The 52,064-nt window shown below is 42.7% G+C and overlaps 5 protein-coding genes across 5 annotated transcripts; 3 read left to right on the top strand and 2 right to left on the bottom strand.

Annotated features, from left to right (window-relative positions):
* Positions 1–1,215: 1,215 nt before the first annotated feature.
* Positions 1,216–6,569, bottom strand: LOC139302282 (adenylate kinase 7-like). Its single transcript, XM_070925936.1, has 18 exons — positions 6,486–6,569; positions 6,239–6,394; positions 5,963–6,077; positions 5,747–5,841; positions 5,551–5,661; positions 5,317–5,400; positions 5,137–5,225; positions 4,956–5,046; positions 4,644–4,721; positions 3,924–4,073; positions 3,487–3,615; positions 3,172–3,277; positions 2,593–2,721; positions 2,441–2,506; positions 2,114–2,281; positions 1,628–1,845; positions 1,350–1,508; positions 1,216–1,251 (listed from the first exon to the last, which is right to left on the bottom strand). Exons 1-18 carry the CDS (start codon positions 6,567–6,569, stop codon positions 1,216–1,218), a joined length of 2,064 nt encoding a protein of 687 aa, XP_070782037.1.
* Positions 6,570–11,627: 5,058 nt separating this feature from the next.
* On the top strand, positions 11,628–15,849 carry actc1a (actin alpha cardiac muscle 1a). Its single transcript, XM_070925401.1, has 8 exons — positions 11,628–11,654; positions 13,320–13,473; positions 13,586–13,714; positions 13,808–14,003; positions 14,110–14,271; positions 14,726–14,917; positions 15,289–15,470; positions 15,602–15,849. Exons 2-8 carry the CDS (start codon positions 13,345–13,347, stop codon positions 15,743–15,745), a joined length of 1,134 nt encoding a protein of 377 aa, XP_070781502.1. The 5' UTR covers positions 11,628–11,654; positions 13,320–13,344; the 3' UTR covers positions 15,746–15,849.
* A 4,889-nt stretch (positions 15,850–20,738) lies between these two features.
* scg5 (secretogranin V) lies at positions 20,739–23,333 on the top strand. Its single transcript, XM_070926189.1, has 5 exons — positions 20,739–20,964; positions 21,775–21,924; positions 22,067–22,179; positions 22,822–22,875; positions 23,092–23,333. Exons 1-5 carry the CDS (start codon positions 20,739–20,741, stop codon positions 23,218–23,220), a joined length of 672 nt encoding a protein of 223 aa, XP_070782290.1. The 3' UTR covers positions 23,221–23,333.
* Positions 23,334–24,347: 1,014 nt separating this feature from the next.
* grem1a (gremlin 1a, DAN family BMP antagonist) lies at positions 24,348–25,816 on the top strand. Its single transcript, XM_070925456.1, has 2 exons — positions 24,348–24,433; positions 24,631–25,816. Exon 2 carries the CDS (start codon positions 24,639–24,641, stop codon positions 25,179–25,181), a length of 543 nt encoding a protein of 180 aa, XP_070781557.1. The 5' UTR covers positions 24,348–24,433; positions 24,631–24,638; the 3' UTR covers positions 25,182–25,816.
* An 11-nt stretch (positions 25,817–25,827) lies between these two features.
* Positions 25,828–50,861, bottom strand: fmn1 (formin 1). The gene is made up of 18 exons (XM_070925455.1): positions 49,076–50,861; positions 45,591–45,769; positions 40,512–40,620; positions 38,398–38,459; positions 37,075–37,778; positions 36,617–36,758; positions 35,858–35,945; positions 34,623–34,684; positions 34,439–34,527; positions 34,138–34,267; positions 33,568–33,714; positions 33,034–33,093; positions 32,152–32,272; positions 28,565–28,657; positions 27,254–27,305; positions 26,760–26,909; positions 26,490–26,571; positions 25,828–26,208 (listed from the first exon to the last, which is right to left on the bottom strand). The coding sequence occupies exons 1-18, from the start codon at positions 50,859–50,861 to the stop codon at positions 26,164–26,166; spliced, it is 4,101 nt and encodes a 1,366-aa protein (XP_070781556.1). The 3' UTR covers positions 25,828–26,163.
* Between the last annotated feature and the right edge of the window lie 1,203 nt (positions 50,862–52,064).

The raw sequence follows: 52,064 nt of genomic DNA, 5'->3' as shown, positions 1-52,064 counted from the left end.
TCTGAAGTTTCTAGATAGAATTTCTGCTCCACCTGGTGTTGAAAGAGCAGACTTCACACTCTGTATAACTGTGTCATGCACAGTCACCTCTTGTAGCCTAAATGCAAGTTAAAAGATTCACATGTGCATGCAAAAAAACGTGTTTTGATTATTTTCTGTACATTTCAAAATAAAGGGGAAAATAGTGACTTTTTATCTGATCCATTTTTTTTTTTTTTAATTCATGAATAACTTTGAAAGCTGTCTCTACTGTCTCACCTCCAACCGAAGAACTTTGCACAAAGTCTGAGTGAAGATTGCTGTTTACATCTTTGCTGGATTAAGACCAGAGTCAGCATGCTTCTTCCAGTAAGAGCTGACTCCTCAGCAAAGTGGGAGCTGAGTCACAGACCAGATGGAGACTCTGAAGAGGACAGATCTGTAATGAATGGAAACCTGGCTGAAACCATAAACATCTCGAACAAACTCTGAGCACACAAGTCCTACACAAAGAGAAAAATGTGTGTATTTTTCATATTGAAAGTGTAGTTTTTAGCATTTGAACTGTGTTATAAAAGTATGTTTGTAAGATATCACAATATACCTGCAATGTATTTTTTGGTACTTCCTATGTGTTTTTGTGTGTTAAAGCACACTTTAAGCACTTTAATATACTTTAAATGTAGTTTGTTATATTAGATAATGACATTGTATTTTTTCTGTGATAATGAGCATTATGCAGCCATTTTACTGGGCTTTACTTTGCTTTGTTTCCACTTTGGTGAGTGGTTAAGATTCTTGCACTCCTGCTCGCTTGACATATGTCTGATTTCCAATATGTCACTCTTTATAAATGCGCTGTCTTTTTTTAGCTCTTTTAGATCACCAAGTAGATCTTCCAATGGAGCATTTGACCTCTGACCTTCTGAAAAGGGCTGCAGGGAATCTGGACAAGAACCCATTGATTAACTATTCATTAACATTTACTAGTGCAGTGGATGGATTATTGTAAAAACCCGTTATCAATTACCAATTAACATCTATGTTTGATTAAAAGTGACTTTTGCTGAAGGCTTCAATTCATGACCCTTTATTAATAACTTTTCTAACATGTAGAATTGATCGTTTATTAAAAGTGAGCATCTATTAAGGATTTGACTAGCAGTGACTCACCAATCTAAAAGTTGCTCTTATCAGGGGCTTATAAATGATAATAATTACACATTAGACTGATTGTTATTCTTGTTGGTTGTTCTTTAGTAGATGTTCAGCCTGCAAAAACAAGACAGAAAATATCAACTGCTGGATCAGTTCACTGATATTTAACAAAGGCTCTTATGATCAGTATAGAAAGTCTACTGTGTAAATACCAGAAAGTCGACGGGGTCCTCTGGTTTGATCTTGCTGCACTCTAACATGGCCGCAGTGAGCGAGGGCATCACATACTTCATCAGATAGTTCCTCAGAGGAAGAGAGGACGTTTCCAGCAGCTCGCGCTCCTGTCTCTTCACCTCGGACAAATTCTTCTGCTAATAAATAAAATAAGTAATTGTCTGTAATTAAAAGTCATTATGTTCTATAGACAGTAAAGCTAGTTTGACAAACTATGCTTAACCCAAATGCAGGAAGGTAACCTCTCTCAGCTTACCCACTCCGCGTACTGAGCAGCCATCTCAGCCAGTGCAGCTTCATTCCTGCGTTTCTTCTCAGCAGCCTCTGCGGCCAGTTTCTGCTTCCTCTCCTCTTCTTTCTTCCTGTCCTCTTCCTCCTGCTCCTCCGGACTCAGGCCATAGTTCTTGGGAATGCCTACCATTTCAGTGATCTTCTTCATAACATCTGTGTACTCTGAATCACCTGTGGTGACCTCTGGAGAGGAACATGTCTTATTTAGTAAAGTCATACTTACTGTAAAGAAACACTGTGACATGTTTATCCTCTTCATTAAAGGAACAGCTTGACAGTTTGTGAAATTTGCTTAATCACTTTCTTTCGAAGAGTTAGATGAGAAAATCGACACCAATCGCATGTCTGTACGGTAAAAATGCAGGTTAGTTTAGCATAACAACTGAAAACAGTGGGATCTCTGTTTCTTGTTTGTGGCCTAATATGAATTGTGTGTCTTTAAGGACAGTACCAATATGTTCTGGGTAAATCTCCAGCTCATCAAAGTAGTCCAGCAGGGTTTCCTCAGCAGTACTGAGCTGTCTGTATCTCGTCAGGCGAGGGACAAATTCCTCCTGGGTGTAGCGCTGTGCTCGCTTTGTCAGAAAGTCATCTGTCGCATTCAGGGCAAAAACATGCTCTGCAAAACATAAAACAAGTAGAATAAGAAAGTGCTTGAGCCAGAATGAAGACGTAGAGAGTTTAGGTGGTTATTTTACACATAAAGCCTGCTGTGCTGTACGAATTAAACAAGCTGTGTTAAACCTTAAAGTATTAAAGTAAGAAGTACATCAACAACCTGGAGTGATCTTCTTGTTGCACACGGGTGTTTTGGACATCAAATCCTGGTTCTCTGTGTCCCCATCTGAATGACAAAGACACCCCACCCACATTAGTGTCATCAATATTAATAAACATTATGCAGTAATTAAATGAAAGGCTGAAACTTACCACAGAAAATCACCTTTGCTTGCTCATAAGTCTTAGGGAAGCCATCGAGAACAAATCCTTGGTTCCTACATGGCTTTGAATTCAGCTTTTCTTGCAAAATGTCAAAAACTAGATGGTCAGCCAGTCGACCTAATGGACCAACACAGTCAGTGAGGAATACAACAACCCATCAACAATCCAACCACAGATGAACCAAATACAAAGGTCTCAGCAAAATGAGCACAACCCCCAGATTGTTTTGTAGACAATACAATTACTTTCCTGCAACAGAATAGGTTAAATGAAAACTTAACTTAACTTTCAGAATGTATTTAAGGCGTTAGTTAACATACTCTTTTCTGTCTGACTAAACATCAGACCTGTTTCTGGTTGTCTCCTTCACACAGTATAGTACAGTATAGTATCGTCTCATGGCACTGTGATCAACACTTTTAGGACAAGTTTGAAGTAATCCTGTAGTACAACATCCAAACCGCAACTTTTAAAATAATGTTTATAAACCACAAGATGTCTACTTTATAGTTTTCTGATCCTGAGAGGATGGTAGTCCTGATGTAGGGCTGTGGTTCTATTACTAACCTGCATTCATTTCCATGCTTTTGTTCAAATGTTCCAGTTGTTTCTGTGCAGCAGCTGCAACTTCTTCACCGACATATTCAGAGTCGGCGTCGTTCACTATCTCCTTCTGTAGCATATGGAAATAAACGTGAAAAATGAACAATGGGTATGCATATATGGTGCATCATTGTCGCCCTGTAGGAGTCTCACATTGTAAGCAACATCTTCATTACATCTCTTGAAGAAGAACCTCCACAAGTGGGCAGAATATTTCCTTCAGTTACATGACAGCAGTGAGAGCAAGGTAAACAAATGCAAGACTTTGCTTCCACCAACCAGTTGTGTGATCTTCTCCTCAATGACCTCTTTGATCTTGATGTGGTGTATTTGGTAATGACTGCAGAGCTTCTCTGCAACGGTGGTTTTACCCACAGCTGGAGGTCCAACCAGGCAGATTCTGATTGGCTGAGGAAATCAATGAAAAAAAGGGAAACAATGGTAGCTGGTGTCAAAATAGGTTTTACACCCCTAATACCCCATTAAGGTTATATCATATTGTTGTGGATGACTCTACTGACATACTGTAGACCAGAGTAACAGAAATTCTCTGAATATCTGTATATAACAAAACAATCAGAAGTCTTTTCAGAGCTGCTGAACAAGGTTTTCAATGTATCAGTGGCTGCCTTTAAGCCTTGTATGTATCTAGTACCAACTGGGTGTCAAAATTATGTTTTGTAAAATTCCTTTATTTGAAGCACTTGAGCACTCACAAGTAGCTGCCTGGTGTCTTTGTACTCTTCCACAATGCTCTCCATGTTTTCAACCATCCCAGCTTCAGACGTCCAGCAGAGAGTGAAGGAGTCTTTTATGATAAAAGCGTCCAGGCGGAGGTTGATACTTAGGTACTCCAGTTCCTCTGGCTGAAATGAGAGACACAACAGAGAGAAAACTGCAATGGTTATCAACACAGCATGTTTCATATTAAATATTAATTGGTACAAAGATGTGCTGTAGAGGGCAGAGAACACTTTCATTACAACTGCAGGCTACATCAGGTGGTTTCTCTGATTCTGCGTCCAGAGCCACTAAAGCCAGAAACAACTCAGATATGAATTCATGTGTGTGTTGTTTCTTTACCCAGTTTTAGAATGTATATTTGTGGCCATGACAAACTCTCACTCAAAGCCACAGAGAAAAACTGTGAGTCTTGAGCCAGCGGTGTCACCCTAGATACAAACAATCTAGCCCTGCTTTAATTGTGTCAGGTAGAAGACATTTTCAAGGGATAACGCATAATCCTCCATTTACAACTGATAATAAAAGTATATTCTATTAGTAACTTTACATTGACTTTACATGGAGCAGCAGCTCTATATTTAATTGGAAATAGAAAATTAATGAATGGAGAAAAACTTGAATATGCATATTAAGCAGAAATCCAGACTAGATTCTTACTTATTTAAAAAGAAGAAAAAAATGACTTACTGTACCTTAAAAGCCTTCATGGTGATGGCTTCCTGCTCTGGTACTTTGTTAAGTTTTCCTGGGCCGAGTGTGTCACTTATCATCTGGAGGTTTAAGAGTCAGAGAATAAGAATCATTTTTTCGTCTTTTTTGCAACTTTTTTCCCTTTTTGGTCATTTTGTGTTTGCAGTTCACAGTTGAACGTTCACAACAGAGAGTGAAACACATGCAGAGAGAGAAAGACAACATGCAAAAGTTCACCACCAGAACATCCTACAATAGTGCTTTACAACAAATTGTCCATTTTCTTTAATGTATTGCTGCATTAACAAGGCTACCTTTACAATATCCTCTAAAGTGCTCTTGGAGTCATCAACAGCGAGAATGAACTTTGACTTTGGCTTGAGTTCAATGATGTTTTGGATCACTCTGAAAAAAGAACACAGTTCAGACCTGCAATAATTATCTCAAAAAAACAAAATACTGTATATTTCTAGTGGTACAGTAAATTAAATTCACCCTCCAAGGTCATAGACGTGAATCATGGGGATGTAATTTGTGCCCTGACCAAATAGAGGAACTTTTGGGAACTGCATCAACCAAGACATCTGTTTTTAAAAAGAGATTATATTGCAAATTAGGCGTGCAGTATATACACATACATGCAGTATACTGAGTTATCATCATATTAATATCTACCTTGAAAAAGTAGTGAAAGAGGTTCTCTCCCTTTCCGTACTGAAGACCACAAGTTACAACATAGCCAGTAAGCTTGGACTTTTTCTGTAAGATGGGAAAAACCAACAAAATCAATACGGTTTACAGGCATTTTTCCCGCTGATATGTCTCTTTAAAAGCTTCTATATTGGTGAAGATGAAGTCGGGACTGCGCAAAAAAAAAAAAAATGAGATGCCATGACATAATGTACTTACACCTCTAGCCAGTTTGAGCACAAGCTTCTCCAGATTATTATGGTTTCTGAAATTGGGATGCGGCCTTCTTCTCCTGAACTCCTCCTCTGTTAGCAGAACATCTGCTTCACCCTGGAGAGAGAAATTATAATCACGTTTGTTGTGTTTTATGCACAGGACAAGTCAACAGTTGGCCTTCATTTTCCTGCAGGCCCACCGGATTCTTTGGCTTGGTCATGGCCCAGGTCATCACGGTTGAGACTAAGATGAACATTTTGCGAGACTTGAAGTTCTCCATGTCGGCGTGAAGGGCTGTTTGTAAAAGAAAGAGAAAAAAAAGTGCAAGGATGAAAATGCAATAGGTCTACATTTGTAGGTTATTGTGGATAACGGCAAGAGAACAATGTCTACTTCAGCCTACTTACTCCCTCACCTGTGAGCGCCCATGTCGCTTCCTCAACCTGCTGCTGTGTGGCGCTTTCTGAGATGTTGTACACCACGACATCACACTCCAACAGGCGCTCAAGAAGCTCATGTCGAGTTGGTGACTACCAAAAGATATTATGTGCACACAGTGCTAACGTTAGATGTGCTTAGTTACTTTCCACCACTACCTGTATGTATCTGTCAGTAAAGCCTGGAAGCAATGTGACGTTATCATTCAAAGGAAAGAATGACAACGTCCCTCCTTCTTTAAAGCCTGACTCACCGCGTACTGTTCAAGTAAGAGGCCTTCTCTTTCGGCTCTGCTGGAGGGAGACACACTCCCCACTATCTGGAAAGCAGGTTCACCTCGAGGGGAGGCCAGCGTCTCTTCTGCTTCGGCTTCACCTGAGCTCTCTCCGGCTACGCATGTTGCTAAAAACTGCGCAGGTCAGAAAAATGAAAACTGTAAACTAGCCATTTTACAACAACAATGTGACATTGAGCTGGCGTACTTATTCAGCTAACGTTACCTGAGCGATGTGTTTGGAGGAATACCTGTCGACGTCGTTGATAAAAATACGTTTAGGACGAGTTTGCTGCTTTTTTTCACCCATTTTAAAAAGGCGAGGATTTTAGCTTTTTGTAGTTCTTAATGACCAACGTTACTAAGTGTGCTGAAGCTCCTATCAGCTTGCAGTCTTACACTTACATTTGTGAGAATAACTTGAGTCGTGTTGTGTTGTTGACCCAAAAGAAACAGTTCCTTTATTGTTCGTTGCTAGGGACTCACTCTCAGTCTCAGTTGCTATGGCTTAGCCAATGAAATGCTTCGCTGAGAATGCGTAGGGTTGACACGTTGCGCGTAACTTCACGTAACCAATCCACTGCTGTAACGAGTAACAAACATGGCCGTGGCCTCTGTTCAGTTAGGCTTTCTGAATGTGTCGTTGTCGCACATTGTGGGCGAGGTGGTGTTTCAAAGCCTTCACCACACTGTCAAGATGCAACGTAGGAGGTGAAATGCTGATGTCTTTATTTATTTATTATTTGGTTGGTTTAAAAGTAGTCAAATTTAAACATATTGACTCTAAACATACTGGAATAAGCCTTCCTATTAGGAATATGATGCTTATTATGTAATTTGCTGTACCTATTTCACGTTCATCCACCTTAATGACTTAAGTTAACTTTATTTATTTATTAGTTGGCCAAGTGCTTCACTAATCCCAATAGGAATTGAAGACATTTTGATGTGTAGTTAAGCTATAACATATACTTATACTGCACTTTTATTTCCAGACTGGACTGTTGAAGAGTTAAGATTCATCATATTCTGTGGTTATTACTTCATTATCTCTTGCAACTCAAATTATGCCCATGCAGCTCCCCACACACATAACACACATATGCACACAAACCACACACACCTGTGGGCCTGTAGATTACCTCATGGTGCAGGACAATGGAGCGCTGACATGGAAACTTTCAAAGCACCCCATATATTTATAGAGCTGACACTATCTGAGAAACTGCTGGCAGCGCTCGATGGTGTCTGCTGTACACAGGTCTCAACACACCCTGTCATGTATTCAAAGCACAGTGATACTGAAGGGACCTGCTTCATGGATGATGGGTTGTTTCTTGCCATGTATACTAAACCTCTAAATTTAAATTAATCAGTTGTTTTATTTTCAATCAACATACTCCAGTCAGCCATTGATTACTTTTACTGTGAAGTCCTGTAATTCCTGAAATATCATGGCATGCGAGAGGTGTGTTCCAAACAAGGGAAGTTTAGGAATTTGATCAGTTTCCCTGAGTAGTCAGGGAATACATGGAGATTTTGAATGTAAATGAATGATAAGACTGTAAATAAGTTTGCTAATAAGTTCAACTTAAAAGGTGATGATATGTCAATGTTGTCTTGTTTCCACTTCCCCCTGTTAGTGCAGATTTTACAAAATGAATGTATCTCTCAAATATCAACATTGTTATTGGTCTCAAAAAGCCAGCTTCTGTCATGTTCTGGGAAGAATATTTGTAGATGATGACAAGATTTGGACTTGTCATAAAACTGAATGTTTCTGCTGTCACATATCTCACACCTCTTTCTCAGCCTCATGTACAGTATATAATGATTTACAGTCGCACAATAGCTCCTGATGTGATTGCTCTGATTAACATGTCAACCAGCATACAATTTGTCAAACACTGCCGAGCCGTCAGCTGTTTACTGCAGGCATGTGGCACATTGCGATAACGGCTGTTGGTGCCAAGGACAGCGCTGCGTTCTCATTGTCGGTGGCGAAATTTACTCCTTTGCAGTGACGAAGTTTTGGTGATTGGGATCATCTGGACTCAGGCTACTGGTATCACACAAGTGGTTACCCGAACGTATTAAAAAGCACATTCAAAAACACATTTTTGCACAACTTGAAATACTCCTGTTTGTAGAAAATTAAAGTAAAACATCTATTTATTTTATAGTCTGAAAAATGTAACACACTGGCCTCCTATACTGTTTGAAAGTATAGTCATCATAAAGTAATTAGGTTGATTTAATTACTAATCACACATATTTGTTGTAAGATGGATTCAAGAATCTTTCAGTGACAGATATTATTCCAAAAATAATATACCAACAAAACACACCGGCTTCATTTTCTTGTGCTCTTTCTTTTGCCATTTATGCACAAATATGTCCTGTAACATAATATTGTCGATGGTAAACAAAACACTGTCTGAGCAGGACTGTCTGTTAAAACCAATTGTTGCCAACAGCTGCTGAAGTGTGTGCATGTGTGTGTGTGTGTGTGTGTGTGTGTGTGTGAGGAGGTGGGGGGGTGAAGTGCAGAGGGGGGCAGCTGTCCAGACAGACAAACCGTGTGCTTCCTACATGCCCTTATAAGGATGAATGTCCCTCAAAACCATGACCCATTTAAGACCAATCTGCTTTATCCTGATAAAGACCTGGTGATAAAGACCGGGCTCTGCCAGAAAGTGCTTCGTTGACTTGAAGGGAGCTGTTGACAAAACACAGCGCCGGTTTCATCCAAAAACTAACGTGGTGTCTCGGCCTCCTACTTTTTGCTCAACGATGTGCAGCAGTTGTTCCCCTAACTGAACAACAGAGATTCTAGTTAGTTCAATTTTACATGTTTGGTTGGTGTAAATGCTATCAACTCATTCAGAATCATTCAATCAAGCTTTTAATGACACGGAGCTGGTGTATCTCTGTGTGTAGTTCTGTTTTCTTTGTTGTCATTTTTGTTTTATTCATGAAGAAAATTATATTGTGATCATTATTTATGGTCGATTTGGGATTCGAAGTCTTCAGAAACTTGACTGTTGTCAGTGGTGGAATGTAACTTTTACTCAAGTACTGTACTTGTACACTTTTGAGGTACTTGTGCTTTACTTGAGGTTCATATATTTCCACTCCACTCCACTCTAAAGGGAGATATTGTACTCATTTAACAGCTATAGTTACAGGTTACCCTTCAGATTGAGATTTTACAAACAAAACATATGATCAGTTCATAAAACATAATGCATTCTTCCCAACAGTTTATGAAGCAGTTACAATTAGCTCCACCACAACCAGCTATAACATTAAAGTACTGCTTAATGTAACATGTATTAATAATAATTAAGGATCCACTAATATGATAATATAACACTGACAGCAGCCAAGTACCTTTTCTTTTGATCCCTGAAGTTGATCTTTGCTGATAATACATTTGTACTTGAGTAAATATTTGAATGCAGGACTTTCACTTGTAATGAAGTGTTTTTATAGTGTGGTATTGCTACTTTTTCTGCAGTAAATGATCTGAATGCTTCTTCCACCACTAACAGATGTTGCAGGCCATCAGAAGGCAAAAGACTCCTGAAGGACTGAGTTCACTCACTATCTCCACTGCTGCTGTAAATAAAGATTATCTACAAGCTTCGCTTTGGCCAGAAGAACTTCAGAGTTCAGATATGACCTGACATTATCTACATGTAGTAAAGTACACAAAGCTTCATGTATGCAAATAATGTGCAAATCTAAGTTTAAGTTACCTAAACTTACAATCATGTTACGACTTATGTTTCATATTGTCGTATGTTATATTTATATACTTTTTAAACTCTTTTTAATGCTCAAATTGAAGGAACTGGCGGGATTGCATTTCACTGTGATTGTACTTTATATGACAAACAACCAAATGAGTGACTGAGATCACCGTCGAGCTGAAACGGTTTGCTGATTAATTGATTAGTTGATCAACAGAAAACTGCTACTATTTTGCTGATCATTTCAGTCATTTTTCAAGACAATCTCTATCTCCAGCTTCTCGATTGTTCAGGATTTGCTGCTTTTCTTCATCTTATGAGAAAGTAAACAAGACACAAAACTCTTTGCACACCGTGTTGATTTGCCTGAAACGTTATGAATCGGTTGGCAGAGATACACGAAGTGAAAATAACTCAGGTGTCTGTTATGTAAAAGCTTGGAATAGAAATAGACAAGTAGGTTAGTAGCGTCTCTCTGCGAGGTACATTACGGCACATGGCTACAAATGGAATATTTCACAGTGTTGACGGCGTGGGGGGGTATTTACATTCTTACTGCACTCACAGTGGCCTGATAGGGCTCCAGCATGGGGACGCAGGCACTGTGGGGTCTGTAGGAGGTGACGAATAAGGAGCCTGAGTCTGTGGCAATATGCAGCCTCTGGCACCTGTTACACTCTATTTCCCTAAAAGGAGACACTGGAGCCAATCAGAGATCAGATCCCCCGCTCGTCGCTCCCTGCACAGGCCGTCCCAGGGATCTGTCATCTGCTGGAGGTCTGGGCCCGTGGCTCCCACCCCCCCTTTCCTCTTACAATATTGCCTCTCAGCTGCCTGGCATGTTTTTGCCCCCCCCCCCCCCTCCTTACATATGCCACGACACTGGCAAACTGTCACAGGCCGGTCCCCTTAGACAGCTCCTTAAACCAGATTGCTCAGACAAGATCTCGGATTACCATCACACCCTCCAATCACCCACCCACCCCAGTGCCCTGCTTGAGGTTAGTCATATTAACACATCCTCATGGACCTGAAGGGCAGCTCCACAAAGTATGAGTGGGAGAAAGATGCTGCTATGTATGAGGCAGCAATCTGAATTTATCAAGGTCAATACTCAAGCAGGTTTTCTGAATGTCCCAATCCCTCTGTCACATCGGATATAAAGGGCATATGTTGATTTAAAGGGCATGAGATGTTTTTAAAAAAAATAATTTGAGACCTAAAATACAATGAAGACAGTATCCTCATGTTCAAACCATATATATTTGTCTTTTGGAGGATATCTTAGAGCTCCTTAATCACACTGAAATTCCTATCAAACTGGAAAAACTCTCCATTCCAACGTTTCAGTACTTCATCACATAACCATCCATCCAGGCAAAAGTCTTCATTAAACTACTCCCCACTTCTGTCCATTGCCTTTTTGTCTCCAAGGCAACATCTCTCCAGTTCGGTGGCGTCCCTGACACAGGATCCACTTTACTGAACCATTTTGCCAAGCAGCACTTAATTTGGGCTTGTGTGAACTCCTGAGCCTGCCCACCGGCCCCCAGCCTCAGGACGCTGGGACATATTTAAGGACCCCCTCGCACCGTCGCCCTTTGTCCCGGTGGAAACTCCAGTCTTGTGGTTACAACTTGGTGAGTCCTTTTGCAGTCTTCTTGCATTTCAGCTGTTGGTTGGTTTTGGACCGTAGGGATCAGGGAGGATGAGTAGATGCTGCTGCTGTAGGACATTTTACTGCCACAAGAAGGATATTTCTTTTTTTTACAGTTTGAAGTTGTTTCTGTTTCTGTGATCAGAGTTGATGATGTGTTGTTGGGGTAAGGACGAGAGCTGAGCATAAGAGAGGGGGAAGAAGTTGAAAGAAAATCGGGGGTTTCAAGCAGTTCAGAGAGTGTTGTAAAATATAGAAAGGTCAGCCAGATTCTGCAGACTAGGAACCACTCTGAGGTGTAGGATGCAGGGGTGGGATGCTTGCTGTGGCGTGGCAGGCATGAAGCTCGAACTCAGCTTAGATACAACCGGAGAAAACGTATTAAGTTTGACCGACACTGATTTATGTTTAGGTTAGATATAACATTAAGTTTGACTGTTTGAATACCAAAAAGAACCAAACAACTCAGCATGTTACACAGAATATTCTCATAGCTGGGATGAAAACCCACTGAAGTGGCATTTATAACGTTGTGGGAAGCTAAAATCTCTCCACTGAAACCCACAATAATCAAAGTCTGCCTATCTTCTCCTCCTACACTCTTCATAACGAGATTTTTAATCTCATCGAAGCTTTCCTGGTTAAATAATCAAGTAGCAGATTGCTTTTTAAATGCAGAGTGGAACACCATGGAGAATCCAGAATGTAAATGTACATGCTCACAAACTAAGAGTTTGATGAAGAGAGTCTTGTCCTTCAGCTCTGGTCAGAGGAGAAACAACTCATATCTGCAATGAATGGCATTTATTTACAATATATCAGAGTCAGTCTGAGGGATGTTAAGAGTGGACAGAAGGGACACATGTCTGATTTTCCAGGTATTTTCGTCAGGTAGCTCATTTTGATGAAGCGGTCTGAAAAACAAATGCCTTGCCTAAGTACCATTTTACTGCTTCGTGTGTATCGACTGCAGTACTGGAGCTGATTTCCATGAAAACTTTACACAGAATGCTACAGCAGCCATTCGAATCTAACCTACAGATGTTGATTTGAAGCCTGTGTGAAGGAGGGGATGCTGCCACTTGGGATGCAGCCTGTGGCCAGAGATCCTGGCAGGAATCACAGCACATGGTCTGGCTCAAAACAAGAGGAGTCCACTATGTGGCGACAGCTGAGGAGAGACCCAGGCCTCCGCTGCCACTTGTCAAGAGACACACCGCCTCAGCTGTTAACTGGCTCTGGCTTAAACGATGAGATACAGAGGGGAGGGTTGTGGGGGCTAGAAAGTGGAGTGTCCCGAGGCTGAAAATAGACCTGTGAGTGTGTGTGTGTGGGGGGTCGAGACATGTCCTGTTTTGGCTTTTCAGGCAGCTGTGAGACTCAGAGAGGAGATTAGAGCACTCAGAGGTGTCTTCATACTGAACATGGTGCGACATTGTTTCTCAGAATTACATGGTTTTGTTTTTTTCATGTGTAATGATCTTCCGCTTAGACATTAATTGGAAATATTACACATTTAAACACGATAGGTTGAATGTGGTAGGTCAATTTTACAACTGAAACTCTGTTATAAACTTTGAGGAGAGCGAATAATGTTTTGGTGTAAACATACAAACTAACTGATGTTTCCATCCTCTGCCTCGCATAGAAGGCCAGCCAAGAAAAGACCAAACATGTGTGACGACGACGAGACCACCGCCCTCGTGTGCGACAACGGCTCTGGCCTGGTCAAGGCTGGGTTTGCCGGTGATGACGCTCCCCGTGCTGTCTTCCCATCCATTGTTGGACGCCCCCGTCACCAGGTAGGAATACTGAGAGGGCCACGAGTCTCCGAAAGATTCAGGTTTTGTGGCTTTTATCGTTGGCTGTCTGTCTTGTTCCTGAGATTCTGAGATGTGCTTGCTTCGTTCTCAGGGCGTGATGGTGGGTATGGGTCAGAAGGACAGCTATGTGGGAGACGAGGCCCAGAGCAAGAGGGGTATCCTGACTCTGAAGTACCCCATCGAGCACGGCATCATCACCAACTGGGACGACATGGAGAAGGTGAGATTTCGGGACATTAAAGAAAAGCCTCATTCTGAATCTTTTCGCGTCTACTTTATTGAAATTGAGTTCCTCCCTCTTTCTGTTTCACAGATCTGGCACCACACCTTCTACAATGAGCTCCGTGTGGCCCCAGAGGAGCACCCCACCCTGCTCACTGAGGCCCCCCTCAACCCCAAGGCCAACAGAGAAAAGATGACCCAGATCATGTTTGAGACCTTCAACGTCCCTGCCATGTATGTGGCCATTCAGGCTGTGCTGTCCCTGTACGCCTCTGGCCGTACCACCGGTGAGTCTCTACCGAGGACTTCAACTCCTTGATTGTGTAACAGGCTGATGAAGAAGTGCACTTTATGCGCGTTGTCTTCTGACAAACTGCTGCTTTTTCTGGACAGGTATTGTGCTGGACTCTGGTGATGGTGTGACCCACAATGTGCCCATCTATGAGGGTTACGCCCTGCCCCACGCCATCATGCGTCTGGATCTGGCCGGTCGCGACCTGACTGACTACCTGATGAAGATCCTGACTGAGCGTGGCTACTCTTTTGTCACCACTGGTAAGAAGGCAACTAGCAGGAAGCAACACTTGGATAAATGATAAGATTAATAGAGGTTTTTGTTGTTTTCTCTGGCAACAAGTCTCACTTTAACTCCAGACTGTGTTTAGCTGTAAGCTAAGTTGAGCAAAGGTGTTTTATTCCTTGAACTTTTCATTCATAATAGAGATAATTAGTTATTTTTTATTTTAAAATAAGCTACCATTTGCCACCAGTATGGCATAGCAGCAAAACCCCATTTGGAAAAGGGTGCATTTAAGTGAATCTTTCAGAAATAACACAGCCTCACTTGAAAAAGGAAAAGACAGCTGATAAAGTGCTGAACCTCATTGACTTCCAGTTTTTTTTTAACTCCTGGCTCCAGAGAGGAACACATGAATCTGTTTGTAGATTTTGTATCAATCAAAAGTTTTGTGAGACGGGTCGACTGAACTGTGACCTCTCCTCCCTCCAGCTGAGCGTGAGATCGTGCGTGACATCAAGGAGAAGCTGTGCTACGTTGCTCTGGACTTCGAGAACGAGATGGCCACCGCCGCCTCCTCCTCCTCCCTGGAGAAGAGCTACGAGCTGCCCGACGGTCAGGTCATCACCATCGGCAACGAGCGTTTCCGCTGCCCCGAGACTCTGTTCCAGCCCTCCTTCATCGGTGAGCCGTGACAGCTGAGCCAACAGCCAGCAGCTGCGGACGCCGCGCACTCTGCAAGGCTTATTTATGTGTGATCCGGTTTCACGTGTAGCGCCGCCTAGTGGCCAAAAGGGGAAGACTCAATTAGGACTCATCATGTAGCATTTAGTACATGTTAATTTTACATTATACTGCTTATAAATGCTTGACCGTTTATGGCTTTCTCTTAACTGATGTTTGTTTTTTTTTATTAACTTTTTTATTCCTTGTTTTACTGTAAAGCAATTTGTTTTCTTTTAAAGGTGCTATACAAAATAAAGTTTCAAAGTAAATTGTTTCCGTATTAGCATTTACGGTCAGCCGTACTCACCTTTCTCCTCTCACCTGTCCAGGTATGGAGTCTGCTGGTATCCATGAGACTGCATACAACAGCATCATGAAGTGCGACATTGATATCCGTAAGGACCTGTACGCCAACAATGTGCTGTCCGGTGGTACCACCATGTACCCTGGTATTGCTGACCGTATGCAGAAGGAGATCACCGCTCTGGCCCCCAGCACCATGAAGATCAAGGTGAGCCCTTATCGACCAGCACTAACTGGTTAAATCCAGCTGACAGGAAGTCCAATATGTTGTAAAAAAAACAAAAAAAAAACGTTCTCGTACCAACCGGTACCTCTGCTCCTTCTCTCCCCTCCCTGCAGATCATCGCTCCCCCTGAGAGGAAATACTCCGTCTGGATCGGTGGCTCCATCCTGGCCTCCCTGTCCACCTTCCAGCAGATGTGGATCAGCAAGCAGGAATACGATGAGGCTGGCCCCTCCATCGTCCACAGGAAGTGCTTCTAAATCTCCAACCAGCACCGGAAAAAAAAAACCCACACTCCCACACCAACTGCACCAGCTCTCCTTCCACATCTGTATTTCTACTGTGCCTTTTGCTGTATATACATGTACCGTTGTAATAAATATAGTTGCTTTTAACAGTAACAGCCTGGAGTGTTGGAGTCTCAATGTACAGCAGCGATCATACATCATACATAAAGGGCCAAAGGCAGCAACATTTGTATTAACATTAAATTGTGTGAATTGGAACCCTCAAGTCACCTTGATTTAGATTTTAAAACATCTTCTGATTTAACAAAGCTATAAATGAGAAATACAGTAATTTCCTCTTTCAATAGAGATCAATAATTTCCTTTATTTAAGAGGCTTAACACACACACATAGAGTTGTTCTTAATACTTAAAGTGTCGCTGGAGTTTTGACACTTTAAGACGTTTCCTTTTCTCAGTGTGGGCATAAAATCTCAAGCTCTTTATAAGTTTTTCCACAAAAGTCTACTCAAAAGTGTTTCACAGCTGAACAATTTACTTTCCTGATGAGACTGAGATTATTTTATCTTATTTTATCTTTTATTATATCATTCCCAAATACTGCATGTATTCAGATCCTTTACTTAAGTAAAAACACTAATACCACACTGTGAAAATACTCCACTACAAGTAAAAGTCCTTCATTCAAAACCTTAGTATGTGAGTATTATTACTTAAACTATCAAGTTGCATAAAATGGAAACACTCAAGTAAAGTACAAGTACCTCAAATTTGTACTTTGTACAAAAATGTACTTAGTTATTTTCCACCTCTGTCCATCACAACCTGAAAGCTCAAGGTGAAAGCTCATATCTACCACCTTCCCCATGGGACCTGAACGCAGCACTTTTCCTCCCTTGTCACCTGAGCCACAGGTGATGTGGATGAGCATGATAAAGCCGGCCTCCTTCACCCTCCAGTGATTTTACTAAGTTAGTAACAGACATTTGTGGTGTCACAGTCAAAGTCTCTCGGTCACATTTAAATCATGAAGGTTACAGACAGAAATGTGATTCGGTTCCACCTTCAAGTTATTTATGGGATCGCTGTGAGGAGCTTTGAGAAGAAGAAGGAGAGACTGTGCATCGGTGGCTCAAAGATCTTTGGTGTTCCTCTGGAAAATTTACCCAGGCGATACATTCCTGAGTTCGGACTGGTGCCCTGGTGAGTGGGAGTCGCAGGATTGGGACATTTATGATATTACAGCATGTCAGAAACTAATCCTTTTCTTTGAACATATCTCAGCTTTTTGGTGGATGCTTGTTCATTCCTCCTGGAGCGCGCTGGAACTGTAGGCCTGTTCAGAAAACCAGGCTCTCTTCCTCGCATCAAGACCCTCAGGGTAAGACTTTGACCTTTTTTTTGTAGATTTTATTAATATAATTTCTGCAGGAGCAATGGCGCCGCCATCTGGTGGTTTGAGCAAATCTCTCAGCTTTGTCCCATGTGAATAAACAGGTTGCGTGATGCTGTATGCAAACTATAGTATTAGTGACTTTATTCTGCCAAGACAAACATTTTGCACTTCCTGTGTCTGTTCCAGGCCAAGCTGAATCGTGGAGAGGGGTGTCTACCCGCAGCCCTCCCTTACGACGTGGCGACTCTCATCAAGCAGTTCTGCAGGGAGCTGCCGGAGCCTTTGTTTCCCTCTGAGCTCCATGCAGCTCTGCTCAAAGCCCAGGCGCTGCCCGACCCGCAGGACAGGACTTCAGCCCTCCAGCTGCTGTCCTGTTTGCTCCCTGCCAGAAACTCCTCCTGTCTGCACTACCTGTTCGACTTCCTCTCCAAAGTGTCCCAGAGGTTTGAGAGAATACTACACTTTGCAACATACAACACCCTCACTGATCGACATAGAAAAACTTCACTGTTTATTATTATTTTACCACTGACAGAGTGTCAATGAACTGTGTTCATGACTCATCATATAACTTGTTCATTTTAAGATGACATGTTTAATCATCAACACAATCAGCACTTCTCCAAAATGCTACAGTTTAGGTGATCTTATTGGTTAAGTAAAAAGTGTACCACATCATGCCTGTTTTACCTGTTGAGTCGTGGCAGCAAGCTCTCTGTATGTCTGATAAAGAAGGAAAGCATTAGGCAGTGACTCCTTTCTTTATTCATTCATTCTTGATCATGGCGTTTATACTCTGGGGGCTACAGTTACCTACAGTATAACTACCTTGGATGACTTGTATTAGTACTGTATGTCTACACCTGTGGTTGCCAAACATGCGCCTACTTGTAACCCCTGTAATCCAGATTATGGGTGTAGTTATGAGCAGTTCAACCAACATATTACTGAATAAACAGATTGTTTCACTTTGTTTTTCAGAGGTATAATAAAGTATTTTCACTTGAAAAAAGCTAACATTTGGGAAAAAAATTGAACATAGTTTGGTGTAACATAGATTTTTGGTTGGGGTGGTCCTGACTGTTTAGGAACCACTGGCAGTATAAGTATTGTCTTACAATTATGGATTATTTCCTTTCGTTCTTTTTTCCTTTTTTATAGTGTGAGTTAAAATGACTGGATGTTCTTCAGACAGGATTCCACACATTCTTAAGTGACATGATGACAAAATACTAATGAGTTCATTTCATGTGTTTTTCTTCTATGTGCTGCTGTCAGATGCACTGAAAACTTGATGACCAGCTCCAACCTCGCGACAGTCTTCGCTCCGTGTCTTTTGCCGCCTCCCAACAAGGCCGAGATGTCTGAAGGCCGACTTGAACTCAGAGTTCTTGTCCTGCGCACCTTCATTGAAAATCCTCACTTATTCGGTAATAAACGGATCATCTTGTCTTGATACTATAATTCTAATGAAGGGTATTTGTACGGACTGGATATCTGCGTTGTTCAGATGTTCACCATATCTGCTAGGTGTGATTCCTAAAGCTGTGATGGACAGTATGGAGTTTCTGATGAATTTCCATCTTCTGAAAGACGTGAAGAGAGGACACAAAAAAAGACACAGTTTCAAAGGTAAAACATATCAGCCATTAGAGAAATTGAACTGTGTCATTTTTTTCTCAACTGAAAGCCTCCTGTGTGCTCTTTAATTTCATTTTCTCAAGTAATGCAGTCTGTGAAGACGGTGCCGTGGATTCATGGGAGGTCAAAGGTCAGGCCTGCAGTCTCTGAGCAGAAGCAAGAGTCCACCTCAGGAGACAGAAAAACGCTCAGGAGAAGCCTCGGTCTGGAGACTTTCCCTAATGTCATGCTGTTTAGGACCTGTGTGCCGTGTGCAGGTAAAATCACAGTACGAAGAAAAGAAACAGGTTGTGATGGATGTGAATTTTCCATTTTATACAGAATGTAAAGATATTCAAATTGTTTACAGACCAAAGTTTCACACCTGCAACGGCTTGGTTGGACAGTCCCCCCAAAGAGGCATGCAAGACCCTGCAAGAGAGGCTAAAAAGGTAGCAGGAAATGGGAGATTTAAGACTTTTGAGTGTGTGATTTCTGGCATTTTCCTGTGCGAACTAATTGCAGAGAGAGCAGAGGAGGGTATGGTTATGTTCTTTTTGTGCATTCTTGAATAATATTGTACATGTTTCAGTTTTGGACGCAGGCAAGAAATCATCAATTATTGAACTGAACAAGTAGGAATTATAAAACTATGCAGTGGGGTTGACAGTTTGTCACTGTCTTCGTATTTTAAAAACTACAACATAATCTGGTGTGTGTTATTTGGTTTGTGTCCCTTTTTTTTGTTTTGTTTTGTTTTGTTTTGTTTTGTATTCAGAGATCTGCGTTTGGGTCATTTCTCGAGGTCCACCAGAGGACCAGATCCAGGCAGCTCTCCGAGGCTCACTGGTGTCGGGAAACTGCAGCTCACAACTTGGAGAAGACGCACTTCAATATAATGTGTTAAATATGAACATTCTTGCAGCATTTTAGGTTATGATGGACAGACCAGTTTATATTTATATTTAAAGCGGATTAGTGTCTTAAATCAGATCACTTAAGTTACGTTTTAACATTCTACATTTTAATGAATTTATGTATTTGACTATTTATTTCACAACAAGACTGTTGGGTGAATTAAGTTTCTCCATACTTTTATATCAAGTGAATAAATGTTTTGGGGTTTTTTTTTCAATTTCTTTTTTCTCAAGTGTGTCATTTACCTGCACGTGTCATACATAGAAGATGAAGATGGATATTCTTCTCAGAAATGGATTTAAAATGACTGTTTTGATGGTATATATGTGGTCTGTGAGGGAAGCAGAGACTCCCCTGACGCCTGTGGTTTTCCTCAGTGTCGTGCTGTCTGTGGACACTGTACAAATAATTGGCGCAATGTAACAGCCAATGAGAAGGGAGGATTTTTGGTGTCTTAGCAACTGCATCTGAACCGTGAAGTGAGGCGGATCGCATCCACCTGCAAGGTTGCGTAATGGACAGCTATGATGACAAGTGCTTTCCCTTCAAAATAAAGGGAAGAGGAAATGAACGGAGGGAAGTTAAACGTCTACGCCAGTTATTTCAGAGCAGCATTAAAGCGTTAAAATCCAAATGTACGCTGCATCGGCGACGAATCTCGGCGAAACTGCGAAAGCTGGCGAGAAACAGACTTTGAAATCTCTTTTCCATCTTGTTTGTGAAGCAAGCTTTTATTTTGGAAAAGCGGAAATGTTTATTGTGGCCAGTTTGACAGAGGTCTCGCGCAGTAGGCAGGTCCCTCCATCAGCGCGGACACGGTAAGAAGAGAACGCACCAAAATGTCCTCTTTTTGTGTCATTTGTGCTGTTTTCTGGAAATAAAACCACACGTCATGAAAATAAATGTGATTAAACACAGATGTATCACAAATGGCGGCGTTTGTTCTGCTTCATAGACATGTTGGCTATTTATAGACTATTTACATCGGCCTCCACGGCTCTGTTTACAGCAAGGCTTTGTGTTTCTTAATGTTTCTATTAAGTCACATTTGTTGTGCCCCCCCCCCCCGCAGATGACAGAAATGGGCTCGGCGGTGCGGTTATCGGTGCTCGGCCTCATCCTGTGCCTGCAGCTCGGCAGGGCCGCGGCCCGCAGCCCCCGCACGGCGGACCAGGTGTCCGAGGCCGACATCCAGCGGCTCCTGCACGGCGTCATGGAGCAGCTGGGCATCGCTCGGCCCAGGGTGGAGTATCCCGCACACCAGGCCACCAACATCGTGGGGCCTCAGAGCATACAGGGTACGTTGGTGTGTTTCTACGAGTCTTTTACGTGCGAAGAAGAGACGAACCAGGTGAAACCAACAATTAGACAGTAAAGCTGATCAAACTGTATATTTCTTTTAATACACATCATATGTTCTGTTTGTCATCTTTCTGTATTATTTCCTGTCTGTGTTATCCACTTCTTCTCCTTTTCTCTCTCATTCTGAACAAACGACCCAAACAGCAGCCTAATATATAGGGAGATAAATAACAACCCATTATGGTTTGACCGGTGACCCAGTTGTTTTCTACCCTTAAACCCAGTGATATATTCTCTCTGTTTGTCCCACAGTCTTAATTCTGTACTTTGCTCACTTTCTTTTTTATTTTGAAAAAAACAAAACTATTTTCTTTATTAGCTCATATTAGTATCTGCCAAAGAAACACAATCTAATCCTCAAGTTTGAGGAGCTGAAACCAGAGATTTCTTTGGCATTTTTGCTTGAAAAATGACTGAAACAATGAATTGACTATCAAATTGGTTGCAGATTAAATTTCCATCTATTAATCAACTAATCATTTTAGCGCTCGCCCTCGTAGCCTACACCAGTTCTCTTGATTTCATTTATTTAGGCCCATTCAAATACTGCATGCCAGTGGTATCATTATTTGCCATTTGTCAGGGGTTGCATGCAGAAAGAGATACTGTGAAACAACTAATAGAAACTTAAACATTTGAGAACTAATGCTGTTGTCACATGGAGTATATTGTAATACATCTGTAGTACATGTTTTCTAGCTGGTGGTGCTGTTGTGGTGATTGTAGTGCTCGTTTTTCTCCACAAGGTGGTGCTCACGAGGGGCTGCAGCACCTCGGCCCCTTCGGCAACATCCCTAACATCGTGGCCGAGCTGACAGGCGACAATGTTCCCAAAGACTTCAGCGATGACCACGGATACCCAGACCCTCCAAACCCCTGTCCCCTGGGAAAGACAGGTAGAACCGCTTGTTCTGAGCTATTTATTAAACGTCTCGGTATGATAAATCAGGGCAGATGTTGCTATCAAGGCTGCCATGAACAGTTAAAGTGATGCGTTCTCTTCTTCTTCTTCTTCTTCTCTGTCCGTCACATCCGCAGCAGCCGACGGCTGTTTGGAAAATGCTCCAGACACAGCCGAGTTCAGCAGAGAGTTTCAAAAACACCAGCACCTGTTTGACCCAGAGCACGACTACCCGGCCCTGGCGAAGTGGGTGAGTACAGAGCAGCACTGTGACTAATCATTATCTTTAGCACAGATCAATCAAACGGTGAGAAATGCTCCTTACTGGTTCTTCACAGCTTCAAATAGCTCTCGCAAACCCAAAGATATTCAAATTACAATGATGTAAAACAGAGAAAGGCAGCAGATCCTCACATTTAACCAACAACTGTTTAAATGATTCATTATCTGGGTCTAACTGGATATAAATAACAGCTAGATGTCATCAAAGAGTGGAACCTTCTCAAGCTAAGTCGTAAAGAAATTAGACAGAAGGAAGTGCCAGCATGAGGCATCGAGGCGTGGCTGTATGATAAGAATGTATTCTCGTGTCAAAAGAGAAATTCTCTCTTGCCTTTTCCTCTCTGGATGTTTGGAACAAGCAGCCGCACAGCTTTGGTTTCTCCAGGTCTACTCCTGCTGGCGACTGCACAAAAACCAAATGAAGACAAGGCTTCTGCCATTTAAAAGATCAAACAAAACGTGTATCTTGGTTGGTCTGGCCTGAAGAAATCACCGCTTTGAGTGTTCAGGCAATTAGTTGACTGTAATTTAAGAACAAAGGGCCTGGCTGGAAAACAACAGATACATTATTTTATGTCTGAAAACTGTTTTTTTCTGCGTTCCCTTTCAGAACAAGGAGCTTTTGTACCAAAAACTGAAGGGAGGCCCAAAAAGAAGAAAAAGGGTATAGTGTTTGTTGGTTCTTTTTCCTCTTCCTTTGTAGCATGATATCTGAGAAACCACATCACCAGCACTGAAATGTACCCCTGAAGGGAGCGAGGTACTCTTAAACTCACGGCTTTAGATGTGGACTGATATTCTCCGAACAAGCTAAGAATCCAAAGTCTTTATGAACACGTTTACAGTATGTATAGTAACATCTTCGTCTGCCTCCCTGCAGAGTGTCAACCCGTATTTAATGGGCCAGAGGTTGGAAAACGTGGTCGCCAAAAAATCTGTTCCTCACTTCTCTGAGGAAGAGGAGGAAGAGGCACCGACCGTCTCTGCTGCCAGCAAATCCACAACCTGAACTCCCGCAACACTCACTGTAATATTAAAGTGGTTTCAACACTACATATTTAAGCATTTTGGTTGACCAGCAGTGGTGGAATTGTGACTCAAGTGCAAAACCTGTAAAGTAAGAAATTAGAGGAAAGATAAGCAATTTGAAATTATTTATTGTATTGCAAACAGATGAATTACCCCAGATCCTGTTAAGTAGGCACGACATCTTACCGTCTTACGACTGGTGCTCTTACTTTTTAACATATGGGCGTACTTGACCTTTATATTTATTCATATATGACCTTTACAGTGCTCCCGTCTTTTCATAAAGCGTCACAATCACAATCTCAACACAAAATTGCACATTACTTGTTATTTCTGAAGCTCAAGTTTGGAAAGATTGTCTATATTATATCTTATATATATATATATATATATATAGGCTTACACTCTACTGTGCAGAACAGTGTTAACTTCAGAAGTGAGCCAAACATCCATTATAGAGTAGGTTAGAATATTCAAGAAAAAAGAAGTGATTCTCAGTTCACGTATTTATAAACGTTTCAGCATATAGAAGATTCAACTGTTAAACCCAAAATGCTCAAATACAACGTGTTCAAAACTCGACCGGCAGTGTACAGTATCTCTGCAACTGTATTATAATAGGAAGTTGTATAAAGATGTATCGGTCTGAAAGGAATGTTGAATGAGAAAGTGGTCTGCACTCATGACTGTACAGAGATCAGTTTGCTCACACTCTTGACGTTTTTGTATGTCTTGATATAACCAGTTACTCACCTCTGTGTCTTCAAGCAAAGATTCAGCACAGATCATGCTCTTAGAAGTGAATTATAAATAGTTGTAGCTTTGCTTTGTCATGTAAGGGATGACTGTGAACTACGTCACTGTAGCATGGCAAGTATAGTTCATCTTGGTGTCTTCTTATGGGTCGTTTAATGTTTTTCTTCTGTAAAGTCAAATAAACGATTTCTCTGCATTGACAAAGTTTGGAGCTGGATTTTGGATTTTCCCTTTTCAGACAGATAAAGTGCGTGTGCGTGTGTGTGGGGGGGAGGGGGGGGGCGTGTTCTGCTGAAGCTCTAAAGCTCAAGACAGTTCCGAAACCCCCTCAGTGTGTCCTTCATGAAGCCACTACAGAGGACGCAGGAGCCGCAGGAGAAACACATGCTGTGAACTGTCTGACTGGCTTTCTTGTGAGGAGCTTCAGTAAACAACAGGTACCTCAACTTCATAGCTGCTGACTTTCTTTGTTAAAACGAAACTCTTAAATGTCTTTGGAAAAAAAAACAAAACTTCACGTGTACTTCTTGTTTGGTGCGTAATGCGCGCGTAAAAGCTGCGCGTAAAAACCATGACACAAACTGCGTCAAATGAGCTCCATCAATGTCTGACTGTGGTGTTTCTCTCCCTTCAGCTTCAGAGATGAGGACGCCGGCGGTGCTGGTCTCTGCAGCAGCAGTGTTGGCGCTGCTGCTCAGCCCGCTGAGGACTGCACATGCTGCCACCTTTCAAGGCGCTTTCCCACACCCAAACAAATACAACCCAAACGACTCGGACAGATGCCAACAACCCGCCATCACTGGACTAATTTCCCGCGGCGCGGGGCCTGTAACCTCGACCGACGAGGTGCTGGAGTCCAGTCAGGAGGCGCTTCACGTCACGGAGCGTCGGTACCTGCGGCTGGACTGGTGCAAGACGCAGCCGCTGAAGCAGACCCTCCACGAGGAGGGCTGCCTGAGCCGCACCATCATTAACCGGTTCTGTTACGGACAGTGCAACTCCTTCTACATCCCGAGGCACAATTACCAAGAGGGAGACGTCTTCCAGTCCTGCTCTGCCTGCAAACCCAAAACCTTCAGCACCGTCACGTACACCCTCTTCTGCCCGGGTCAGACGCCCAGCACCAGGAAGAAACGGGTCCAGCGCGTAAAGCAGTGCCGCTGCACAACAATAGACACGGATTAGACCCGGGTCTTCCACTGGAGGAAAGTGCAGCTTTGTGAAAATAAAAAAAAAAACCCGGAAAGTGTATTTTGACACATGAGAACAAAGTTGGAACAGGAAGGTGAGGAACTTACCTGAGCCCGCTCTGTCATCGCAAAGGAGAGAAGAGAGTCAGCAGTATACCACTAATTTATCTGATATACAACATACTTAAGTGGGTGATTCTGGTGCCATGTTCCCTCTATGATGACAGTTTGACCTGCATTTAATAATTTATCACATTGTCCAAAATATCTTTGCTTCCACAAAGTCAGTTTTTTTTGTGTTTGTGTCAACAGATCTGGAGGATTTATCAGTCAGGAGGTTTCAGATGCAGGGACGGCCAAAGTTTATGGTTTAGTTAAGTGATGATGACCTTGTGTTTAAGCTTAAGTCGGGATGGTTTGCAACAATTTATAATGTTGTATTTGTTGCAGGCATGCAGGCTAATGGACACTTATCAGACACATCTTCAAGGGACTGGGATGGTTGTATTGTTTCCACTGTGTGGGATTTTCTTTTTACCACCTGCACTGCTCTATGCCACTTCATGTTATGGCTGATATGTGTATTCATGTATTGTGAAGTTGCTTGTAAATAAAACGGTTTCCAAGCTACTTTCTGATGAGTGACTTTATTTGTGGTGAAATGTTTAAATCAATGCAAAAAGTAAACGTAATGTAAGAATCTACACACAGCTGAGGCTACATCTCTGATGTCTACGTACTGCACAAAAGATCTTTTCCATTTTAAATACATTTTTAGGTAGCAAATTATATTACATAAAGCTGTCAGTTGAAGAATGTAAGTGCTCCATGGATATGTAAGAAGAACAGACAAATAAACTGTAAAAAAGAAAAAGAAAGTGAAAAGTATTGGTTTGGTCTCCCGGTCCACATCCAGTCTGGTCCAGCTTTGTGAAGGTGGCTGTGTGACCGTAACGTTTTTTAACCTCCCGAGTCTCTTAAGTTGAAGACATGTTGGCTTCTTTCTGGCGCAGTCGCTCTTTCTGTTGGGAGCAAATTACGATGGAAGTTGAGAACACTGCAGGGAACTTTCTCTAAATGTGCTAATGCTGTCTGAATTAGGGAATATTTCCTATGGAGACAGTGCAGTACTAACTTATTTTGTTATACTACTATCTTAGTTTAAACAACCTCAGGTGTTTTAATGTGGACTTGGACGTCTGTTCCTGAATTTGCACGCACCTATCTGCACTTGCTTGTGTGTTTTTACCCACAGACACACATACACAGAGGAGAATCTCTACTGCACCGAATCCCGTCTTACCAGGCTGTTGGGGTTGATCTTTCTGGTCTCCACCTTCTTCTCTCCTGTGATCCTCTTCACGGACAGCTGAGCCTCTTTTAACCTGCAAGAACAACGGGTCAAGGTCGTCGGTTCAATGGCTTGATAACATTTCGGTGTTAAAAACTTAAGTTCTTTACGCATCAATGCAACAACCAGAAAACTGGTCCATTTATAGGATTTAACACAAAACCGCAATTAGTAGTTCGGTTCTGACAAACTTCTTTTTCCTAATGTTATAACTAATGTTACCTCTCTTTAGAGATGCTCTTGTTCTCCCTCTTCCATCTGGCTTTGAAATCGGCACAAAACTCAAACCAGAGCATGAAGAAATGGCTGGTGGTCACCTCCTTCTCTCCCGTCTTGGGCTTCAGTCCAAAGTACAGAGCCAAGCCCTGGAAACTGAACAGCAAGGATTTGTAATCTCTATCGTTGAATTTGTTGCCCTATATTCTTTTCTCGTGTCTTCAACCTTTATTGGAAGTGTGTTTAGCTCACTGCAGCGGCACATGATGTCACACATTTCCAGGACCTTTGGTGAGAGTGGCTAATTTTGCCCAGCAAAAGGCGCGATGTTGAAAGATATGAATACAACATCCTGAGCCATCACTAGAAATGCTCCAACATTAAAACGAATACTGAGATTGTTGTCCACGCTCATTCATCGCTACTGGATCAAATGGGTTTGGGTTTTTTTTCCTGAGCGTACTGTAGACATTTCTGTGGCACTGAACTGAACAACCAACCTTTTTTGGACAGTCATCAGCTGATAGGAAGCTTCTGCGTGTTCTTTTCGTGCTGCAAAGAACCAGACAAGGAAACAGTTTAGACTCCCCCCAAAAAAACACAGTCACGATCCCTATGGAGACTCTGCTGATATAAATACTCGTAGGAACACAATCAGAATCTCATGTATGATGATGACCTTGTCAGAGGGAGCCAGACAACCGTTTGAGTCTCTTCAAAACAGCAATTACACGGTCGGTTAATCGACAGCGGAGCCATTCTTGCTGCCACTTTCAAATTACAAATCACAAATCACACAAATTATCACAAAATGACACACTGCTACCTGTGTCTGGCTCTCTGTCATGTGGTGGGATTCTGCTCTAGCCTCCAGATAAATGCTCAACAAGTCACTTAAGTTATCTATCCGAAGGAGATCATTTGACTTTATTCCGGTGCAACTTTAGAATAAAGACACATTCACTTATTAAGTGTAGCTTCTTTTGTTTACTACAATTGTGATTGTTAAAAACATACCTTGAAACATGTTTTTATTTTACACCTACTGCATTTTAAGGGGGAGAAATGTTTCAGGCGAACGTCCCATGTTCCAAATGACAAGTGAAGGCTTGAAAAAATGGCAGAAATCCTCTCAGAAAGATGCGCAAGAGACAAAAGACCTAAGATTAATAAGTCCAGCGTGTTCTGGTTGCAGCGCGCTCTCGATGCCGAGAGAGCAGCTTGGACTTTACTTCGAAGCTTTGATGTGTCACTTTTCATCATGGGCGGGAAAAGTGATGATATTCAAAACAAGACGTGCATTTAGCCACTAAAATGCACCCCAGCCATTTCAAATACAGGCCGGGATGGGAAGCTCTTCTCTAATGCAGGACCTCTTGTGATTTATCTTGAATGGGGTCAATACAAAAATCTTACAACATGGGATGCCTCAGTTAGTTGGACGAATATTTCCCGGTCTCTTAGTCATTGCCAAATCTGTCTGATCCCTATCTTGTGTGTCTAGCCTTTACTCTGAATCCATCCTATCTCCCTCACACACACACACACACACACACACACACATACCAAAGACACTCCATGAAATAGGAAGAGGGACAAGCAACAGGATGAAGCCTACATTTATCTGACTGTTAAAAGACAACAGAGTTGTATAGATGGAGCATATGGAGAAAGAAGTTGACACGTTCTTCAAAGTAGACTGAGCTATTACGTGATTATTCTTATAGTCATGTGTCGTTATTGACATGTTTGCCGTCTTCCAAACTACAGACTTGCTAAAAGTAACCCTCGGGTTGACTGTATCTACTCACCACTGACAACAAAAGCCTCCATCTTGTCCTTAAACGGCTGCAGGTGTTCTTCAGGAGAATCAGAGCAAACTTTCTGTACATCTCTCTCACATCCTGAAAAATAAAAAAAGCGAAACAGGAGAATGGCTCAGAAAATTAGAGGAAATACACGTAACCTTCGTTTTTATTTTTCATACATGCCATGTCAGTCTGCAGCTATGCTAGAGACTCTTTGTGGCTGTTCATAGGGTCAGAGCTCTGAGCTAAATGCTAACATGCTTAGGATGGCAATGCTAAAATGCCGATGTCTAGCAGGTACAATGTTTTCCATGGTCACTATCTTAGTTTAAGGTGTTAGCATGCTAACCATTGCTAATTAATGCTAAACACAGAGTGCAGCTGAGGCTGATGGCAATCTTAAAGTATTTGGTCATCAACCAAACTTTTTTTTTTTGGACAATTTTTACCAAAGTTATTACAAATCATCCTGATGGGGGACATGAATGTCTGTACCAAATGTCATAGCAATTCATCCAATAGTTGTTGAGATGTTTTCGCTCGAAAGCACAAATGTGAAGTAGAGGAAAAGTCAGGGGATCACAAAAGTCAGTCCTCTGGGGAACATGAATGCCTTTATAAAACTTCACGGCAATCCATCAAATAGGTGTTGAGATACTTCCGCCCGGACTATCCCTGGAGCCATGCTACCAACATGGCTAAAAACATTGGATCCTACATTTCCCATAATGCAACGCTAACAAAAGATGCTATTGAGAGTCCCTACCTGGTAAACACCCCCTTCCCCACACTCCACAGCTTCAGTTTGCAACATGGGCTTCATGTAATACATTTGTACTGCAGTCTCCAAGCTTAAGCTGCTTACCCTGATGACATCACTATGACCTCATCAGGGTTATTTTCCTCCGACTTTAGAAAACCTTAAACAACTGTTTATACAGGCTGTGTAGTCCTGCCCATGACTTCGGTATTACGGCCAATATTTGAGATTTAAATGTCGGCTTTGAATCACTTTTTGACGTTGAATGTTGCAGCTTTAAGCCATAACTACAACATGATGGATGGAAAGAGAGAGAGAGCTCTGGGTTAAAGTAGCTCCACCTGTGCCCGAGCAGGAGGTTATCAGCACCGCTTCCTCTTTAGATATCACTTCTTGAGATTCACCCAGAGATGGCGACTGCAAACTCTCTCTCTCTCTCTCTTCCTCTGCCAGTCTGTGGCTCCATGTTGCTCTGCGTCCAATCAGTGGATCAGAGGAGCCAGTCTGCAGAGCCAGTCATAATAGAGGCTGCAGAGGGAGCCGAGCCCCCCCCCACCCCCCGACCCCGACGCTCGATCAACATCTCCCAGATAAGATTACAAAAGAATACTGTTTTCATTCGGGATTTGTGTAAACTGTGGAGGCGGGTATCTCCCTCTCTGCCTTTCTTTCTTTTGTCTGCCTTTTGTGTTCGACAGAAGTTTGCTTATTTCAGACCGAAGAGGATTAAAGACGTTCACATAAACAGAGCCAGCTGACGAGGAGTGTGGCGCTTTCAGATGTGAGGCTGAAACAACAGAAACTGCACTGACGCAGTGATTTGGTTTCACGGTGAGGGATAAATGCTTTCTTATATAGATTTTAAGGTTTTGGCGATGATGTGTTTAGATCAGTCACCTCCTAAATCTAAACGATAGCATATCAAGGAAACCAAACCACAGGCTACAGTGCATTACAGTTGGCAGAAAGTCTTCAGGAGGGAAACACGACACCTTCACAACCCCTATTTCACATTAAAACAGCGTAAATGTGCCGAGAAACTTGCTTAAATCAAAGAAAGATCTTCACGTAAGTCAATAATTAGTCGATATATGATCATGGAAATAAATGAAAGCAATATTTTAAGAGCAAAGGTAATGGAAATGATACTGGAAATGAAGCAGGTCAATAAAGTCTCAACAGTGGTAGTTTTTAAAAGGGTTGTTTCTCCGTAAGCTTTGACAATGCTCACAATGACAGTGCTAACTTGCTGGTGTTAAGCGGGTATAATGTTTACCATGTTCACCATCTTAGTTTAGCGTGCTAGCATGCTAACATTTGCTAAATTTTACCTAACACAAAGTACAGCGTTTTGTTTTCGTCATAAACAAAAGTCTTAAACGAATTAAAATGTAAGATAATCCTTTATTAATCCCTCAGCTGGGAAATCTGCATTTCAACACAACGCTGGCGTTAGAGGAACAGTTAAGGGATCACCAAAGTTATTACAAATCGGCCTGAGGAGAATATGAATGTGTGCACCAGATATCGAGACAATCCATCCAGTAGTTGTCTAGACATTTTGCTTAAAACCGCAAATGTCAACCACATGGAAAGTCAGTGGATCACCAAAGTTATTACAAAAAGTTTGGATCTCATTTCCCCAACAGTCAACATGGATGACTTAAGAGAAACTTATCTCCTGTGTTGGGAAACATTTCATACCAACCAAACAGAAAACACAGGGAGAGTGAAGGACGACAGAAGCAGAGTTTCAAACCAGGCATGGGGGCGCTTCAAACAGGCAGAACAAAAGGAACCTGCGACGGGCGATCCTGATTGCACGGTGGTTTGGGTAGACGGGACGATAAGACAAAGCTGTGTTGAGAGGTAAAGAAAGCTATCTGTGGCACACATCTGGGGGCCACACTGGAGCCCAGGCGATACAGCCAAGCAGGTTAAGGATCCGTGCATCTCTGCAGAGGCCCGTGCAGATACACTACAGATACTGGAGGTCTGGAGATTACGTAAGTGGGAAGCTATGGTCTCCCTGCGCTGGCGACAGGGGCACAAAGGCACCAACGATGGGAGATCTGATGGGCAGGAGGATTAGAAGCTGGATCTGAAAGGCGCCAGGCCAGTATCAGCAGAAAGACTCCTACTAGTCTCTGAATACACGCACATACAGCACACAGTGAAACACAGGCAAAAACACATGTATAGGGATACAACAATGCACTCGCTCACAATCGTACACATGTAAGAGTAAGCATTGTCCCTAACATGTCTGGTTTAACTGGCTGGCATGCTGAATGGCGTCATATGGGCACACTTAGAGAGAGAAAAGAGCAGGCTCGAAGGATAAGAAAGACGGGAGGAAATCTTTTGTTCTGGGGCTTTAGCTAACTGAAGTTTGGTCAAAGAAGCAGGCCTTTAGCCCTAAAGTATAAACAGTTACTCAATGGCTGTGTGTGTGTGTGTGTGTGTGTGTGTGTGTGGGGGGGGGGGGTCTGAGGAAAAACGATGCCAGACTGGGCCGAGGTTTGGTCTGTGGGAACCTCTAAAAATCAGAGTGATAGAGTTACACAGGCTGGCTGAGGTTTTCAAAAGAAAAACACACAACAAACTGACCACAAGGCGAGATTATTCCGGTCACCCAGTCACATGCTGACGCTGAAACTCACCGTCTGCTCCGAGTGGAGCTAACGTTTTGGGGAATGTGCGCAACCATCTGATATTATGAGCCGAGGGGGGGGGGTAGAGAAGAGTTTGGGCGTTCATTGCTCCGGAGGGTGTTTGGAGGGGAAGGAGCTGGAACAGATAAGAGGCTGCGTGTAGTGACGTCACGTACTTGTCAGATCCCGTCCGTGCTGTCTCAGGTCTCGGTTGAGATCATCGAACTTGACCTGCGCTGCCAGGAAGACGTCCTGAGGCTCAGGAAGTGGGAACGTACTCTTGTCTGTGCCGGCGCTCTGGTGGTAATACAATCAAAACACAGCAATAAAGCATCACAGTTAAACCAGGATGTGAGAAAGGAATTGTGCTCATTGTATAAGTGTCAGTTAGTGTCTAAAAATGCAGCACAATGTTACGTTTAGTCTATATTTCTAATAACATTAATATCCCCCATTTCATAGCCATGTATGTCTTGTATTATGAGCCTCTGTGTTGCATGTTTTAAATAGTACCCGACAATGTGGTGTAATGGTGTCCCGAATGATGTTTCATTAATAACATTAATCCTCTTTTCTTTACATTATTGCATGTTTACAAATGACCTGATGACATTTTCATCTGTTTTTAGAGTAGCATCTGTCCAGCGACGACAGATGAAAAACAGCCTCTCAGCTAACTCTGGCACATTTACAGCAATGTTTATTAATGTGCACTGTCCCTGTCAAATAAACCAATAAATAAATATCCATCACGTGCAACCAGGAAACGAGACAAATTCAGGTCTTTATTTAGGCCGAAAGGCTCAAATGTGTTAAGAGTATGACTCTGAGAACAGTGAGATAACTATGGCAACTCCCACCCGGGGATCCATTATCCAACAATGACAACCGTACACCCTGTTCTAGGATGTGACGTGTTTGTCTCACGCTTTCGTTCATTTTCACTCTGACGAAGACACAGTGGTCCGTCCATTTGCACTATTAAATATTCAAATACTCATAGCAAAACAATATGAGACATACAAAGCATACAAAAGCAACAACAATATGTCAATAACCTTATCCACATTGTGCAGGTAGTAAGACACCACGTAGTCCACCAGGCTGATACGGTTGTCCTGAGAAGAAACGCAGGACAAATGCGTCAAAACAGCATCAGCAAAAAGTAAAACCTAGTAGCTCAGTGTCATAGCCAAAACAGTCAGTGATTTAAGATGAATTTTTCTCTGTCCGGATAATTCATTGCATGATATTCAGTCTGCATGCACAGTGTAAAGTAAAAAAACTTGATGGCAGTAAGAAAGAGATAGAAGAAGAAGAGGGTACTAATGACGATGTCATGTCTGAGGATTCAAATCAGACAGGCTGCTTCTGTAACTCCACCCAAGCTTTTATTGACCTGGGATTGGTTCCCTATGTGCACCTGCTCTGCGTTTCCCTGCGGCATTCCTCACATACTGCAGGTCAGCCTACAGTTTGTGTAGCAATAAGTTCCACTTCCCTAAGAAAACTATATTTGCTATAAGTAAACACGGCACAATGACAGGTAGGGGTAGAGCAGCCTCTAAGGGAGCCACTGCGGTCTTCCTTACCCTGCTCTTCACATCCTTCAGTTTAGGTAGAATGTCCAGGCCAAAGCCGTCGGCCTGACCTCTGACCCTGCTGCCCCCGTTCATGTGGTTCCCCAGAGCCAACACCAGGCCCACCACCCCCCTCACACCATCGCTTTCCAGCAGAGCCTGAAAACAGGAAACACATTTTTACTACATTTTATGGTGAAGTGAAGGCAGCTGGCACCTCGGATCCTCCGTGTTCCACATCTCCAAGATACACAGATACATTTCACACATATCATAAGAGAATTACATGGAACGTGCACTCAAGTATATTCAGGGTAAATACCTTGTATTGAAAGGTAAATACTGCATTTTTAACACACACAATTCACACATTTGATCACATTTAAACCTTTTGATTATTGAATCATGCTCAGGATGATCCAATTGTGACCAGACAGAGCAAAAACACGCTGAAAATAAAGTTGTATTTGCACCTAAAAACCACGTAAAACATCCTATCATTGAACCAGAGGGAGTCAGACATGCGTTTGGTAAACATGCACAATCTGAACATGATCAAGGTCCTGAGTGCTTTTTTCCTACCTCGCACACGGAGGAGACCGTGTTGAGCTTGCGTTGGATGGTCGCCATCCCATCGATGAAGGCCGACTGGAAGATGATGCAGTGAGCTCGGCCCGCAAAGTCCGGGATCTGAGACAGCTCGTACAGGAACCTGGAGCAGAACCACATCCACGGTAAAAGGACAAAATATGATGATATCGTCCATCCCTCTTAGAACCACTGTTAAACACAGTGTATATGCCTGGTATTTGCCTCCTCAGTGCACACACACTCTCACACACACACACACACACACACAATCAATCACTGGTGAGATACTGACTGTTCAGGTTTGTCCAGCAGTTTCACGTCCTCTTCCTCTGACGTCTCGTAGTGTTTCTTGATTCTCTCCAGTTCCTCCGGCTGTGCCCTCTGACACATTGACAGCAAACATAAATAAGACGTTCAAAATTGTACAAATGCACTTGCAGTTAACGTGCAGTTAAGTTATGTGCGGTGATACCTACATTTTCATACAGGGCCTCGATGGTCTCCAAGTCCACCACAGAGTGATCCACTGTCAGAATAGCTGGAAGTGGGGATGTAGAAAAGCACAGATATCAGATTTTAATGGGAGATGAAGCGGTTAGTGGGGCACTATGGCATCTTTAAAAGATCACTGCCCTCATATTGAGGATAATGACAAACAGCAAACAGATACGGAATAACCTTTAATGGGAATTTGTGGAGCTCTGCTAACGGGAGTAAAAGTTCCTGATGCTCTGATGATCCTTCCTCTGATTTACAGAGAAGAAGAGAGAAGCTGTTTGGGAGTTTGGGATTAGAAATGCAGATCTGTAACAGTCTTGCTGACATTGTGGGGAGTGTTTTAGCCTTTAATCCTACTTTAAACTCACCAACAGCTCACATTCAGAGTGAAACACAGGGTAACTTCAGGGTGATGTTGAGGTTGAAGTTAAACAAAGGTGACGTTCAGGGAGCTGCGGTCACCTGAATGTTTACAGACGAAAGCTGCAGGTTCAAGTTCCCAGACTGGCTTGGAAATACAGCTAGTTTAGAGATTTGCTGTAATCCTTTTTATGTGACAGACGTGGTGATGTTTGTTTGATTACACACACTTTGAGCTTTTAATGGGGATTCTCATGATGGTCTAAATGCTATTTATACACCGCAGCAAGAGTAAATATCTGGGGGAAATACTGGGAAAAAAAACTTTATCTGCAAAGTAACTCCAGCTGTCACATAAATGTAATGGAGTAAAAAGTACAATATTTCCCACTGAAATGTAGTGGAGTAAAAGTTACTAGTACTCAAGTAAAGTACAAGTATCTCAGAATTGTACTTACTGGAGTATTTGATTGATTAATTGATACTATATGGCTGATGTGACAAATATAGGTTTTATATATATATATATTTCTACATGTGTAGTCCCCAAAATAATGGACCACAAACTTTTACACTTTTATTTTGACAAGTTATGATTAAGGAAACAGTAAAAAAAAATTGAACTTTATCTAAATTTAAACTTCTAAAAAGTCTATTTTTGTATTCTGTTTTTGGATGCACAAATGTTTATTCATCGAGCCTATATATGAACTCTGAGGTTCTGCATCCAAGTCCAAGTTTATTTTCTGTTGCAGTCATTCCTAAAATCCGTAGCTGGCAGGAAGTCAACTTTGACCCAAGCTGTTTCCTAGCAACACGAGTGAATGAATGAAAAGCTCTATAACTAACTCACCTTGTTGAATATCTTTCATCTCCAGGTGGAGGCTCGATATGAGGATGCCCACAGCCTGAGAGCGCTTCCCGTCCAGCAGCTTAATGATCTGAACACACATACACACACACACACACACACACACACACAGTTACCATGACCACCTAACCACTAGAAACCATTAGTGAATCATTAGTGGAGAGTTCATTGTGAAAACAAACAAAGGTTGTCAGGAACACAGCTGATTAAATGGAGACTTCAGTAGCAGTACAACTGCTGTACATAATGTACTCCTTCTTTTTATTTCATTGTGTTCCATGTTATTTTCCCTCTCACTGACTGTTAAATGTTTTAACCTGTTTTTGCCTTTGTGTTTAAGAGGTGCTATACCAATAAACATGTAGCATTGGTGTCCTTACTGCTGCAAGTGCAAAAGTACAAAAGTGGGGAGTCGCAGCCAATAAGGATTTCAGGATTTTGAAAATATACTTCTAGTGTAAAGAGAGTAAATACATCACAACTGTGAGTTGAATATAAATATAAATAAACATGTACACTATGAGGAAGACATGAGCTCAAACGTGGGGGGGATTCTTTAGTCTCTTTAATCTCTAAAAAACCTTTTTCATAATTGTGTCTTAAAATGCTCTTTTGACAAGTTTGTAATTTTATGGCCTCTGTAAACTCAATGGCTTCATCCCCCTCTAGTGGACAAGCCACATATTGCATATGATCCCAAAAGCTGAGGTGAGTCTTGTCCGAGTTGATTTTGCGTGTTACCTTCTTGGCTTTGGCTTTCTTCTCATAAGTCTCTGACAGCGGCTTCCTCTTGGTCTGTGTGGTGGTTTTGGCGAAGAGATCCTCAAACTCGCTGGTGTTTATTATATTTGGTTCCTCTAAAACGTTCCACAGTGTGTTGTTACTGAGGGAGAGAGAAACATGACGTTTAATCAGCCTCTGTTTCTTTCTACTCGATTATATAAGACTATGTGCTATTATCTTGGAGTCCAATGAAGAGGTTTAGTGTAGGTCTGCAACTAGCGATTCTTTTCAATATAGATTAAGCAGCAGATGATCTCAATTACTCAATAATCCTTTAATGTACAAAATGTGAAGAAAATGAGTTCACTATCATATAAAACAGAGGAAAAACAGCATCAGCACACTGGAACAGCGGGAACTAGAGAATGTTTTGGCTCATCTTGTGTATGTTCTTATTTAATGAGTGGCCGTCTTACTTGTTGTTGTCCTGGATCTGGATTCTGGTCCAGTAAAGAGGCCTCATGGGCTTGGATGGCTCCACTGCCGGTTTCCTGGGAGGTTTATCAATCGTGAGACCCCCACCTGGAGGAGGAGGTGGGAGGGGAGCTAAACCTGGCATGGATGGAGGAGGTGGAGGTGGTGGAGGAGGAGGTGGTGGTGGAGGGCCATTTGACGGCTGCATGTGGTTTAAAGGTGAAGATATACATGGCGGAGGAGGAGGTGGAGCAGGAGGAGGTGGATTGTCTGTTTTTGTTGTCTGAGAGGGAGCAGGTGGTGGAGGCAGTGTGGCTCCAGGAGGAGGAAGAGTTTGGGACGGAGGGACAAGCGAAGAGGAGGAAGTATCGTCCCTCTGACCGGCCAGGTTGAGGCTGATAGAAGCCAGGTCCAGCTTTTTGGGGGTCACCTTCTGCTGCTGAGGGCTCGCGCAGGCCCTCCCCGTCCCGTCTCCATCCCCAGGAGTCTTAACGAAGGTCTCTCGGTCGGTCTGGATGCAGACTGTGCGGAAGGATTTGTGTAAAAAGTCGTCTCCCGTGGATACAGCGACATCTTTGAGTTCCCCGCGGTGGTGGGTCCCGACCTGGGAGAGTTTGGCCTGCAGCTCGGCCACAGTGAACTCCAGACGGGCGACATTGTCCTCATTTTCCACCCTCAGTCTGGAGAGTTCCTGACCATAGTCCTCCTGAAAATAATGCCAGTTAGAGTAATATCACCACAATCACGTCACAGAACTAAGCATGTGCTGCTCTTTTGAATGTATTTCCAGAATTTTCTCATCATCAGAATAAAGAACTCTTCTGTCCGCTGCTTAAGAAAAGGGATTTCCAGTAATACTTATTTCTATAATATCTGTAATTTCAGATTCATTTCGTTCCCAAGACTTTTCCTGGAAAGAACAATGTCATTTGGTACTAATTATAGGGACAATGGGAATGTCCTTGACAGAAAAGCTCCATTTAAACCCAAGTTAATATGCATTCATTATTCAGTTATTATTGCAAACTTTATTCCCCATACACACTATGTTGAATTGTGTGCTTATCTGTAGACAAAGCGCCCTGACTAAAAGACGCTGCAGGTTACACTAACAATCTTCTGGAATTGATTAATTGGAAGTGTAATTCCCTGTAATTAGTACCAATGTGGCAATAAAGCATTGCCACATTCAGACATAGATAGCGGCCAAAAGGCAGTCACTGTGCTCGATTTATATGATGCAAGCGGATAATAACAATGAATAAATCTGGGAACACCTGGCAGCACACCAGGGTTGGACACCTCACCACATCCGTCACACTGACCTGTAACTTCTCCAGCTCCTCTTTGCATTCTCTCTTCAGCTGCAGGAGAGCGGCCTGGTGCTCTGAGAGGAAGAGCGATGAGAAAGAGCGTTTCACAACACAGCTTGGTGTTCTTTCTTGTACCACAACAGATGTTCGTTATTACAGCTGTGGTGCCCCCCGGGAGCGCTTTCTTTACCACCATGAGTACATTAGTGATGTGGCTGGGTTTACGGCTTACTGCAACAACAACCGTGAGACACTTGAGAACTGTGACCGATGTCGCAGAACATATCAAATTCATTGTTTCGCCACTGCAGGAGGCCGAGGGGCGTCCGAGGATGACGGGGCTTTACCAGATGATGGCGGTAGAGCCTCAGACTGTGGCGCACAGCTCGCTGTCTGTCGCTGGCGTCTTAGACAAACGATTTGAGCAAACACCCATCTGCTAATGGATGACTGAGCGCATTGAAGGGTCAGTTAGAGCGTGTGTTTACTGTCACCTTCCAGACAGTATTTACAGGAGGTGTATTATCAGGAAGGTGGGTGTGTCCACGTGGAGCACACAGTTTTATCTCTGCTCAAACAAGCTTTGACAATCCCACTGATGAATGGAGGGAGACCTTCTTCAAGCAGGTTTTCATTTTGAGAACTCATCCACTGAAATACCAAAAGGAGGCAGGGCCACTTTTCTGCCTTAATAAATCTGTGAGCGACGTCTGACGTCTGATGTCTTTAAAATCAGTCTTTTAAAAACATTTTGTGACTGACAGCTTATTTGCTAGTGACATGTGGTTTCATGCAAGTTAAAATAAAAGCACAGATAAAACAGCCTGCAGTTCTTAGATTAGTCTAATGCAAGTTAGACACTTTCACAAATATGACGACAGACTTATTTTAAGCCTAAAACGTTAGCCACCTGACCCCCCGGGCTAACTCAGCCGCTAAGAGCCGTGTTTCCATGGTAACAATCAGTGAAACCAGCTGACCAGTGTTTCCATGGTAACAATGAAGGCTCATCATCAAAAAGAGGGAAACGTGGCTCATGATCTGTGGTTTTCTAACAATGCTGTGGGGCGAGTAATGCTACAGGTCTGCACTGTGTTGAGATTTCATGCTAATGGAAGTTAAGTTTTTTTTAATGTTGAATTCTTCCAGTAAAATGTCCTCGTAACTGTTGAATTCCTCCAGAAGGCAAATGTTTCCTGACCGTTAATACAAGCTAGAAGCAGTATAACTGATGATGACGAGAAATGAGATTTAATATTTATTTAACCTTTATTCATAGTCACTATGTGTACACTTTGTATGTGATTATTGCGTCTTTCAAGTTATTCTAGTGGTATATACACTGAGTGGCCACTTTATTAGGTACACCTAATGCAATCCAACACAACAGTTCTGCCATGAAGTTGACTTCTATTAGAAACACCAGTATAAGTCCACTACGACACCACCTTTAGCTATGGCCTCAGTAATAAACATATCATTGAATTCACACTTTTCTGACAATGTCACCAAAAATGAACATTATAGACTTCATAAAGGTAGAATTTATGGACGAGCTGCTGTATTGAATTGCAATAGATTGGACAGCTGTTTTTTGTATCACTGTGTATTGTTGTCTACCGTAATTCTACCACTAGATGGCGCCAACGTGTAAAAAGTTTAAATTGTACGCCAAGTGGCATCATGCAAAAACGTCTCATTGGGATTTAAATTGGGATTTTTCGATAAAACATTATTGCTTAAAGGCACCACAGTCTGAGTGCAGTCTGTAAAGTCCCTTCACACACTGGAGGCGCTGGAGTCTCACAGACTAGTTTGCCGTGGACACACTCAGGGTGGAGCTGTGTTTACCGTAGCAGCAGAGCTTGATATCACATCCACCACATGATATCACAGAGCAAACACTCCTGCCTCTACTGCTTTTGTCTCAAATTAACATCTGTCATGAATATTCAGACACAGTGTTCAACGTAATTAATCTGTGTGGATTTATGGGGTGGCACCAGTGTACCATGGCCAATTCCTTGTATGTGAAAACTTGGCACTAAACTTTATTCTGATCTGATTCTGAAAAACAAGGGTTTATCTCGGTGGGGAGAATGTTTAGTGTATAAATGTGTCAGTACCTGCTTCGGTGTACTTAAGCCCAACCTTTTCTTCCTTAAGTGGTGGCCAGACGGCTTGCAGGCGACCAGGAGTTCTTTCTTCTCCCTCTCCTGGGGTGGATGCTTCTGACTAGAAGGAGAGAAAAAACAGATTTATAACAGAATCGATCATAAATAGAACCCTTTACACACAGGACAGTATTCCAATAATGGCTCCAGTAAAGCTATGAGTAATGATTATATGTTCGATGCTTGACGTTGATTCATACACAATTCGTACTTTGCAATCAGACGAGTCTTTCTTTTCTGGCGTCTTATTGGAGGTTCTCTCAAAGAGCGCTCTCAGCACATCTTTATCTGTTCTCATCCTCTTCCTCACTGCCTCCAGGTCCACCTTCTCTGCCGGGTCCTTCTTCAAAGGCTTTGGGGTGAAAAAAGCTTTGAAGGCATCGAACGCTGCCTCTGCACTAGACGCAGAAGGTTTCTCCAGTGAAACATTTGTATCCTCCTCTGCTTCAAGTTCTTTCCTCTCACCCACTTGACTTTCTTCATTCTCACCCTTCTCTCTGGTGTCGTCCTCGTCTCCCTCAGCCTCCATTTCCTTCTCCTCTCTCTCGTCGCCTCTTTTTTCCCGGCTCAGGAACTGGGAGATCTGGTCCAGGAAGCTCCCCTGAGCTTTAGCATCCCCTTCCCTCTCAGGGAAAATGTCCCTCCTTGCTCCTTGAGATGAAGGTTTGATCTGGGCCACGGTGTCATGCTCGGGCCCAACCACCCCCTTCCTCAGGACCCTCAGGCCGCTGAAGAGGGCGGGGAGCTGGACCTGCTTGTCCTTGGGGGAGCCTGGAGAGAAGGTGGCTCTGGTGAAGGCGGATCCAGTTGGAGGGTTATTGGCTGCAGATGCTGTGAAAATATTTAGTGAAGTGTCTTTTGGGCTGAGAGGATGGAGGGGTTGGGGGTAATAGTCTGGAAATACATCTCTTTTCTCTTCTTCGTCTTCTTCGCTGTCCTCCTCTACACCTGCCCTCTCCTCTTCATCGCCATTTTTAAAGCAGGACGAGCCATCAGTTTGCTCCCATGTTGGTGTTACTATTGGTTCAACCTGTTCCTCGACTGTCCCAGGTCCTGTCCGAGTCACCATTATCACTACGTGTTTGGTTTCAGATGTTCTACTTTCTGTAGATTCCTCGGGGTCGAAACCCACATCTGAATTGGAAGTACTGTCTGCAGTTTCGTAGTCTTTTCTCACTCTCTGGTTGCCTTCTTTAGTGTCGTCCCGCTCGACACCGATTGGTGCAACACAATCACAATCTGTATTTGAGCAGTCAGTTGGGATGTGTTGACATATTGGTTGCTGAGATTCCTTCAAGGCACATCCATCCAGTGATATGTGACAACCCTCGCTGCTGCAACCATTCATTTTGCCAAAGTGTTCGTCTGGCGTCTTCTCCTGCCCTTGATTTGTTGCAAAGGGCTGTTTCTCTGAGTCATTTTCAACGTTTACAGCCACGCTTGGCTGCTCTGTCAGGTTGACATTATTCCTCTCCTCCTCTGTCATGTCTGAGTCATTTCCTGCTTCTCTCCTAGTTATATGTCCCATTGAGTTAGAGGTCATCTTCTCTCCTTCACGAGGCAATATAACATAAGAGAAAGAGTCTCTACTGCTCTCCAGACCATCTTCAAAACTCATACCCCCATTTGTCTGTAGATTAAAGCTCAGCTCGGCGTCTCGTCGCATTATGTCCTCCTCTGAGAGGGTCCTGAAACATTTTAGGATGGCTTTTTGCTCCTCCATTTGCTGGCAGTCAGAGTCGTTCATAAAGAAAGTGGTGAAGTTATCCTGAATGGAGCGAGCGGGAAGTTTTTGAAAAGCTTTTCCCACAAGGTCAACACTGTGCTTACCATTTACACTGCTCATATCTGAGACTTAAGTGCAACATTGTGCTATCTTATATAAGAGAATTGCAGCTTTAGAAGGTGTAATTGGCATCTGTATGGCATGCACTAATGTGTATGACTGGTTCCAGGATCATGCAACTTCCACTTACTATCAATAAATGAAAGCAAGGAATGTTTAAGTCAATAAAGTCACATCACCACTTCTGAAAATCCGACCTGTTTCTGCTCCAGTTTGTTGAAAAGAAATTAGATTTGTCCTTTCACTTCTACAGCAGCTCCCTCACGTCTTTACAGAGAAGTACATTTCCAAAACCTAAAACTGGAGGCAGCTGTTAGTCACTCAGAGTAACCAATAACAGAAGAGAAATCCACAGAGCAATGGAAAAGTGAAGGTTTCCAAACCCGGCTCCATGGCTGTGACGGCTGGAGTGACTCAGCACAACCACAGTTAAAAGTCAGATCCAAGTCCTGGCTTTAGTTCTCCCAAGTTCTGCTTCCTTTCCCCTCTGGCTCCTCTAAACTTGCTGCAGTAGTTTACAGAGCCGCATCTTAGATGTCGTCCTGCAGATGGTCACAGTGTAATTGGAAGCAGATGGCGTCTTCAGCCACTGTTTTCTGACAACACCCTGGCAGATCTGTGAGCCGTAAGGCAAAGGAAGCCACCCGCAACAGATGGAGGGACACCACACCCAGAGCTGAAGGAGGGTAAATAGGACTGCCAGGGATCACTTGTTAAACATTTGGCCTGTAAATCCACGGTGACAGGGAGGTCTCTCAGCTCCCCCGCAGGTACTGAGCAACACCCGGCTAATCTGGCCGTCTTAGTGGGTCTAACCCCACCTACACTGGACTGTTAAGCAGCCCACATTAAACCTAACATACACTACTGATCGACAGAGACGTTTTGTTAGATTATTGGTTGTAAAAATCAAACTATTTGGTTTAGCGACAGCGTTATTGGCTTAGTTTGATATTCAATGTCTTTAATGCATTATGTAAAGCACTTTGACCTTGATCACTTTAACTTGCCTTCTTTCGCCTTTGTTTTTGTGTACTTTTCAAAATAAAGTACATATGCAAAAGAAGGGAACATTTGGTAAAAAAAAAAAAAAAAAAAAAAAGTGACAAAAAAGTCAAAAGAAAGAAAGAAAGTGACAAACAAATCAATAAATAAATACATTCTCTAAGTAATTTCAAGCTGCATGAGGAAGACTATAGACCCATTCAGGGTCCTGAATTAAAAAAATCAAAATGAGACTCCAAACTTCCTCCTTCACCGGTTCATGTTTGGGTTATTCTTAGTTCTCAGGTTCCACCCTTGTTTGCTTTCATGTTACATTATCGCAGCCAGCAGGAGGTCAGTGACAAATCTAATGCATGTCATTACACTGCGAAACTTTCTCTGACAGTTCGTGTACTCAGAGAGAGATGCCTGAAACCTGCAGTGGCGTCTTAACTGGCCGCACTTAATCGTATGAATACCAGTAAAGTGCTTTTGCGTTCCCAGGGAGGCACACAGTGGCCTTTATGTGAGCTGTGAGCTTTATGTAATAGGAATGAATCCAGATAATCCTATGAAATAGCATTAGAATCAGAGTGCACTGACCACCGGACTGAACAAACACACTGGACTGAATCCAGCATTAGGCAGCAGAAACACAGTGTGTGTGTGTCTAACGTATGTATGATCAACGATATCGTGTAGCTGTATTAAAATGGTCTTTAGTGGACGCTTACAGACCTGAACTCACCTGCTGATTTCATACCTGATTCTTATCAAATTCATAAATATTCTCTCCACTACAGACATTGACGTCCTTCCTGCTTTGTTTTTGTGAAGATTTTGGGAACTTTACAACCCCATGGCTTGTAAAGATGAAAACTATTTCTGAAGATGTGCATTTTCTGGTTTTGGAACTGCTTTTCCATAATTCAAAGCTTGTTGGGTGAATTCAAAGTATCTTCAGGCTAAAGTCAGATGATCTACTTTCTACTTCAACTGAATTTCAAACCATATTTCTGGCGAGCATGTTTTCAATTACAGTTAAAATGACGAATACGTCTTTAATTGTTCAACTCTCAGCTTTCATCTTTTATTGTGTTTTTTTATCTATAAACTCTATCACAGATTTTCAAAATGGCCACACTATATTCTAAGTGATCTATTATAGGTTCTTGTAAATAAATCCAGGACAACAGCTCCACACACAGAGGAAAAGAGGCAGAGCTTTAAATACAGTTACCATTATACAATGCACCTATACAGAGTTGCATTAAATCCCTTCTGTTATGTAACCACAAGGAACTCTTTGTAACCACTTGATGAGGCCTGTTGAACCTGGGTCTACAGGACTGTGAAGGAACGGTCAGACCAGTGGTGTGAAGTGTCGGTCAATGTCATGATGATGCAGAGTTATTCACGGGGGACTTCATGTGTGAGGTTTCGGATTGCTCAGTATTTTTTCCAGTGAAGTCATTAAGATAATATCTCCATTAAAAATAGACAGAAAGCACAACGAGCAAAAAAAAAGTGCATCGAAGTAAAGTTCAAACCCACAACAGCAAGACTGCAACACTTTTTTCTAACTTTTTCATCACCACACGAGCAGGACGTGCAGTTTAGTAAAATGGTACATACATACATTTTTTTTTTAAAGATTATGTGCAGATCCAGATTATGAGCCCCCACACGTGCAAACACTGATACGTTTCCTGCAGAAGGAGGACACTGTTCACTGCAGTTTACTGCAAACAAGGTCCATTTGTGCCTCCAGTAAATGAAGAGAAAATGAGTGATGATTTAACATCACTCCTGCAGGACCTTGTCGCTGTGAGTTGGCAGTGCTAACCACCGTGCCAGCCCGGGGGGGGGGGGAAATCACTTTACACTTCCAGGTGTTGGCCCAGGGTTTGTCAGTCCTGGAGCACGTAAAGGTAAGTTATCGTGCTCAGGATTACTTTGGCACACCAGCACGAGCCATTAATCTGCAAGCTGTCATTTAAGTCAAACACAACAGCGGCTAATTTAAGGTGATTATGTCCTTGTCACGGGCTGAAAGTCTATTGATCAGCTAAACAGGACGCTGTCATTTGCTCAAAAGAAGCAACCGCTGACGTTTAGGTCATGGTAGCAAATACTTTCCACCCCCCCAGTCTGGACAGTATGAAACAGTGAGGCACTCTCAAGCCTTTTAAGCTACTCACCTCAAACTCCGGGGGGAGAGGTGTAGTTGTTGGTGTATCAATGATATCATCTTCAGGGGCTGTGATGCGCAGGAAGTCGATGTGTTTCGGTCTGGAGGGATGAGAGAGTGACCTGCAGAAGGACAGAGACTCCTCCACCTCCTGCTGCCAGATCTTCTCCTGCCTCTGCAGAGCCTCATCTGGAGAAAAGGGAGTCAAATCATAATTAAAGCAGAGTCATTATCATTGGGGGGCGTCTCTTACTGCAGGTGAAAGTGGCCCAAATCTGTTTTAGTTAAGCATCAACAGGGGGGAAAAAAAATAAATCACACTGAATCTGACATTATCAGTGCAGATTGCGGCAGCGTCACAGTAAATCATGTCAAATGTGACACGGGAACCCATAAAGTTTATACTGTAAAACACAAACAGACTAAAGACTACATATGAACACTAAATCTACTGTATTTTAATATCATAGCGTCACAGAAACAGCAGCAGGTGCATGCCGCCTCTGAGGGAAATTGCTTTTAATTCTTCCTTCTTCTGACTACAGTTAAAATTGCTTCCCACACATGACAACTGTTCACAGCTCAGACTGTAGACTGCGGTAAACCTTGTGTGTTGTGCTATAGTGTCACCATGAGGATATAAGACAGAACGTCAGCTGAAAATAAACAGCAAAACTGATCTCTCTCAAACTCTTGCATTTCAAAAAGGAGAGAAAACACCTTCAGCATTCTGGTTGTTTATTGAGCTGTTTTCCCAGTTGTTGTCCTCTGCAGTAAACGCAAGCCCACAGCCTTATGCCACAGTCAACGGACGCACTTGTTGCTTACTGTCATCATTTTCAGATGTGTATACAATGTGATGCTTGCTGTTCCTGATAAAGTAACAGTGAATAAAAAACCAAAACGGTGTGGATTCAACGATCAGCACCTGTTGAAGAGTTTTGTGGACGTGATCTTATACGTTGACGAATAAAAACAAAGGGACACAAAAGCAGAGTATGCACCATGACAGCTGCTCCCAAGATCTGATAAATGCATATACCATGGACATACAACACCCTGCGCATACATGGGAGCAGATTTAGATATTTATAGAAATGTTTTGCCATTTATTATTTATTTTATTTAGCATTATCATTCCTCATCAGTTACAGGTATGTACTATATTGTGTACTTCTATTACATGCGGGGTGGATGATTGATCGCAGGGTTGACGGCCACTGACCCCCGGGCCAAATGTGCTAATTAAAACACTAGTGCAGACGAGAGAGATTCTGAACTGACGTCGTCATTTATCACAGTAATTATCACACAAAACATGTTTCAAAATGAATCTGGAGTAAGCATGCAAACTATTTATCTATTTCAGTTCGGCAAACACCTCCCTGGGTTGTCACAGTAGGATGGGGGATTCGAAAGAGGCTCTAATACTGCTGGAATTAGGGGTCCGGTCCCCACTGCTGTCAAGCTGAACTGATGCTCCTGTAGGGAAATTTGCATAACAAGATCTAGCTAATACCAGATGTGGTCAAAGGCAGCTCAACCTTGAAGAGAGGACTGTGATTTCTTCTACTTTCTGCATCCTGATTTTCCCTTGTTGTTGCCGAACTGGTCACACGGCCCTCATGCTATCTTTTGGTGCAGAGAGCTTTTCTACACTAAATCTGTCCGCGTCATTCCAGATAAGAGCGCCAACAGAGATGCCAGTTTTGTAGCTCAGCGGACACATAACCGTCCTCAAAGCCAGACTGAACAGCTTATGGAAATGTGTTATCCGCCCTCAATTTGACCACACCGAGCTGAACACTGGATTTTGAGAACAACCCTCAGAGGGCTCTGCATGTCTTTCTTCCTCTCACTCTAATCATCATCCTCTTAAGGTTTGTTGTATTTCACAAAGCTCAGAGCGTTAATCCAATTTGGACAGCCGGGCGTCCTGCTGCACGGCCTGGTGGAGCTTTCGTTTCCTGAAAAGTGAGGAAGAGGCACCAGACTCTCTTCTGATCTAACTGACTGCCAGACTCTGCTGCTGAAAACACATTTATTATCATTTCTGCACATAAACGAGTCGCAGTTTCATTCTTTAACATATAGTGGTCTCGTTTTATTTCCCCTGAAGTAGCTTTAAGGTTGTTCAGATAATCTTATTCCACATTGTCTGTACCTCTACAGTATATTGAATATCATCCTCTGGTTCTTCATTGAAGCACCTTTGTGAGTTTTGGGATCTCCTCGAGAAATTTCAAATAAAGTTTGGGTTTTTATCAAACTTTAGCTGCACAGCATGAGTTTGTAACGACTGCTGCTAATTCAAGGATTAATGAACTTAATGTAAATCCAAGCAGAAAGATGCTCCAACATTGTACCATGTAATCCACGTTAACCTGCTTTACATCTGCATTCCTTTTGTTGTGTTTATGGGACGCTTATACGCAGAGACAGACACATAGATGCCACCAGAGCAACTAACATAGTCCTTATAATGTACCATAAGTGGGTCATGTGAGCACACACACACACACACACACACACACACACACACACACACACAGACACACAATTCCTGCTCTTTAAAAGGAAACTCGGGCCGTCTCAGGTCAGTGCCAATGCAGGACTATGAGGGCATCAACATCAGGTGCTCAATAGTACTTCATGCCTGAGCAAACACACACACACACACACACACACACACACACACACACACTCACACTCACACACAGACACAGACACAGACGTGGTGGTATGTCAAACCAGCAAGGGGTCATTATTTACAGACTGCCACACATCCTTCAGGCCTTCAGGCGTGCTTCAGCAGCTGTGCTGATGAAAGAGAAAGACGGTGTGTGTGTGTGTGTGTGTGTGTGTGTGTGTGTGTGTGTGTGTGTGTGTGTGTGAGAAACTACAGCACCAGACACTGCCAGGTCGAGTTCAGAGCACTAAAATCAGAGCGTCTTAATCAATGTGTAAATGTGACAGTCAGGACTCAGCATGTACCACCTTTAAAGCCGCCTGCTCTTCTTCTTCTTCTGTTCACTTCACTGACCAACCAGAAAATGATACTAACTGGTTTGAAGTAGTGCTGGATATCGAGCCCAATTATCTATAGGGTACCGACCGTAATGTATCCATAGCAACATCTATCAAAAACTGTAAAATACCAAAAGCTGGCAATGATATCTTGGTTTGCGTAGATTCATACTTGTTTGTATTTATTTGTTTGATCACAAAGCTTGTAATTGATATTGATATATGAGCTTCATCAGCACAACTGGGCAAACTCCATTTGCTGATGAAGATCATGTGATACGATCAAAAGATCTAGAGCAGCTACTAAATAAACCTTGTGGCGAGACTGTTCTCTCACCTGTTGTTTCCAAGGTCAAGACTGAACTCTGAACCTCACAGTTTTGTAAAACGGTCACATAACATGATCATATCATCACAATATGATGCCACTGGACGTTTTAATGTTAGTAGCGTAATTAGCATTATTACCTGAAGAGAGTAGATAATCTTGATTGTCCTCTGTCTCACTGGTGCATCTGTACGTCTGGTCCTGTTCACTCAGCCTCAGGTTGGCCTGAGCCAAAGTCTTCCTCATATTCTTCAGATCATTTCCTGTCCCACCAGAGACCGTGGTGGCACTTCCACAGCCTCCGGCCCCCTGAGGGTATAAACTGTCTTCAGCTGAGCTTGTCCACCCAATGTAATGCTCAGAGGTGTATTTTTCATGCTGGTCAGTCAGGCTCAGAGGCAGAGAGCGCTGGCTGGACAGGCTGGACGTGAATAGAGGCGACAGGATGGGAGACATGCCTTCAAAACTGCAAGATGTTCTCGGAGAAACATCCAGGATTGCAGACAGAGACGGCGAGGGCACAGGGGAGGTTTCTCCACCAGCTGACAGAGAGGGTGATGAAGAATTATCTGGCTCAGTAGAGGTGAAGTGGTGAGAATACGATGTACGATTTAGAGGCCTTCTTGTTGATCCTACAAGGTTTGCCTGACAAGAAGTCTCTTTGTCCTCTGTGAAGGGTTCAATCTCTGCTTTTGCTCCCTCCATCCTCAGGACCTGTTGCAGACTCTGTCTCAGAGCTTCACCCAGTGCTTGAAGATCCTCAACTAGAAGAGGCTTGTCTTCATTGCCCTCTTTGTTCTGGGGCTCCAACTGGGAACCAATTTCGGCATCACATCCATCTGAGATAAACTGAGCTTCATCTCTGCCTTCTTTGATCCAGTCCAAACTGCTGAGACTCACCCGACGTATGATCCCTTCCACCTCCTCAATCTTGCCCATTACTCGCTGTGCTGCAGCCTTCTTCCCCATCTTCTCGTACCTCCCTGCAGCCTTCTTTTCCTCATCTTTATCTCTTGCTGCCTGGTTGATCTGGGTTTTTTGAGCATTCTCGGTACTTTCTTCTGTCTTCCTAGTCAGCTCAAGACTGGTGGGTGAGATATACGTCGAGTACAGATCATTGTCATATTCAGAAAGGTCTGTGTCTGAGTCAGGGAGAGCACATTCTTCCTTTACAGATGAATCATTTCTTGGAGAGAAAACTCCTTTTTTGCTGAGGGATGTAGGAATATATGCAGACGAGTTATCAGGCAGCTTCACTCTCCATGCTGGCTTTAGCTCCTGTGGACTCCTATTCCTCTCCTGCAACAATGAAACTCTGTCTTTTCCCACAACTCTCTTTCTCCTGGCTGCAGGAGTGCAGATGATCGGCCTGTCTTCCTCCAAGTCCCACTCCCCGAAGGTAGGAGAACTCGTTATCTGGAGCTTGGTCAGTCTCCTTGCCTTTGGAGGCACCCGCGGAATCCCAGGTGCCGTTTTGAGGTTATGCTGAAAGGCACCGTTATAAACTTGCCCCTCCACTCTTCTCCATCTCTTCCGAGGGATCTGTATTCCGGGGGATTTCGGTAAAGTATCCCGACTCTCTCCATAACCATAACAGTTCGGCTTACTCTTCGTGCCCTGTTGGTTTCCCATGTTCATGAAAGCCTGGCACTCTAAACACAACGGTAACAACTCCGTCAGCCAGCAGATGTCAGAGGAATCATCCAACACTTTGAGGGGTTTTTTTAAGTCGGTAAGGCCGAGTTTGTCTGCTTGACCCCGCTTCACTGTTTCAGCTGGACCCTCCTCCTTGCAGTTAGAGGTTAGTCCTTGTTGAGGGGCTTCAAAGGGGGAAGCTGTGCCACTGCAGTGAGTGAGGGATGGACTCACACAGCTCCTCTCGCTGATCGGGATGTAGAGGCGTAAGGAAGTGCTAGAGCTCTCCATGATGTTATTTGATTACCAAAGGTAAAGCAGGAAATGTTTCCTTTACAGTATAAATGGAGTCTTTGGAGGAGTTAGACCTCTGACTTCTCGCTCTCCACTGGACAACCACATGAACGCTGACACAGAAAGATACAAAGCTTATTTCAGGGGGCATAAGAGTAAAAACCTGAGAGCTGACTGCAATAGAAGACCTGAATTGATACAAACAAGAACTAATGTAGAGCTGAAATGATTAGTCAGTTAGTGGTGGAATGTAACGAAGTACATTTACTGTACACTACTTAATTACAACTTTGAGGTACTTGTACATTACTGGAGTATTTGTAATTTATGTTACTTTATACTTCTACTAATTCAGAGGCAAATATTGTACTATTTGACAACATTGGTTACTAGTTACTTAGCAGTCAGATTAATAATATGTGTACAATGTATGTTTATGGATTAAGCCACCTGACAGTACATAAAGTAGTTAAAATCAGCTCCACCGTTACCAGCTGCAGCATTAGTGATGCTTACACATGAATACATCAATAATTATATCTAGTAATATAATATATATCATTCTGAAATGGGCTAGTCTACATAACTTTCACGTGTGTATTTCTACGCTGTAGTATTACTACTTTCATTCAAGTAAAAGTACTTCTTCCACTTCTGTCCTACACTGATCATCACAAACAGACAACAGGTTTGTGCAAAGATAGCATGTGAAACAAATACCATGATGCCTTGACCCTGTTCACCAGTTATGTAATTTAAAGGTCATTTTATGAAAAAAAAAAATCAATTCACTGAAAACACATGAAAAACTTTTTGCAACTATAATAAATATTAACATTCTTCATCATATAAAAGGCCAAAAATAACAGGAGCTCACTTACTCTGTTGCATCCCACCATGTTGCATCTCTGCTAAGTCTCCCTGCGGCGACACGCAGGTGACAGAAGACAAACGCCCGCCCACTGAAGTGACACACCCAATCAGCGAGAATTCGGATGACTCCCATTGGCTCTTCGGATAAGAATCACCACGACTAATCCCTCTGAGGACTGTAAGGTAGTGAGGGGGGCACATAAACAGACGGCAGGCTCAGTGAGGATTTGCCGTTAATCAATGTAATTCTTTTGACATCCATCTACAACTGAATGAACACAACATGGGCAACGCTGAATGTCCTCTATTTAAAAGAAATAGTTGTTT

Source organism: Enoplosus armatus, chromosome 19 (genome assembly GCF_043641665.1).
Source record: "Enoplosus armatus isolate fEnoArm2 chromosome 19, fEnoArm2.hap1, whole genome shotgun sequence".
Taxonomy (NCBI): Eukaryota; Metazoa; Chordata; class Actinopteri; order Centrarchiformes; family Enoplosidae; genus Enoplosus; species Enoplosus armatus.
The sequence above is the reverse complement of the archived record's forward strand: the minus strand, read 5'-3'. Positions and strand labels throughout refer to the sequence as shown.

Excerpts from the sequence above, each read along its gene's own strand:
- LOC139302282 (XM_070925936.1), bottom strand. The coding sequence starts at position 6,569 with ATGGGTGAAAAAAAGCAGCAAACTCGTCCTAAACGTATTTTTATCAAC. Across the intron at positions 6,078-6,238 it reads TCTTACTTGAACAGTACGCG|TCACCAACTCGACATGAGCT; the intron begins GTGAGTCAGGCT and ends ATCTTTTGGTAG. Across the intron at positions 1,509-1,627 it reads CTGCTCAGTACGCGGAGTGG|CAGAAGAATTTGTCCGAGGT; the intron begins GTAAGCTGAGAG and ends TTTATTTATTAG.
- actc1a (XM_070925401.1), top strand. The coding sequence starts at position 13,345 with ATGTGTGACGACGACGAGACCACCGCCCTCGTGTGCGACAACGGCTCT. Across the intron at positions 14,272-14,725 it reads CTACTCTTTTGTCACCACTG|CTGAGCGTGAGATCGTGCGT; the intron begins GTAAGAAGGCAA and ends TCCTCCCTCCAG. Across the intron at positions 15,471-15,601 it reads CCAGCACCATGAAGATCAAG|ATCATCGCTCCCCCTGAGAG; the intron begins GTGAGCCCTTAT and ends CCCTCCCTGCAG.
- scg5 (XM_070926189.1), top strand. The coding sequence starts at position 20,739 with ATGACAGAAATGGGCTCGGCGGTGCGGTTATCGGTGCTCGGCCTCATC. Across the intron at positions 22,180-22,821 it reads ACCCGGCCCTGGCGAAGTGG|AACAAGGAGCTTTTGTACCA; the intron begins GTGAGTACAGAG and ends GTTCCCTTTCAG. Across the intron at positions 22,876-23,091 it reads GCCCAAAAAGAAGAAAAAGG|AGTGTCAACCCGTATTTAAT; the intron begins GTATAGTGTTTG and ends GCCTCCCTGCAG.
- grem1a (XM_070925456.1), top strand. The coding sequence starts at position 24,639 with ATGAGGACGCCGGCGGTGCTGGTCTCTGCAGCAGCAGTGTTGGCGCTG.
- fmn1 (XM_070925455.1), bottom strand. The coding sequence starts at position 50,861 with ATGGAGAGCTCTAGCACTTCCTTACGCCTCTACATCCCGATCAGCGAG. Across the intron at positions 34,268-34,438 it reads CTGCTGGACAAACCTGAACA|GTTCCTGTACGAGCTGTCTC; the intron begins GTCAGTATCTCA and ends GTTCTGCTCCAG. Across the intron at positions 32,273-33,033 it reads ACCTGCACAATGTGGATAAG|AGCGCCGGCACAGACAAGAG; the intron begins GTTATTGACATA and ends TATTACCACCAG.